At 34.5% G+C, this 72,089-nt stretch overlaps 3 protein-coding genes and 1 long non-coding RNA gene across 6 annotated transcripts; 1 reads left to right on the top strand and 3 right to left on the bottom strand.

Moving 5' to 3' along the window:
- Window positions 1–35,902: 35,902 nt before the first annotated feature.
- On the top strand, window positions 35,903–45,695 carry LOC132636659 (uncharacterized). The gene is made up of 7 exons (XM_060353622.1): window positions 35,903–37,080; window positions 39,889–40,005; window positions 43,015–43,193; window positions 43,291–43,384; window positions 44,063–44,140; window positions 44,243–44,344; window positions 45,332–45,695. Exons 1-7 carry the CDS (start codon window positions 36,604–36,606, stop codon window positions 45,467–45,469), a joined length of 1,185 nt encoding a protein of 394 aa, XP_060209605.1. The 5' UTR covers window positions 35,903–36,603; the 3' UTR covers window positions 45,470–45,695.
- Window positions 45,696–46,860: 1,165 nt separating this feature from the next.
- Window positions 46,861–49,264, bottom strand: LOC132638718 (uncharacterized). Its single transcript, XR_009581860.1, has 3 exons — window positions 49,013–49,264; window positions 48,057–48,122; window positions 46,861–47,123 (listed from the first exon to the last, which is right to left on the bottom strand). It is a non-coding gene; the product is annotated as an uncharacterized LOC132638718 (long non-coding RNA).
- Window positions 49,265–50,482: 1,218 nt separating this feature from the next.
- Window positions 50,483–59,415, bottom strand: LOC132636658 (fimbrin-5-like). Of its 3 annotated transcripts, none has more exons than XM_060353620.1 (14): window positions 58,765–59,413; window positions 57,806–57,976; window positions 56,982–57,220; window positions 56,379–56,550; window positions 56,236–56,274; window positions 55,861–55,929; window positions 55,655–55,771; window positions 54,497–54,708; window positions 53,313–53,468; window positions 53,035–53,234; window positions 52,008–52,165; window positions 51,838–51,934; window positions 51,575–51,666; window positions 50,485–51,014 (listed from the first exon to the last, which is right to left on the bottom strand). In XM_060353620.1, the coding sequence occupies exons 1-14, from the start codon at window positions 58,849–58,851 to the stop codon at window positions 50,856–50,858; spliced, it is 1,968 nt and encodes a 655-aa protein (XP_060209603.1). In that variant the 5' UTR covers window positions 58,852–59,413; the 3' UTR covers window positions 50,485–50,855. The 3 variants fall into 3 exon arrangements, 2 of the variants coding, with proteins under 2 accessions (XP_060209604.1, XP_060209603.1); XR_009581389.1 differs by having other exon boundaries at window positions 50,969–51,014; window positions 51,751–51,934; window positions 58,765–59,415; XM_060353621.1 differs by lacking the exon at window positions 51,575–51,666 and having other exon boundaries at window positions 50,483–51,014; window positions 58,765–59,415.
- Window positions 59,416–60,137: 722 nt separating this feature from the next.
- On the bottom strand, window positions 60,138–67,318 carry LOC132636657 (uncharacterized). Its single transcript, XM_060353619.1, has 2 exons — window positions 66,833–67,318; window positions 60,138–60,646 (listed from the first exon to the last, which is right to left on the bottom strand). Exons 1-2 carry the CDS (start codon window positions 67,116–67,118, stop codon window positions 60,273–60,275), a joined length of 660 nt encoding a protein of 219 aa, XP_060209602.1. The 5' UTR covers window positions 67,119–67,318; the 3' UTR covers window positions 60,138–60,272.
- Window positions 67,319–72,089: the final 4,771 nt, after the last annotated feature.

Here is a 72,089-nt window from a genome sequence, read left to right as displayed (position 1 = left end):
TCTCTCTCTAAGCTTGAGAGCCCCTCTCTCTAACTCTAAGTTTTCTCAAGTTTGAAAGATGATAAATGAGTTCCTTAGTCATCAATTTGACTTAAATATCATGCCTACTAGTTGGACACATGTCCCACTCATGGCTTGAGCCCATCAAATTTGGCCACATGTCTTGGTGGGGCCCACACGACCACTAGTGCCTAATTAGTGAATAATTAATTTTTAATCCCCACTTAATAATCTAATCATGGTTAATTAATCCCTAATATCCATTAATATTTATACACTAAGTAAAATTTATAAGCAATTCATGTTCTAATAGAAACCGGAAATTAAAGATTTCTACTTCGTGCCCGAAAATGATCCCGTCTTTAACTTGAGTCGATTTGCTTGCGGGTAATTTGTCGTATAAATGTACGGGGTATAACAACAGCAATATACAATTATATACACCTACTGTAGACAGTGTTATGCAGTGTTATACAGTGTTTATACAGTATTAAAAGTGTAACATAGTGTATGTGTTTTATATACACTTTACCCTTAAAAAAACACCAACATTAGAAAGAGATTTGGAAGGAAAAAATAGCATCTTGGAGTTTGATATGGGGGGGGGGGGGGGGGGGGGGAAGGGGGGGTGGCTATCTCGGGTAATAATGTAAGAAAAAAAAACTATGGCCATTTCGGTTAAATACTTTACCCAAAATGCCATAGAGTGTTATTTTCCCTATTACTTAACCATAGTCTATAAATGCATAAATGTAAGACACATATCGTCAGGGGCGGACCCACATGGTCTCAAGTGGATTCATATGAACCCACTTGTCAAAAAATTACAGTGTATATATATGTATATTTATTCAGTTTTTGAAACAATAGACGTGTATATTTATGTTTTGACACCACTTTAAACAAGTGCGATGGTCAGCCCAGTGGCTAGTGGGTTCAAAAGTTTCTGAGTGGGCGCAAGTTCGAAACTCATCTACAACAAATGAGTCATCTTTTTTTTTTCTTTTAGTCATTTAAAATTAAAATTTCACCACACAAGTAATATTATAAGTATAACCTGTGAGCAGCATTCGCCCCTTACTCCCTTTTCCAATTTTTTTTCAATTTCTAATATAATAGAACTTAAAATAACAAAAGGACCCAAATCCCAATCTAAAAAAGTATTGAAAAGTGAAATCCCCAATCCCAAACCCCTCGGTCGTCTCTCTCAAGTCTCAACTGAAGCAAATTTCATCATCAAGTTCGGCTCTTTCATCAACACAACACCAAACATCGATCAAGTTCGCCTCTTTGTCCTTTACTCTGTACTTTCAAATAAATAAAATTATTGTGCCTGTTTTTTATTTTTTCACTTGAGAAAAACCCTACCACTTGAAATTGAAGAAAATTTCAATTGATTTTGGGATTTTGGATGCTGAATATAAGCATGTAATGGAAGGAATAGGTAGAATGAAAACAAAGTTTTCATAATAAAATAGTTCTCAAGCATGATGCCATTTTTTCTACAGTTACACTAAAACTCTATAATAGAATAGAAGAGTTAATGATAATGAATCTTTTTCCTATGTCTTTGCTTTTCCTTGCTGCCTCTCTATTCTGTTATATTGAACCCGCTTGGTGAAAATTCTGGGTCCGCCACTGCATATCGTGCATTCATTGAATTGATGTAAACACCCGATATTGATAAGTTTTTATTGGAATTCCTTCCTCCCAACCACTAAAGGCGCAGTTGGCAACATTAGGCTAGTCAAAGAAAAGTGTAAGATTTATTGTCAATTCCCAACAAAAATCATTCTATTCTATTAAAATAAAGCAAAAAGTCAAAATATCCGTCAATTGGCCTAAATTAAGTACTAACTAACAAAATAAAAATGAATTCAAAAGATACATTGTTAAACAACTGAACATGAACGAGGCTAGAAATTCTAAACTTACAAAATATATACAGAGAAAACTCAAATCGAAAATCAATGTAAATTCATTTCAAGAAATCATGACGCAACAACTCGGCTAAAAAGACTAATTTATTTTGTGCAGATTAATGAACTAAAACAAATTAATTATTTTATAAGGTTAGTGATAAATCAACTCCTTCTTAGTTTCTTTCTTTTATAAATGTAAAAATCGAACTAATTTTTTTCCTATTGGCTCATGGCCGCCTTCGACTAGCCTCAATCAAGCCTCAAGGACCGACGGGCTAACTTGGGTCAGACCTATTAACATTTGTTTTAAATGGACTCGACAAATCCCAATCCAACCCTATTCAAATAGTAGGGTGAATGGATTTATCCTCATAGGTCAAACCTATTTTAACGGCTCTACTCAAGACTCTTCATAGATATGGAGAATGACATTGGTAGGTTGATAGACATTTAATTTAGCCAAATACATAAATAGCTTTCTAAACTTGTCAATATTTTTCACTTTGGCACTCCAATTTAGCCTTGTTCCTATCAAACATTCTAAATTCATCCAAAATGTGCTATTAAGCCACTTGTGACTGAATAAAAAAACAACACAAATGCGTGCCACTCACGTTCAACATTTTGACAAAACGTCCAATGAAAAAAAAGCCACCTAGCTTTGACAGAAAAATTGTGTTTAAAATAATGAAGGAAAAAAAAATTAAAAGGAAGGAAATTGTGTTGGCCACCTATCATCTTTTTCATTAGCGTCCCCTTCTTCTCAGCTCTTCAAGACCCTCTCCTCCCTCACCTTGGTACTCCCAGAAAGATGGCAACATAAAATTTTTGGTTGTATTGGAGATATATTTGGACTAATCGTTGTAATTTGTAAGGAAAATACTACTATAGTTGATTTTTCAGTTGGCATATACAATGCCATTTTTGGACAACAAAGGTAACTTCAAATACCATCAATAAAGATGCTATATAAGAGTCAATTACTAAGTCCATTTTTACGATAATCAGTTTGGAAATGATAAGATTTCCATTAATCATTCCTAATTTTTTCATCTTTGTGAAAATTATTTTTACATAATATATCAAACAAGGCCTTAATATCCTAAAATTTTATGTTATCCTTTAAAACGAATTTTTCAAAGATGAGTTTTCTCATAGATCTGATAGAAGACACTCTATCAGAAATACGTTGATCTGATCAGAATGATGGCGGCAAAGTCGAAATCGAAATCAGGGGCGGGTCAATAACATCATAGGCCTAAAGCAAAATCTTAACAAGAGGCCTTATAATAAGCAACATTGACAAAAACAGGCAAGTAATATAAGGAATGAGAAAAAAAAAAAGACTTTTTTTTATTGCATCACAACTTAGATATAGGTAAGTGACTAACTAATGAATAGATAAAAAGAATTTTGCAAAAAAGTAAAATAAGATAGGCATAAAATTAGTTAGGTCAGATTTCCTCTGTCCCAATTACGTGGCACCACTCGACTAGGCAAAAAGTTTTAAAAAGTAAGAAATACTTTTGAATATATGGTCTAAAACAAAGTTTAGACATTTGTGTGGCCATTAATATTTTCATTAAGAGTCAAAAGAAGAATTTTAAATTAAATTGTTTCTAGTTATAGAAAGATGACCCTTTTTTTTTTACAGATCAAAAAGGAAAGTATGTTACATAAATTGGGATCCAAAGAATACTAATTAGTGAGAGGAAGAAATTAAGTTATTAAACATTAATATGAAAACAAAGAAATAAATTCTATAATGAGAAATAATTTTATAAATTGTTATAAGTACTATATATAGGGAAATAATAATTTTGGGGCCTAAAGCAGGTGCTTCACTTGCTTTAGGGTCTAGTCCACACTGATCGGAATTGACAGAGAAGTCAACGGTGGTAATGGCTAGATCTGAAAAAGAAAGATGTGAGGGCAGCCAAACGGTAGTGGTGGCAGTGGCGGAAGGATGGTGGCAATCATAAGGAGAGAAAATGTGAAACTTTCAAGGGGAGAACAAAAAGGAAAATTATTGAATCAAATTTTTTTTCAATGTATACGTGCTCAAGGAAAGTGAGAAACTCTCTCTTTGCCATGTTAGCATATTGCGTTTAAAAGACACATTTTAAATGAGGTTAGAGCGTCTGATAGGAACAAGGCTAAGTTGAAGAGCCAAAGTGAAAAATATTGACAAATTTAGGAGGCTGTTGGGTTTTTAGCCTTTGGCCGTTAATTTATATACTTCCAAATTTTTAATGGTTGTAGGACTTCTAATTACGGCACAATGCTTGGCTCCCTTTGGGACCGCTACACCTCATCTTTTCTTAGTACCTGTTGAGAAATTTGATTTTTTTGTCAAAGCATTCGTACATGATTCCTTTTCGATCTTTACAATGATTAAATTGGCCTACCACTAATCAAAGTCTGAAAGCACCGTCTTCCACGGCTTTCATGTTTGTATAGTCTTTTTTCTGGTAGTAACTATATTAGACATGTAAGAATAAAATTCCGGAAATATCTGTTAGAAAAATAAAAGGGTATCTCAAAAACAAATGTGCCTCTCAAATTAATTAGAGATTTCTTTTTCACTTCATAAGGAGGAGTCTTTTATTGGAAAATCTAGAAAAAAAAAAGGGGGGAAACGACGTCGCTGCCCCCTGAAAACAAAATAATCATCCGCCCATACCCTTCTTACTTTCATGCCCCTAAAACTATTTACTCGAAATGCCCCCATCATTATGATACCAACATGGTATATAAATATACTGAGATGGTATCATATTCATTTATTCAAAAGATATACTTTTCTGGAAAAAAAAACCTCTATGATACCATCATCTTATATGTATATACAAGCTTTTTGTTCACAGAAGTAGTCAAATTTCTACTTGTTTTTTCAGAAAAGCACGTTAGACTATAGATTCTTATTTTATTGCTCTTCTAGCAAGACTAGTTTCAAGTGTGGGAAAGTCATTTTAATAATTATTTAGCTGCCTTATGAAATGTCTATTTTTAAGTTCATACAGTGAGGTGCATAAAATTGATTCATAAAAGAGTATAGAAACATCAATTTTTTGTTGCTTATACAGTCGAATCCAATACAAGTATCACATATCGGGAGAAAAATTTTAAAAAAATTGTTGCAGGATCATAATTACACAGATTCTTTTGAAAAAAATTTGAGCAATCACTGATAAGTGATAGCTCCATTTATTTTTTAGAAAGATAGTGACACTGAAAGAGCTATATATCCACTCATCTTCATACCAACGATAAGCTCAAAGTTGAAGAGTTGAATAATATTAGGGCTTGATTGCGTACTAACGGCTAAATTTTTTGTTTTTTGTAGACCATGTCAACACCACTCTGTTTGTTTCGTTTGGATTTTTCTAGAAGGAAAAGAGGTCTAAATTTGCCCAGTGATATTCACAATTGTTTAATTTTATTCGTTGTTACTGTTGTAAAATAAAACTGTGTACTAAAATTAAAAAGCAACAAAGGGCACAGAGAGAGAAAGAGAAAGCAAGGAGTAGTTCTTTTCTATACCTATTTCTGGTTGATCTCTTTCATTAAAGGAAGAGGCTATTTATAAGCCTCAATTACTTGGGAATGAGCATGCTACAGTACAATTACTTGGGAATGATATCATGCTACCGTACAAATACATGTGGCCCCAATGACATCCACATATAGCCATTTACAACACTCCCCCTTGGATGTCCATGCAAATTAAAAATTCTAGTGAAAGAAAAGTACTATACATAGTTATTTGTAATACGCCTTGCTTGCCGACAAAACTTTGGTTAAGGAAAAAAGAGTGCAGCGCGTATTTACTCCCCCTGTTGGAAACATCACTTAATGTCTCGAAGACTACGCATTCCAATCTTGTATATTAGCTTCTCAAATGTTGAGGTTGGTAATGCCTTAGTGAACATATCTGCTAAGTTATTACTTGAGCGAACTTGTTGAACATCTATTTCACCATTCTTTTGAAGATCATGAGTAAAAAAGAATTTTGGAGAAATATGTCTTGTTCTGTCTCCTTTAATGTAACCTCCTCTTAGTTGAGCTATGTATGCAACATTATCTTCATATAATGTGGTTGGAATATTCCTCTCCAAAGGAAGGCCACATGTTCCCTGAATATGTTGAGTTATTGATCTCAACCAAACACATTCTCGACTTGCTTCATGAATGGCTATTATCTCTGCATGATTTGAAGAAGTAGCAACCATAGTTTGTTTCGTTGAATGCCATGATATAGTTGTACCTCCACATGTAAATAAATAACCTGTCTGGGATCGACCTTTATGTGGATCGGACAAATATCCTGCATCTGCATAACCAATTAGTTGTGAATTGAATTCATTTGAATAAAGCGGCCCCATATCAATGGTCCCTCGGAGGTATTTGAATATATGCTTAATATCGTTCCAGTGTCTTCTTGTTGGGGAAGAACAAAATCTTGCTAATAAGCTTACAAAGAAAGCTATATCTGGTCAAGAATTATTGGCAAGATACATTAATGCCCCAGTTGCACTCAAATATGGTATTTCAGCACCAAGAAGTTCTTCATCATTTTAAAATAAGGTCGAAATGGATCTTTATTAATATCAAGTGATCTCACAACCATTGGGGTACTCAATGGATGTGCTTTATCCATGTAAAATCTCTTTAAAATATTTTCAATATATGTTGATTGATGGACAAATGTTCTATTTGTAAAATGCTCAATTTGTAGACCAAGACAGAAATTTGTTTTTCCAAGGTCTTTCATTTCAAATTCCTTTTTCAAACATTCTACTGCCTTTGGAAGCTCTTCAAGAGTTCCAATAATATTCAAGTCATCAACATATATAGCTATTATGACAAATTCTGATCCAGACCTTTTCATAAAGACACAAGGACAAATTGGGTCATTTTTATACCCTTCTTTCAATAGGTATTCGCTAAGGCGATTATATCACATGCGCCCTGATTGTTTTAATCCGTATAAAGATTTCTGAAGCTTTATTGAATAATTTTCCCGGGAATCTTTATATGCTTCAGGCATTTTGAATCCTTCAGGGATTTTCATAAAAATATCATTATCCAGTGAGCCATATAAATAGGCTGTGACAACATCCATCAAATGCATATCAAGTTTTTCATGAACTGCCAGATTTACAAGATATCTGAAGGTGATTGCAATCACCACAGAAGAATATGTCTCCGTATAATCAATGCAGGTCTTTTGTGAAAATCCTTGTTCCACAAGTCGTGCTTTATATCCTATGACTTCATTTTTCTCATTTCGTTTTCACACAAAAACCCATTTGTACCCCACTGGTTTTACACCTTCAGGTGTTCGAACTATTGGTCTGAAAACTTCGTGTTTTTCAAGCGAAGCTAATTCAACTTGAATTGCATCTTTCCATTTTGGCCAATCATTTCTCTGTCTACATTTCTCGACAGATTTTGGTTCAAGATCGTCACGTTGTTGCATAATTTCAACAACATTATAAGCAAAAACATTATCGACAATTATATCATTTCGGTTCCATATTTTTCCTGAGGAGACATAACTTATTGAGATCTCTTCATTTTCATTACTTTCAGGTACCTGAACCTCTTCCGAGGTTTTATCAGTTTTTATGTCTCGTTGCTCTTCTTGAGCAACCGCCTCCATATTATTATCATTTTAATTATTTGCTCCTTTTCTTTTTCGAGGATTTTTATCTTTGGAACTGATCGGTCTACCACGTTTTAAATGTGGTTTAGACTCATTTGCCTTATTTGATTTACCTATCGGGACATCAACTCGAATTGGAGCATTAGCAGCTGGAATATGAGATTTAGTAATCCTTGATAGGTCAGTGAATGCATCTGGCAGTTGATTTGCAATAGTTTGCAAATAGATTATCTTTTGAAATTCAAGTTCACAACGAGGATCTAAATGAGATAATGATATCGCATTCCAATCTATCTTCTTTTTCAGCTGCTTATTTTCTCCCCCTAATGCTGGGTATATTGATTCATCAAAATGGCAATCAGCAAATCTTGCCGTAAATAAATCTCCAGTTATAGGTTCCAAATATTTTATAATAGAAGGAGATTCATACCCAACATATATCCCCAACCTTCTTTGGGGACCCATCTTTGTGCATTGTGGTGGAGCTATTGGAACATATACCGCACATTCAAATATTCTGAGATGGGAAATATTCGGCTCCTGACCAAAAGTCAATTGCAATGGGGAGACTTTATGATAACTTGTGGGCCTAATCCACACAAGGGTTACTGCATGCAAAATAGCATGACCCCATACCGAAGTGGGAAGTTTTGTTCTCATAAGAATTGGTCTAGCAATTAATTGGAGGCGTTTGATTAATGATTCCGCTAGACCATTTTGAGCATGAACATGAGCAACCGGATACTCAACTGTTATCTCAGTTGATATACAATAATCATTAAAATCTTGGGATGTAAACTCACCAGCATTATCGAGGCGAATTGTCTGAATTGCATAATCTGGAAATTGTGCTCTTAATCTAATTATTTGAGTAAGTAATCTCGCAAATGCCAAATTGCGAGTTGATAATAAACACATATGTGACCATCTTGTAGATGCATCTATTAAACGATATAATATTTAAATGGTCCACATGGTGGGTGAATGGCCCACATATATCACCTTCTATACGTTCTAGAAATACGGGGGATTCAACCCCAACTTTAATTGTTGATGGTCTAGTAATTAATTTGCCTTGAGAACATGCAGCACAAAAGAATTCCTTGAATTGAAGAATCTTTTGGTTCTTCAAAGAGTGTCCGTATGAATTCTCAATTATTTTGCGCATCATATTAGAACCGGGATGGCCCAACCGATCATGCCAAATAATAAAATCATTTGAATTAGTGAACTTCTGGTTTACTATGGCATGTGTTTCAACCATGCTAATACTTGTGTAGTATAAGCCGGAATAAAGAGCGGGTAATTTTTCGAGCACATATTTCTTACCCGACATCATTATAGTAATGTAAAGATATTCAATCTTTTCAGCATTTGTAGTCTCAATATGATAGCCATTTTGGCGAATGTCTTTGAAACTCAGTATGTTTCTTTGAGACTTACTACAATATAATGCTTCGTTAATTGCCAAATTTGTTCCTCCGGATAATAATAAATTAGCTTTTCCGGAGCCTTCAATTAATCTTGTACTTTCAGATATTGTATTAACATTGGCTTCTTTCATCACCAAATAAGAGAAGTATTTCTTATCTCTTAAAATAGTGTGTGTTGTAGCACTATCTATAAGACATATATCATCGTAATTGATCTTGGGTCCAGCTGATGATTGGAGAATTTTCATATTCTTCATAAAAATAAAAGGTACATTATAAGAAATGTGAGAACAAACAACTTTAGGAAACTGCATTAGTAATGTAGAAACTAGTAAGACATGATATTTTAGAAAATACACTTAAGAAAAACAAACTAGTGATAAACATAAAAGTAAACAACAAATTTTCTCATAGTACTATTCCCCAGTGAGATGATCAGTTCTTCAGTCAATATCATCATAGAAGTCTCCAGCTTCTAAATGAGTAATATTTGAGAGGATTTTAAAATCATCATCTTTATAAGCAAGATTTGCCTTAATATCATCATGTTTGTTTGAGGGAGCTGCTTCATCATCATTATTACGAAAGGTCAAGTGTGCTTCCACGTTATTTTCTCTCCCTTTGAGAGAGGCCTGATAAAGCTTGACAAAATGATCGGGCGTACGACAAATACATGCCCAATGACCTTTCATACCACATCGGTGGCACATATTAACTTTACCCCGTGAAGGATTATTTTGAGAACCCTTATTGGTCTCTTGTTTATTCTCACCATGCTGACGATAATTATGACGTCCCTTTTCACGTCCACGACCACGTCCACATCCACGTCCACGATCATGGCCACGACCACCGTAATTAATTTGCCTTCTTTCAGGCTTATCATAACCTATTGCTGCATTCACTTCAGGGAATGGATCAGACCCAGTGGGACGGGATTCATGATTTTTCATTAATAGAGTATTATTCTGTTCAGCCACAAGTAGGCATGAAATTAAATCAACATACTTTTTGAACCCCTTTTCACAGTATTGTTGTTGTAGCAACACATTTGAAGCATGCAAAGTGGTAAAACTTTTCTCCAGGAAGTGTTCATCAGTGATAGTCTCTCCCCACCATTTTCATACAAAACTTACTTGATGGATAGCAGAATTATAATCAGTTACAGTTTTAAAATCTTGGAGCCGGAGATGCAACCAATCATATCGAGCTTTCAGTAACCGTCAGCTTTAGGTGTTCATATCGATCCTTCAAATTATTCCACAATTGAAGTGGATCTTTCACAGTTGAATATTCAGTTTTTAATAATTCATGGAGATGATGACGAAGGAAAATCATAGCCTTGGCTTTATCTTGACTTGATGATTTATTTCCCTATTTAATAGTATCCCCGAGACCTTTAGCCTCAAGGTGAATTACAGCATCAAGGACCCATGATAAATAATTTTTTCCGGTAATGTCAAGTGCCACAAATTCAAGCTTTGATAAGTTCGACATAGTAGCTATCATAGAAGATAAACGAGTTAGTTAAATACTTTTGGAGATATTAATTAGACTACATATATAGATTAATAAAACCATACCAATAGAGGAGTATATCTATAATTTTAGAGTGAATAGTAACCAGAGGCGGATCCAGGGTTTCTTCGTTAGTAACTGTCCCCAAGCATCAAAAAGTGGGAACTATTCCTTGATAATTGTTCGTTAGGGACATCAAGATTTTAACAGTGTTTCATACAAAAATAATAGCAAGCTTAATCTTTAGAAAAGACCATGTCAACTTAGTTAATGAATAAAAAGAAAACTGACCAATAGAACAGATAAAAGAAGACAGAATGAAAATTCAAAGCAATCACAAATTAAAAGATATGACTATGTTTATACAGTGTTACGAATAAGGAACACCATCTACCCCTTAAAGTAAAATCTTGATTTGTGAAAAATAAATGGATATAACACATACCTTAATACAACTGAATTTTGGCAAAATTTGATTAGAGCTTCGTGCTGATAACGTGTTGTAAAATAAAACTGTGTACTAAAATTAAAAAGCAACAAAGGGCACAGAGAGAGAAAGAGAAAGCAAGGAGTAGTTATTTTCTATTCCGATTTCTGGATGATATCTTTCATTAAAGGAAGAGGCTATTTATAGGCCTCAATTACTTGGGAATGATAGCAGTTACTTGGGAATGATAGCATGCTACAGTACAAATACATGTGCCCCAAGGATATCCACATATAGCCATTTACAATAGTTGCATGTTTATTTATCTATGTATATCGTTAGGGTTTTGCCCTGATTTTCTTACCATATTTGAATTTTATCTTTTCTTGATGGAAGGGGCAAAACGTTTACTGTAATTGATTTTACTTTTTCCAAAAGGAAAATACAAATCTTCAATATTTGAGTAGCCCTTTTCTTGGAGGAAAAGTTTTGAACATCTATAAATTGAAGACCTCCTTCTCACAACTAGTGAACACAATAGCTTCCACAATGTAGTTATCAAAGAATCTTGTTATGGGAGATTATTCTCTCAACAGTTTTATGTCTTTCTTTATTTTAGTTTTCGATATGTAGGTCAATTGACCAAATCATATTATAATATTATGTTTTTTAGTATATTTTCTTTGTTGTCCGATTTATCGCCGTTAAGGTTTGCAATTGTAAGCTTCTGCATGATGCCCTGTTATTTCGATCCCAACAAGTGGTATCAGAGCCGATGGTTCAGCGCCAATGGTTCAACGAGGTTGAAGACTGGTTCAAGGCTGATTCATATCAAGTTGCAGCCTATTGACGATAATGAAAGTTTTTTCATTAAATAAAAAACAAAGAGTTTGAAGTGCTACATGTGGAGACGAGTTTCAACCATATTTTCAACATTCCTGCTGCTGCATCTTTTAAAATAAGAATAAAATATTTTTTAACCCATAATATTTTTAACATATTTTTAACCATGGCAAGCAGCAGTGATGAAGATTATGTGAAAAAGATGGATCAATTTTTGTCAAGAAAATTCAGGCCAAAAGGGGACATTTGTTAGGGGTTTGCCCTGATTTTCTTACCATATTTGGATTTTACCTTTTTTTGATGGAAGTGCAAAGAGCACATATATCCAAATTCCATTAAAGAGCACCAGGTTGAAGTGGATGAACTCCACATATATCCAAATTCTTTAGGGGAAAGAGTTCAAATTTGTCCTTCAAATTTTGACAAGAGTTTAAAACTTACTATCTGATTGGAGCTCCGACAAGTGTCAAAGAGAAAAATGAGATTGTTTTCTAAGGATTGGGTAATATTAGGAAAAAGGTTCATAGTAGGCACAACTGTACAATTTCGAATAGTGATACATGATCAAATTTCCCCCTTTTCCTGTTTGGAATCTACTAAAAATATGAGTGAGATTACTCAAATATTGTAGGGCAGAGATTTTAATTCTATGAATTAGGATTATGCATATCCAAGCTGCACATCAGTGCACTTTGAATGTGCATGGGCATTTTTGTTACGTATAATATGGGGTACAAGTTAAGCAGAATTTAATAATTTTGGCCTAAATTCTATAATTGTCTTGAGAAATTCGTTTAGTACGTATAAATTATTCATCCTATCCAGTGCCTCATATACAGGGGCGGGTCCGCAGTACTATGTGGGGGTTCCTGGGAACCCATAACCTTTGCCCGGATCTTGTATTTACACCGTAAAACACATCGAAAATATAAAGATTTTGAACTGGGAACCCAGTACAAAAACTTGATGTTGGTTCTGCGGTGAGAAAGTAAGCAACGAAATCTTATGTACCTCATTGACGAGGGATCGATTCTTCATTCTTTTGCCTCATTTATTTTCTTTTTATTTCTTCTTACATTATAATATGTTTTCTCAAAAACAAAAAAAATGGTTGTTATTATTATTGATTTGAGATTGTTGGGAACCCATAAGTTTCAAAGTCTGAATCCGCCTCTGCTCATATACCGATTTCATAAACTTCAAATCCTGAATCTGCTTCTGTTTGCAAGCAACGAGCAGTCATTCCAAGAAAGCCCATAGACCAATCTTCTTTTTTCAGTCCAAGACATAGTATGAGGACCAGCGGACCGCATGGGCTAAAATAAAATTATTACTACTTGAGAATGAAAGCAAATTTTAGTTGTAAATTAACCCCTAAACTTTTAAGAATCTTTCAGCTAGGCCTCTGTCTTCCCTACCTCATGAAACGAAACTGTAAATACTTACATACACGGTGTTTGATATCAAATCAAGCAATTTAACCACAAGAGTTAAAAATTCAAGGGAGAATACATATTACTTAACTATAGTCTAGAGATAAATGCAAAAATGTAAGACACATATCTTGCATTCATTGAATTGATGTAAACACCCGATATTAATAAGTTTTTATCGGAATTCCTTCCTCCCAACCACTAAAGGGGCAGTTGGCAACATTAGGCTAGTCAAAGAAAAGTGTACGATTTATTGTCAATTCCCAACCAAAACCAGGGGCGGATTCACGTACAAAATACCGGTGCTCAAGCACCCATTAACCCCGACGTAAATCACGTATATTTGTATAGAAACTTTTCAAAATTAGGTTATATTAAATCATCAGCACCCAATGAACAAAATAGTTGGTGGGTGCTTTGGTTGGGGTGATATTTGGCACAAATATCATGTTTTGTGTCATTTTACATCCTATTCTTATGACTTTTATCGCTTAATTCATGAGGCAATTGCCGTATTTGAACTTATGTCATTATATTTCATGTGTATAGGTACAATGATGACAAACAAAGGAAAACTGTGCTTAAAGTGAGTGATTTTGGAGCATATGACGATTAGACGAGGTGACGAGTCTAAGACCACAAGTGATGAACTAAAAGGAAAAATAACTGAACTAAAGGTCTCGCTTTTCATCCCCATCGCGGAAGGAAAGCGGGGTTCTGTGCAGCTTTCCCGGTTCGACTAGGATTAGGTTTACTTATTTTTTGTTTTTACCCTAGACCATATATAGACGTTTTATTAGCTGAAAACGGTGTGCTGGGATTACTAAAAGACTTGTAAGCCACCGTTCTATTTTCTCTCTCTAGGTTTATTTTATTTTTCATCTTTTTCAACCCTAGATTATTCATGAATTCTTTTGTCTATGATCGAATCATGAGTAGCTAAACTTCTTAATTCTAGGGTTGTGGCGAAAGACTTGAAAGTTGGTTTGATGACAATTATTATCTATTGATTTTCCATATTTTGGGTTGCTTATTTATTCTTGATCTTAATTGTTTGATTATCTGGACAATAGTTAGACACTATCTGTGGTGTGCGAATTGGACTTGAGAAAGGGAATTCACGTACGTAATAAGAATAAATAGAGTTTGTTCGATTTAATCGTTTCGCTACTGAGGATAGAGATATACCCTTTAGCCCTACTTAGTTGAATACGGAGAAATAAATGCGTTCTTGTTACCTCTGATGACCATAGAGATATAGGTGTTATAGTAACATCTACAGGCTTGTGAGTAGTTCGAGAGAATATCATAAAGTATAATTAACCCGTCAACTAGTAACCTAGGAAATAAAATAGGTGAAATTGTCCGCGGATCAACTGGATTGTCGAAAGCGATGACCCTAGATCTTTCTCTCATCTGATAATTCTTACAATCTTTATCAAGATATTCCCAGTCACAAAAACACTCATCACAAATTATTTACTTTTCAGTTTTAGTTTAGTACAACAAACATCTTGATTTTCACTTTCTTGAATAGTTTCATTCGAATTTGAATTAACTTAACAGTAGAATCTAAGTCTCTGTGGGATCGATATCTGGACTTAACAGTCTATATTACTTGTACGACCACGTATACTTGCGTGTGCGTTTGGGAGCAACAAGTTTTTGGCGCTGAAATAAAGGCCCCTGGGGAGATGGACGAGGGTTCGATACCTCACTGCTGCATCACTGTCATTTTTTTCATTTTTTCTTGCTTTGAAGTCAAATGTTTTCCTTCTTTTTCTCCGATACAGTTTCTTCATTCTATTTCTCATATTTGATTTATGGCTTTTCCTTTTAGTTTTGGTCTCAACATAGTGATTCCTCCTCCTCCATTCATAGTTTATTTATCTACTTCACATTTAGTTTTGTTAGATTTATTTTTATGTAATTTCTTGTGACAAAAAAAAAATCATCCTCTCGTTTTTCTTGAGAAATGTTGGTTGGCTAAGAAAATCCTTCAAGCTAATTAATTTTTTACTAAGAAATGAAGAGTTTTTTTTTTTTTAAATAATAATATAAATCGCGTTTTCTCATTCACTTTTTTAAAACTACCGTGTTTAAATAGTTGTGCACTTATACTATGGGATTTGTACTAAGTTTATATTAAAAAAGTGAACACTCACAAGCTTAAAATTCTGGATCCGCCAATGACCAAAACCATTCTATTCTATTAAAATAAAGCAAAAGTCAAAATATCCGTCAATTGGCCTAAATTAAGTACTAACTAACAAAATAAAAATGAATTCAAAAGATACATTGTTAAACAACTGAACATGAACGAGGCTAGAAAATTCTAAACTTACAAAATATATAAAGAGAAAACTCAAATCGAAAATCAACGTAAATTCATTTCAAGAAATCATGACGCGACAACTCGACTAAGAAGACTAATTTATTTTGTACAGATTAATGAACTAAAACAAATTAATTATTTTATAAGATTAGTGAAAAATCAACAAAGGAGGAGGAAGGTGTTTATACCCCGTATTTTTATACATCGAATTATTCGCAAACGAATTGACGCAAGTTAAAGGCGGAACTCCCCGGACACGGAATAGGAACCCCTAATTTTTTTAATTTCTAAATTAGAATTAATTCTTATAAATTTTATTTAGTGTAAAAATATTATTATTGGAGATTAGGAATTAATTAATGGTGCTTAGATTATTAAATAGAAATTAGTAATTAATTAAACAAGTGGGCCCCACCCGATTTTTAAAAAAAAAAAAAAAAACAAATCACCAAATTGAGTGACACCTTAGGGCGCACGTGTAGACACCAAGAGAAACATATATAAATGGAGGGTGATTCACAAAATTCACATTTTGCAAAGTTGAATTAAGAACACACAAAAAAAAAAAAAAAAAAAAAAAAAAAAAAAAAAGAGAAAAAGCTCTCGGCCAAATTGATTTGAGCCGAGGCTTGAGAAATTTAGGGAGAAAAAAAATTGAGATTTCAAGATTGTGTATATATTCAAGGATTCCAACGTGAATTGATTCTCGGAGTCGAGTTGATTAAGGTAAGAATTGATCTCTTTTTATACACATTTTGGAGGCAATTTTAACTTGTATAAATTTGTAAATATATGATGAAAATAAGAAGTTGTAGATGTTGATGTTGATGTATAAATTGAACCGTGAGGGGGCTGCTCTAATTAGGCATGGAAAATTTATTTTAAGTTGCGTTATAGTTGTTGTTATCATGGATTATATGGCGAAAGGATTGACAAGTTAAAGTTGAAGTTGTGTTGATATGAACATGTTGTTGTTCTTGTTGAATTGAAGGAATTGGAAATATAATTGTATCCATATATTGTTGTTGGTATTTCTGTGTCAACAGGAGAGCAATTGAAAATTTGGGATAGGTGAACATATAGGGGAAGTGCTGCCGAATTTTCGCTAAAATTTTAGATAATAGAAAACCTAAACAAGAATATATATAAACTGAAACGTAGGTCCTATAAAAGAATGAACTATAGATTGGTGAACTAGAAAATGTAGTTACTAACGAAAACGTTACTTTTATATAAATAGGCTAAAAGAGCGACGAGGCGAAAAGGATTCACGAGTAGTCGCTGACAGGTATGTAAAGCTGTCCCTTCTTTATTTTGGCATGTCCTAGACGTAAGTGATGAATGATACAAGCTTTGGGGTAATTCCATTCATAAGTTCCGAATATGATTCATGATTCTTATTCACTTCTTGATGTTAGAACTTTTAAAGTAGTTAAGCTATTGCCCTCGAGCTTTCTATGTGTTGGATAGTATAATCGTATGTATAAGTTTCTATTCCTAAAGGCCCTATAATGACTAATGTCCTTAACTTTCATAAGTTGTCTCGTATCGATTTGATACCTGTCTATGATCCCTGAGACTTTATTGGATATAGTCCATAATGATATTCAAAGAGCACTGAATATGACTATCATCCTGAACTCGAGCGTTGATTAGTCTACTTATCTATTGAATCTCAAAAGATGATTTATATGCATATGGTTACTCACTGCTCTGCTCGTGCATACTGTTGCTACATCTTTCACCGAGTCCCGGGCCAGGTATGTTATCGTGCACAGTGTCACTGCATTATTCACTGAGTCCCTTACTAAAGGGTCGGGTACGGTATATGATGATATGTTATATGATTATGGCACCGAGTCCCATGATGGGCCGGGTACGGTATACGTGTACACGACTTTATTCACCGAGTCCCTTACTAGAGGGCCGGGTACGGTATATGTATATGATGATATGACTATGACACCGAGTCCCATAATGGGCCGGGTACGGTATATGATAATGATATGCATGATTTTGTTTCATAAGGCACAGGTACAGTGACTTCTTGATTATTACACTTATCTCCTGGAAACTCTACTTCAGTTATGATCTTTCTTGTTGTATTTCATGCTTTATATACTCAGTACATATCTCGTACTGACCCCCCTTTCTTCGGGGGGGGGGGGGGGGGGGGGGGGGGGGGGGGCTGCGTTTCATGCCCGCAGGTACAGACGCTCGCTTTGGGTGACCCGCCAGCTTAGGATTCCTATTCAGCTATCTTGGAGTGCTCCCTTGTTCCGGAGCCCAGATTTTTGGTACAGAACCGTTTGTTGTATATATGTGTTTTGTCCAGGGGTACGGCGGGGCCCTGTCCCGTCATATGCTACTGTGGTTACTCTTAGAGGTCTGTAGACATGTGTGTGGGTTATATGTATATATGTTGTCCAGTTGTGTTAGTATGACTTATGTTTTGGGACGTTCCCACTCGTAGTGGCAGCCTCGTCGGCTTGCGTATATATATGTTTTGGGATGTTATGTGTAGTGGCAGCCTTGCCGGCTTGCGTATATATAGTTGGGGCGTTCCCACATGCTATGACAGCCTTGTCGGCTTATATACTGTGTTATCTGTTGATAGTAGTGACTCCTCAGGAGACAGGTTTCTTGATATATATATATATATATATATATATATATATATATATATATATATATATATATTTGTGCGACAGTTCTGAGACTATGTGTTGGTCCTATGGACTCTATATTATGTTTGGTTGTGGATTGATCATATAGCTAACAGGGGTGTATACGAGTGTCCAGTTCGGGCACTAGTCACGGCCTACGGGGTTGGGTCGTGACAGAAGGGTCAAGGAGGAGAGTGTGCGTTATTGAAAGGGAAATATAGGATTGGGAATTTTTGTTAAGTGTGTCCGCGTGTAACAATATAACTCGTCTTTTTAGCTCCTTCTTAGTTTCTTTCTTTTATAAATGTAAAAATCGAGCTAATGTTTTTCCTATTGGCTCATGGCCGGCTTCGACTAGCCTCGATCAAGCCAAAGACCGACGAGCTATCTTGGGTCAGACCTATTAACATTTGCTCTTGGAAATTAGTTAACTAGGACTCATCAGCGTCTGTAGAATAAGAACCAGATGAGGGTAGTGGTCAGAGTATGAGAATCGAAATAGTGGGTACTTTCGTAGGATTCCTGGGCGGCGATAGATAGCAAGTAGAAGGACAACAAGTTGGAGGACTTCTGCAACCCATAAATAATTAAGTCTAGGTTTTTCAGTCATTATTCATTCACTTTAGAGCATTAACTCTTATCATTAAATACTTTGTGAAGTTGTTGTTTTAAATGGACACGACAAATCCTAATCCAACCGTATTCAAATAGTAGGGTGAATGGATCTATCCTCATAGGCCAAACCTATTTTAACGACTCTACTCAGGACTCTTTATAGATATGGAGAATGACATTGGTAGGTTGATAGACTTTAATCTAGGCCAAATACATAGACAGTCTCCTAAACTTGTCAATATTTTTCACTTTGGCACTCTAATTTAGCCTTGTTCCTATCAGACACTCTAACCTCATCCAAAATGTGTTATTAAGCCACTTGTGACTGAATAAAAATACAACACAAATGCGTGCCACTCACGCTCAACATTTTGACAAAACATTCAATGAAAAAAAGCCACCTAGCTTTGACAGAAATTTTTTGTTTAAAACAATGAAGAAAAAAAAAAAAGAAACAAAAAGTAAAAGGAAGGAAATTGTGCTGGCCACCTGTCATCTTTTTCATTGGCGTCCCCTTCTTCTCGGCTCTTCAAGACCCTCTCCTCCCTCACCTTGGAACTCCCCAAAGAAAGATGGCAACATAAAATATTTGGTTGTATTGGAGATATATTTGGAGTAATCATTGTAATTTGTAAGGAAAATACTACTATATTTAATTTTTCAGTTGACATAATGCCATTTTTGGACGACAAAGGTAACTTAAATACCATCAATAAAGATGCTATATAAGAGTCAATTACTAAGTCCATTTTCACGCTAACCAGTTTGGCACTATATTTAATTTTTCATTTGACATAATGCCATTTTTGGACGACAAAGGTAACTTCAAATACCATCAATAAAGATGCTATATAAGAGTCAATTACTAGGTCCATTTTCACGCTAACCAGTTTGGAAATGATAAGATTTTCATTAATCATTCTTAATTTTTCATCTTTTTGAAAATCATTTTTACATAATATATCAAACAGGGCCTTAATATCCTAAAATTTTCTATTATCCATTGAAACAAATTTTTCAAAGATGAGTTTTCTCAAAGATCTGGCAGACACTCTATTAGAAGTACGTTGATCTGATCGGAATGATGGCGGGAAAGTCGAAATCGAAATCGGGGGCGGCTCAATAACATTGGATGCCTAAAGCAAAATCTTAACAAGAGACCTTATAATGTGCAACTTCGACAAAAATAGGCAAGTAATATAAGGAATTGTTATAAAACAATAAACTAAAGCAAGAATATATGTAGAACAAGAGATAAGAGAGTTCTTATTTCTTATGAGGGATGAAATACAATGAAGAGAACATCTCTATTTATAGGAGAGAATTGACTTGGTGCCAAAGTCACAAACCCTAAAATCCCTCCTAAAGATAGACATCACAATATTATAATAATATTTATAACACTCCCCCTTGATGTCTATTTTGATAGATAATATGTCTCATCAAAACCTTACTAGAAAAAACCCAATGGGAAAAATTCTAGTGAAGGAAAAAGAGTACATATTTCTAATAATACGTCATTTGGTTGCCTCATTAAAAACCTTGCAAGGAAAACCCAATTGGGACAAAACCTTGGCTAAGGGAAAAAGAGTACAACACGTATTAACTCCCCCTCACTCCAAAACTTGAATTTTCGCATTCCAATCTTGTGCACCATCTTCTTGAAGTTGTAGTTTGTAGAGACTTGGTGAATAAATCAGCCATATTATCGCTCGAGCAAATCTCTTGCACGTTGATATCACCATTCTTCCGGAGCTTGTGTGTGAAGAACAACTTTTGTGAAATAAGCTTTATCCTTTTATGAATCCACTCTTTAGTTGGGGTATGTATGTTGCTACATCTTCAGTCTTTGGATAGAGTTGTATCAGCATATAATATTGTTGAAATTACTCCTAGTGCATTCCTGAATTGTTTTATAAACAGATGTTATCTTTATATGATTTGATTGTCATGTAGACCAACATCATATGACTATAAACCCTCGTAGTCATAGCGAAATATATAAATGCATCAATTGCATAAAGATATGGCACTTCAGGATCAAAATATTCTGCAAGTTTCTCATTTCAACTTCTTTCAACAGATAATATACTGCTTTTGAGTACTCTTCAAAAGTTTCAATAATATTCAAGTAATCAACTTGCGCCAACAATATGACATATTTTGATTTTCACAAAGACGTAAGGATAAATAGAGTCATTTGTGCCCTTAGTCAGTAAATATCCATTAAGGTGATAATATCGCGTTCACCTTGCTTAACTTAATTCATATAAGAATTATGAACAAATTTCTACAACTTGTGTATGCTTCAGGCATTTAAAATTCTTCAGGAATTTTCATATAATTTTGTCAAGTAATTCATATAGGCTGTGATAACATCTATTTCTATTTAAATATGTGACATCTTCTGGTGTCCGGACAGCAGGTCCAATAAGCTTTACACTAACCAAGGTGCGTCATTTCACTCCATAATAATTTCTACGTTAGCATGCTTTATATACGTAGAATTCAGATCCTCACAATCTTTTACAATATTGCACTATATTGTACCAAAGATATCGTCGACTATATCATTTGTATCAGTTCGCAATGTGACATAACTTATTGAGATCTCATCACTTCCATTATTTTTAGGTACGTAAACCTCTCATGAGGTTTCATGAAGTGTTATGTCGTAGGCTCTTCAAGAGCACATTGCCTCCTTATAATGATCATTGATCATTTTCTCCTCTTTCTTTTCAACGATTATTGCGTTTGGAACCGATTAGTCTACCACGCTTCATGCATGTTGTAGACTCTGTCCTTCAGGGACATGAATTTTATAGGAGCATTTTGCAGCTGAAATTAGAAATTAATTTTGGGTCAGCAAATGCTACTAGCATTTGAGTTGAATTATCCTTTTAATGAGGATCATACTAATGATAATTCATAACATATTCCTCAACTGCTTAGTCTCTCCCCCTTATGTTAGAAAAACTAACATATATCGCATCTTCTTTGGGGAATCCATCTTTGTGCATCATGGTAGATTAATTAATCATATACCACACATAAAAAACGGTTAGATGGAAATATCTGGTTCTTAACCCTGAACCAATTGTGGGGGGAGAATTTATAATAATCTATTGGTCTGAAGCATACAAGTGATGTTATATACAATATATCATATCTCAGAACAGCACATGAAGCTTTATTCTCATAAGCAATGATTTGGTTATTTAATTGAGGCATTTAACGCCAAACCAGCTTGGATATGAACCAGCATTATCAAGATGGATTGTCTTGATTACATAATCTGAAATTTGCGCTCTCAACTCAATCATTTTGAGCAAGTAACTTTGCATATGTCCAACTGCAGGTTGACAATAAACGCACATGTGACTGTCTTATCGATGCATCTATTTAAGATATCACATAACATTAGCCAATATAATCAACTTATCGTGAGAACAAGCAACAAAAATAATTTCTTCAAGAATCTTCTAGTTCTTCAACATATGTCAAATATTCAATCTACGCATCATATTTGAATCGGGATAGCCATACCTCTCATGCCGAATAACAAAATTATTTATACTAGTAAACTTCAAGTTTACATGCCATGTGCTATTTGTTTTAGTAAACTTCTGGTTTATTATGACATGAATTATTATTATTTTTTTTTGCCAATAAACTTCTGGTTTACCGTGACATGTGATTTCATCATGCTTGTATTTGTGTAGCATAATTTGGAGAATAAAAAGGGTAACCATTCACATATATACTTCTTACCCACTAGATAATTAATCCTCCAATCATTTATAGCTTCAATATGATAGCCATTTACTTTAGTAAACTTCGGGTTTACTACAACTTGTGTTTCAATGATAACAACTTCGTATATTACAATCACAAACGAATGACATAATAATATATCGGCTCTTCAGGAGCTTTTAATTTATTCCCCATAATCAGATATTGTTTGGACACTACTGGTGCCATTATTCTTGTATACAAACAATTAGGCTCTTCTGGAGCCCTTAATTAATTTTGTTAGACACTGCTGGTGTCATGAAAGAAAATTTGATGAGATATTTAACAAGAGTATTTAGAATATATCTTCTCAATTATTCTACCTCTTCTGGAGGTGAATTGTGATATCTCCATAATCAAGTACACGTCCGTATTTATTAGCTTTACTAAATGTTGTCATATTTAGTTCAGGGAATAGATCTGTATTTGTAACGTCTAGTAAGAGTTCTCATTCTTCAGGAATGAAGCATAATGATCTGAATGTGTTTTAAGCATATCAAATTGTAATAGCTTATAATATCTTTCAAGATATTGCTACTTCAGGAGCAAATCGAAGCATACATAAATGTAGAGAGTTCTTCTCTAATGTGTCTTCTCTAATATATATAATCATAATAAGCCAGTAACAATATTATCACTTCTTGTGATTAACGAAGACATGAAATAAATTACCACTTCCGGTGGTTATAGGCATAAATGAATTTAGCCATAACAAGACTAAGAAAAATATTGCCACTTCAATGATCGTCTATATATATATATTTGCAAACTCTGCCGGAGTTTGAGTATATTTATTAATATAAGATATTTAAATTAGAAAATTGTTGTACAATTAATTCTACATATTGATACACGAGCCAAAGTCGAATCTGCCTATAACATAGAATTTTCTGACAAAGCTATTGCAGTGCAGATATTAAACAGCACAAATGTTTTGTTTATATATGCTTTGAAAATACAATACCTGGTAAACCTTTAAGATAAGCATATGCTCTGGAAAATTGGATATGCATGAAGTTTGTAAGCTATGTGCTATTTACACATGGATCCCACAATAAATAATGGAACTTGTTATTATTAACAAGGCCTTTAAAATTTAAAGGTCAGATGGAATTGTAAATCTCTTTTGGTAAGCATGTGATGGTTACGATTGTTGTTGAGTTAGAAGTACTCCATAGCAACAGATTTAAAACCAATCACAGGAGGAATCAATTGTAGTAGAGTTTGATAAGAATACCACCTTAAGGATATATTTACTGAGGCGTCGTTGAAAGTAGCCAATAATCTCAATTTAATTGAGGATGCCACGGCCGGAGATCATGTTTACTTGTTTCACGCTGATAACGAACTAAGAAACAAATTATAAGTAATCACAAATAATATTAGAGACTCGTGCTAATAACGTGTTATAAAATAATAAACTAAAGCAAGAATATATGTAGAACAAGAGAGAAGAGAGTTCTTATTTCTTATGAGGGATGAAATACAATGAAGAGAACATTTCTATTTATAGGAGAGAATTGACTTGGTGCAAAAGTCACAAACCCTAAAATCCCTCCTAAAGATAGACATCACAATATTATAATAATATTTATAATAAGAATGAGAAAAAAAAGGAATTTAAAAAAACTGAATGAATTAATGAAATATTTATTTGTTGCGATACTTGCATGCTTGATTGCATCAAAACTTAGATATAGGTAAGTGACTAACTAATGAATTGATAAAAAGAATTTTGCAAAAAAATAAAATAAGATAGTATAAAATTAGTTAGGTTAAATTTCCTCTGTCCCAATTATGTGGCACCGCTCGACTAGTCACACAGTTTTAAAAAGAAAAAAATACTTTTGAATTTATGGTCTAAAACAAACTTTAGACAATTGTATGGCTATAAATATTTTCATTAAGAGTCAAAAGAGAATTTTAAAATTAAATTATTTCTAGTTATAGAAAGATGATTTTTTTTCACAGACCAAAAAGGAAAGTAGTTACATAAATTGGGATCGAAAGAGTACTAATTAGTGAGAGGAAGAAATTAAATTATTAAACATTAATATGAAAACAAAGAAATAAATTCAATAATAAGAAATAATTTTATAATTAAATTGTATAAGTACTATATACACAGAAATAATAATTTTGGGGCCCCCAATTTTTGGGGCCTAAAGCAAGTGCGGGTGGAGCCGACACTGATTAAAATCGAAGGAGAAGTCAGTGGTGGTAATGGCTAGATCGGAAAAAGAAAGATATGAGGGCGGCCAAACGGTAGTGGTGGCAGTGGCGGAAGGATGGTGGCAACCATAAGGAGAGAAAATGTGAAACTTTCAAGGGGAGAACAAAAAGGAAAATTATTGAATCAGATTTTTTTCAATGCATACATGCTCAAGGAAAGTGAGAAACACTCTCTTTGCCATGTCAGCATATTGTGTTTAATAGGTACATTTTGGATGAAGTTAGAGCGTCCGATAGAAATAAGGTTAAGTTGGAGTGCCAGAATAAAAAATATTGACAAGTTTAGGGGCTGTCTATGTATTTGGCCTTTAATTTATATACTTCCAAATTTTTAATGCTTTTGGGACTTAATTACGACACAATTCTTGGATCCCTTTGGGACCAGTACACCTCATCTTTTCTTAGTACCTGTTGACAAATTTGAATTTTTTGTCAAAGCATTTGTACATGATTCCTTTTCGATGATTAAACTGGCCTACCAGTAATCAACGTCTGAAAGCACTGTCTTCCACAACTTTCATGTTTGTATAGTCTTTTTTCTTGTAGAAACTATAAAGACATGTGAGAAAAAAATTCCGGAAATATCTGTTAGAAAAATAAAAGGGTTTCTCAAAAATAAATGTGCCTCTCAAATTAATTAGAGATTTCTTTTTCACTTCACAAGGAATAGTCTTTTGTTGGAAAAGCTAGAGAAAAAGAAGGGGAAAAAAATGTCGCTGGCCCCTGAAAATAAAATAATCATCCGCTCATACCCTTCTTACTTTCATGCCCCTAAAATTATTTATCTGAAATGCCCCATAATTATGATATCAACATGGTATATAAATATACTAAGATGATATCATGTTCATTTATTCAAAAGACATACTTTTCTCAAAAAAACTTCTATGATACCATCATCTTATATGCATCTATTGTGATGGTATTGTGGAGGACTGCTTCAGTCCTTCAATGAGACACTCTTCAGTCCGCTGTGATACCATGGTGGTACATAAATATACTGAGATGGTATAATGGAGAACTGCTTCAGTCCTTCTTTTAGTCCTCCATGTTACCATCATGATGTATAAATATAGTGCGATGGTATCATGGAAGAAGGGTTTTGGGCGAGGGGATACTCAGGTAAATATTTTTTGCCGATTGGGTAAGAAGCGAAATAATTAGTTTAGGAGAAGACATGAGCGGGTAAATATTTTATATTTTAGAAGTATTTTGTGTTGTTTTCCAAACTGAATGGCTTTGCACACGTGAGAAATGGGCCTATGCCCCCTTCCCCTGCGCGCGAGATATCTGTGATACCCAATCCAATTCTAATTTTGCAAAAATTACTTTTGTTCTTTTGAACTTACCTTCCTATGAAATTAAGTGTGTCTTAACTCCAAGTAATTGTCGTTATTTTAGAATCATGATCGTTGAACTATAACGTTCTATCATTTAGTGGGTGTAACGTTCTCAATATCTCACTTATATATACACATAACCGTTCATATGAGAAGAGTACCAATTCAAAAGATATTCTCCTTCTCTCTTTCCAACCGGCTTGGCTTTCTGCTACTACATTACTCTTTCTTGTTTTGCTCCGAATTGATACTAATGGAGCGTTTTGAATCTTGCAGATACCAATACCGGATGAATAATCCTTAAGGACGATGTTATTCATGACATACTTCAAGCTAGAAGGAAATTTTTGTGACCATACTTCAACAAATTTTGCAACATCTATCTGCAACTTTAACTCAATTTACTTATAGTATTCGTTTTGATAATATTTGATTGGAACTGAAAATATAAGTATTTCAAGTTAACGTGCTCATGGATATTTGTATGTCACATCATAATTTTTTTTTCATTAACAGGAGAATTAAATTGCTACAAATATTAGACCCTCAAATTTAGTGATAACGTACAAGCTTATTGTTCACAGAAGTAGTCAAATTTCTACTTGTTTTTTCAGGCAAGCACTTTAGAGATTCTTATTTTATTGCTCTTCTAGCTAAAAGAGGAAACCCAAATTGTGAAGACTAGTTTCAAGTGTGGGAAAGTCATTTTAGTAATTATTTAGCTACCTTATGAAATATCTATTTTTAAGTTCGTACAGTGAGGTGCATAAAGTTGATTCATAAAAGAGTATAGAAACATCAATTTGTTGTTGCTTTATTGCTTATATCGTCGAAGCCCATACACGTGTCAAATATCGGGTGAATTTTTTTTAAAAATTGTTGCAAGATTATAATTACACAGATTCTTTTGAAAATTTTTTTGAGCAATCACTGATAAGTGATAACTCCATATATTTATTAGATAGTGACACTGAAAGAGCTATATATCCACTCATCTTCATCCCAAAGATAAGCTCAAAGTTGAAGAATTAAATAATATTAGGGCTTGATTGCGTACTAATGGCTAAACTTTTTGTTTTTTGTAAGACCATGTCAACACCACTCTATTTGTCCCGTTTGGATTTTTCTAGACGGAAAAGAGGTCTTAATTTGCCCAGTGATATTAGAAATTGTTTCATTTTATCCGATGTTACAGGTTTATTAATTTATCTATGTCTATGCAGTGGCGGAGCCAGGATTTATGTCAAGGGGTTCAAAAATATAAAGAAGTCATAAATGAAGAATCTAAGAGGGTTCAACGTCTACTATATATACATAAAAAATAATTTTCACCTTGTATATAAAGTGCAATTTTTCGCCCGAACCCCCTGGGCTCTTACTAGGTCCGCCACTGTGCAGTGGCGGAGCCATGATTTATGCCAAGGGGGTTCAAAAATATAAAGAAGCCATAAATGAAGAAGCTAAGGGAGTTCAACGTCTACTATATATACATAAAAAATAATTTTCACTTTGTATATGCAGTGCAATTTTTCGCCGAAGGGGGTTCGGATGAACCCCCTGGGCTCTTACTAGGTCCGCCACTGTGTATATGTTGTTAGCAAATTGTCTGGTAATCCAATTAATGAACTCATGGTCACCTGAGGTATGGAGTATATGAAGACGAGGAGTAAAAATACACGGTAAGAGGTCAGCTTGTCACGTTCGTGGTGGCGGAAATGGTAGCAATGGTGATGGATAAACAAATAGAGGGGAGAAGTAAAATTGTTAAGGGTGTTGATGTGGCATCCACCTCATCAAATATTAGAGTCATGTACAATTAGATGTCCATCTTGGACAACTTTAATGGAGGAGGGATATATATATATATATATATATATATATATAAAAACCAATAGTATAACGGTAGAGGTATATTTGAACCCAAAATATAATGAGAGATATATGTGGCCCTTTTCCAATAGTCCAGGCCCTTTTCCCTTCTTTTTTCCATTAAAGAGCACCAGGTAAATTTTGACTAGAGTTTAAATATCACTATCTGATTGGAGCTCCGACAAGTGTCTAGGAGAAAAATGAGATTGTTTTCTAACGATTGGGCAATATTAGGAAAAAAGTTCATAGTAGGCACAATTTTACTATTTCGAATAATGATACATGATCAAATTTTCCCCCTTTTTCTGTTTAGAATCTACAAAAAAATACAACTGAGATCACTCAATTATTGAAGCACATAGATTTTAATTCTATGAATTAGGATTATGCATATCCAAGTTGCACATCGTGCACTATGAATGTACATGGGCATTTTTGTGACGTATAATATGGGGTACGAGTTGGGCAGAATTTAATAATTTTGGCCTAAATTCTATAATTGTCTTGAGAAATTCATTTAGTACGTATAAATTATTCATCTTATCCAATGCCTCATATATCGATTTTATAAATTTCAAATCTTGAATTTGCTTCTATTTGCATGTATCTGAATTTGATACTAGTGTTTAGGCGGTTAACCTATTCAAACTATTCAAATTAGATTTTAGGTTATATACAAAAAATAGGATATTTTATTATCAGATTTGGTATAATTTGTCAAAGAAAGGACCCAGTAAACAAAGTCTTTGTTTTTTTAAAAATAAAAAGGAAGAAAAAGAAAAATCTTCCTTACGTTGAAACATGACATTGACTAATGATTTTTAGTAGCTCATTATCCATCGTTTCAGTGAGTATTTTTCATAACAATACTATTAGGCCAGGTTACATGCATTTTTATATTAATATTTAACTTCAAATCTTTTATTAGTCATTTTACTTTATTGACCAGTAAATCATGTTTGAATTTATTTTTTTATTGCTCATTTACTTTATTGACATTTAAATAACACGATTAGGTAGGGGGCCTTCGTCCTATGATTCTTTTAATATATGTCTATTATGGTAGTAGCTTGCTCCTTTCAAATAAAAAGAAATAAAATAAATGAATGGAATCAGATTCATGAATTTTCTTTTGTAAAAAAGAAAGTAAGAGGAGCCTATCGTTTGAAAAACCAATAAAGGTGGAATTTTTATTGGATTCGATCTTTTCCCCCTTATGAAAGCCGGTATCTCACTTTCGAAAGAGAGCATCAATGTGGCGGTATGTACACCTAGCTCCATAGCTGGGCTAGTCACTGGCTAGAGGGCGACCGACCTACTGGATCGCAGGCAGCCGAGAATGTTATGTAAAAAAGATCAAGGAGGATCCACTACAACACAAGGCATATATAGCTATGAAATCTTAGCTATGAATTTATATATCATGGCTAATACCTAGTAATAGCCACAAAAATTTGAATTTTGTGGCCATCTACAAATTCGTAACATTTCGTAGCCACAAAAATTAAATTGACATAGCTAATTCTTCATGTTTGCCACAATTGCTAAAAATCGTGGCCATTATTACTTAATTAGCTACAACTTATTTCTATAACAAAATTTCGAAGCCAATTATTAATTTTTGCCACGAGTTGAAATTAACTGTAGCAATAGTAACCTTTAACCACAATAAATTATTGAAACAAAATCATGTAGCTAAATAAATATTTTTGCTTCAAGTTATAAAAATATTGTGGCAATAGTTAAAAGATATAGCCACGAATTCTGTTATAACAAAATTGTGTTGCTAATTATTATTTTTTGCTACGAGGTAAAACTTATTGTAGCAATAGTCACCTTTTAGCCACAGTAAATTATTTGAAACAAAGTATTGTAGCTAATAAATATATTTGCTTCAAGTTATTAATATTTGTGGCAATAGTTAAATGATATAGCCACGAATATTTTACCGTAACAAAATTTCGTGGCTAATTATTAATTTTTGCTACGAGTTGAAACCAACGGTAGCAAGAGCAATGTTTTGCCCATAATAAATTATTTGTAACAAGATATTATAGTTAAATACATATTTGTTGCTTCAAGTTATAAAATATTTTGCCAATAATTAAATGACATAGCCATGTATTTTTTAACAAAAATTCGTAGCTAATTATTAATTTTGAGATAAAGGTAAAAAATACACCTCAAGTATAACTTTTTTGTGAGTTTCCTAACTGAATTATTAGGAGTTTGCATTTTCTACCTAAACTATTACCAATTATTTATCAAAACACATATCGATTAGTATCTGATGGTGTGTGGTGTACATTCTTCTTCTTTTTTTTTTTGGAAAAAAAAAAAGAAGTGCCAAATGGCAGTCCATTAAAGAAATTAATTGATTTTTTTTTTAAAAAAAGAGATAATCGTAAAAAAAAATCATTTTTTTTAATTTCCAGCGATAGTTGAGGTGTGTCTTGATAAATCACTTGATAATTTAGGTGTGTTTTGATAAATAGTTGGTGACAGTTTAAGTAGAAAGCATAAACACCTGATAGTTTAGGTAGGAAAAAATCACAAAAACGTGAAATTTAAGGTGTGTTTTTATCATTATCTCTTAATTATTTCCATGACTTGACACTAACTGTAGCAGTATTAACCTTTTAGTCACAAAAAGTTATTAAAAACAAATATTATAGCTAAATAAATAATTTTTAATTCGAGTACTAAAAAGTAGTGGCAATAATTGCCTCAATAGCTATACTATTTGGCATGACGAGATGGTATAACAACAAATTTATTATTATGATAAAATTTCAGAAATAATCATTGTTTATAATCAGTAGTTGAAATTTATTGTTGTAATAGTAATATTTTAGCCACATCAAACAATATTTTTTTGTACAATTGAAGGTACCATAAAATAGTACTATATAATCACAATAATTAGTTGTAACAAGTTTTTATAGTGAGATAAAAGAGTTATAGAAATGTGTATTTAGATTTGGTTTCAAAGAGATTTTTACATTTTGATAGGTATAAATGCTTGCATAAACAAGTTCTTATATGGTACCATAAAATCAAATCCTTAAGAACATTCGTCCTCGAATGTTGAGGAATATTCTAACTCTTGGGATATCCAAATATTTTGGCAAATTTTTCTCTATAATTAGGACCAACCAAAACCTGTTAAACAGCCCAAGCAAATGTCCAAAGCCACACAGGGCCACACAACAGCATAACAATATCAATTTGGCCCCTCACGACCGTCTATTTATACAAAAATCATAATAGGTTAGCCATAACTTACCTCAACAGTCCTTTGCTGAAGTCTGCAACATACTGGCCATATCTGTCTCAACAATACAATCTAACAAGATATATAAAAATTCAATATATATATAACTAAAAAAGAAGGTATCTTATCACACGAGTGTCGGTATAAATCTGAGGTCTGAAACAGTTGTGGTAGGGGGGGGGGGGTATCCAACCTTCATATCTTCCCTTGTCTCCTTATGTCGGTTCCTCGACATTATCCTATTGGCAACGCGTTTTTTTTTTCTCTTCAACTTTGCAGCTTGTAAATGATGATTTCGAGGATCAGGGATAGTGATGGGGTACTTCTGATATTTAGATGTACAGAACACTGGATAAACTACTTTAAATTCCTTAAGCACATCAAACTTATCAACTATTTAGCCGGTCCCACTGCAAGATAAGTCTACCTTTCTCGACGAGTCTCAATAGGCCTTTCATGTGTGGTGATTCCAGTGAAATTCCAAAGTCGGGATGACGATTACCCGAATAGAATTCCTGTCAGCTTTGAGAAACTTGTCAATATCGTTAAGATGTCTAAAGGAGACAAGGATGTCTAGTCCTTCACCCTTTTTCATTCACGTATACTTTTCCTGGGGTCTCCTAATTACCGGGTATATTAGACTTCCTTTGATAGCTTCCCCCCTTATTGGGACATCGTCCCTTCAATATTTTCCAAAGACTTTACTTTATTACAACTTCCGTTCCTACCGTCTTATTCTTTCAAAAAATGTCCTTATGTGTCAATTTACTTTCCTTCACCACATCCCTCGTATCGAAGAAATTTTTGCTTTACCCCTTTCATGTAAAGATAGCGTCCATGCATTTTAACATTGCATCCTCAGTTAATTATCCTTCGTAGTCAACCTCTTACTGCGAGCACTCCTCATATATATATATATATATATATATATATATATATATATATATGTCACACCGCAACCTTGGAGGGGTGTGGCTGGCACCCAGCACCCGAAGGGCCGAGCGAACCAACTGTGATATATGAACTCTGTAACGTGAATCATAGGCCGACAAGGCCGCTGAATAACAATAGTAAGAAGCATATCATGACAACCTGCAAGTAGAAAAGGCCCAACAATACATATATGCATAACTAGGGCCGACAAGGCCACAACCAAGAAAGACAACTAGTCAGAAGGCCGGCAAGGCCAAACACAACACTTGTACACCGACTGATAGTCTATAAGCCTCTAAGAGCACTAATATGCCTCAACTTGTCAGCACAGTGGCCCCGATGTACCCATATCCATTCTCATAATATATATATATATATATATATATATATATATATATATGCATGCATCCTATTTGATGACTCTGACCAGCAACTCCGGAGAATGGAGTGCGAATATCCCTGCTGAATTCTGGTATCCTACTAAGAAAGGTACACCAATCTGTCTACTGTACCTGTGGCCATGATCACAGCGCAAAAAATGCGTCAATATGAAAGATGTACCGAGTATGTAAGGCGGTAAGCATAAACATAATATAAGCATAAGAGATACAGATAACATGGGACGAGATGTATAGACAACCTGAAACTCTGAATGAGGCCACTGAGGGCAACCATAACCATGGCATAAATGTAAATGCATGCTCGTAAAATCATTCCTCACTGTAGAGGTATATATTATATCATATAACAATAATAAATCCCTCTGTGGTGTGGGCTCATTATCATAACATCATCTTTTCCCAACTGATCATTGGCAATGCACAGCTACGTGCTTACCCTGCAGCCTACAACACGGCTCAGTAAAAAAAGAAATACATCTAGGTGCACAACTACGTGTCTACCCAACCGCCTACAACATAACTCGGTAAAGAAAGAAATACATCTAGGTGCAATGCTACGTGCCTACCCGGCTGCCTACAACACGACTCGGTAAAGAAAGAAACATGTCTAGGTGCACATATAAGTGCCTACCCGGCCGACTATAGCGCGGCTCGATAATGAAAATAAATACATATATATATATATAAGTGCAATGCAAGACTAACCTCAGAAGAAATATCATGGAAAGAGTCGGAGTGACCTATTGTCGTTATCCTCCGACTATCATTATTGTCGCTACGTTTATCATTGTTTAATCAATAGGCCAAGAAGTAAAAGTACAAGAAAACATCTTGTTATGAATTATTCATGAAGCGAAAGTTATCCAAACTCTTATGAAATATGATCGACACAACTTTTATCAGAAAGAGTGTGCCAACGAGAGGTTCGTCACCTTGGAGCAGTAGACAAGAAGATAAGAATTAACTTAATTAAAGGAAGTACAATCAACTCAACTTTGATGTGAAGAGTACCATAACTAATATCATTCTTCATTTGATAAACAAGAGGGATACGAAATGTGAAAGGTACTTCAATACAAGCTATTCATGAGAAAAGGGTAAGCTTAACCATTTTGGAACATAATCGACCCCAGTTTAACGGAAAGTCTTTTAATCAATAGCCAAAAGGAGATGTGGAACATAATTTAGTACAAGTCATAGATGAAGTATGTGTTAGCTCAATTATCATGGAACGCGATCGATCCAAGTTAACGGAACAAATTTTTCAATGAAAGGTCATTTGAAATCTAGTCATGCCACAAAGAGAATAGAGAGCCCTACATATCTTAACGACGACGTTTTTCACGTTCCATAAGTCCTAGAATACCTTACGAATGATAACCTACATCATTCGACCAATTTGGGATCAATTCCAAGGTCATAGCTTATGGAAATATTCATTGAGGCATTTCATCGAACAACTTGGGGGCGTAAATTCGTAGGGACATTTGTAGTTCAATCTCTTCATTCAAGACTACCATTTTCTTCTCCTTTACGCCTACTCTTCCTTATCAATCCATACATAACTTCAAACAATGCAATAAACCCAACACAAATAGCTCAATAAGTTAGCTATGACCATGGAATTTTCAAGTTGTAACCATCACTTATTCATATGGGATTTTCCCTCCATTTTCTTAGGTTTAATACTTGGAGAAGCTTAAGAGAATCATTAAGATGAGAAAAAACACCTTAATTGATGAAGAACACTCCAAAATAAAGATTACTTCAAGTTGAAGAATTCTTTCGAGAAGCGAAACGATGAAGAAGCGGAGATTCTATGATTACTACGAGATTCCTTGCGTTGAGATGACTTGATTAGCCTTTGGATTTGCTTATGATTGATGGAGAAATGTTTGAGAGAGTAACCTAGGGTTTTCCAAGTCTTCGAAGGGGAAGAAATGAGGAGAAAAATCGTTTAAGGGGTCCTATAAATACTTGGCTTAAGTTTAGCCACCGACTAAAGTTTTTGTCCCGCGACAATTTGCGTCCCTGGACGGAAATGAAAATTTCTCTCCACTCCGATGTCGTATCGACAAACGGTAAAATATGCTGGAAACTAGACTCGTAGACCTTCAATTTGATAGGTGGATCACCTCGTAACTCCAAGTATATTGAGAGAAAAGCTCAGCAACATCTGACCCAAATTTCAGAGAAATTTACATACTTAACTTGCAATGCCTTTTATCGACTTTCATATTACAACCCGTTTGACTTCCAAACTTAACAAGCGACCATTATACGATTCAAATACTTCATAGCATTATTTGCTTAGCTTTGAAGCAATCCTAATCTCACCCAAAAGTACAAGTTATCATATTCCCAACTTGCCGACTTTTGACGAAACTTATGCTTCTTTGATTCATTCACTCAAACCTTCCGCCACTTACTAATATTATTTATAGACTCTTATAATCATTTATATTAATAAACTCAATCCCTTTTAACCTCAGGATAATTTCTTTTAAACTTGCGTTGACTAACTCATGATGCGACTTTAACGTGTGAAAATTCGAGGTGTAACACAAATAGTCATAACATACTTGATGAATATTTTACAGACATACTTGTAAGTTTCAAATTTAATTCGATAAATAGTAATTATATTTAATAAACTTTGATTAAGTAATTATATCGAATTTAAAATACAAACTTCACTAAATCTCACTCAAGTTCATCTCAATTACGTGCTTCAGTATTTATTATTGACTCGAAAGTATTCAATCACGATAATTCCTTTATCGATCTTAGTGTAAATAGCAAGGGTGGAGCTAGCTCATCAATTGGGGGTTCGGCCAAACCCAATACTAAAGCCTGTTATATGTTACCGTAAGTATATACAAATTAAACTCATTTTAAATTTATTACTCGCATAATTGTATTTAGCGCTCCCTTGTATTTATAGAATTTAGCTTATATATCTTGATAGCGTAAATAATTTTTATACTATCAAATCATCTTCATCAGCAATAGCAAATAACCCGTTTTATATTCAAAATTGTACGCCTCATATTTCATGAAGAGTTACCCATGAATATCTTTTTAATAATTTCACATGAATATCTTTAATAATTTCATCACATAATTTTTTTGACCCCACACATATATAAGTTAAACTCTTACCCCCTGTTTGAAAGAACTTTTTTCTTTTCCTCTTTTCTTTTTGTCTTTTTTAAGATTTGAACCATTCTACCAAATGCCACAGAGAGGAGTATTTTCCTTGCATTTGAATCATCTCTCTCCATATCATCCAACTTTATCATTTTACTATTACCTTTTTCCTTTTTTTTTTTTTTCAAATCATTTTTCTTTCTCCTGTTCAGTTGGTCAAGAGGTTAATCTTATTGTGTTTCTATATTCTTTTTAAGAGTGGTGATATATCTATATCTTAATCCATATTTTATTAGTTTCTTTCTGCATTTTTTTGCCAAAAGAATTGTCCTTTCTTTGAATTCTTGAATACCCATTTTTCAAAAAAAGCTCAGTTTTTGCAATTTAATGCTAAAACAAAAGACCTTTCTTTGAATTCTTGAATACCCATTTGTTTAAAAGCTCTGATTTTTTGCATTTTAATGACCAAAAAATAGCCTTTCTCTGAATTCTTGGTTACCCATTGTTAAAAAGATTCAATTTTTGCAATTTAATACTCAAAAAATGGCCTTTTTTTGAATTCTTGAATACCCATTGTTAAAAAGATTCAATTTTTGCTATTTAATACTCAAAGAATGGCCTTTTTTTTTTAATTCTTGAATACCCATTGTTAAAAAAATGGCCTTTCTTTGAATTCTTGGATTCCCATTTGTGAAAAGATTCAATCTTTAAACTTGAAAAAGTGGCCATTATTTTTGTGTAAATCCATAAAAATGTATGGAACCCATAGTAAGAGAGATATGGCAACTGAATATCAATCTCAAGTTCCAATTTTGAGGCCAAGTATACATGCTAGAAGGGCAAAAATAACTGTAAAATTTCAAGATCTATATGGATTTACTGTTGAAGGAAATGTTGATGATGTTAATGTTTTAAATGAGGTTAGAGAAAAAGTTAGGGAACAAGGGAAAGTTTGGTGGGCATTAGAAGCTAGTAAAGGTGCAAATTGGTATTTACAAACTCATGTTTCATCAACCTTAAAAACATCCTTAAAATTCTCAGCTTTGGTGAATGCAATTACACTTAAGAAGCTAATTAGGAAAGGTATCCCACCTGTTTTAAGGCCTAAAGTGTGGTTTTCACTATCTGGTGCTGCTAAGAAGAAATCGACCGCCCCGGAAAGTTATTATGAGGATTTGACTAAGGCTGTACAGGATAAGGTTACACCTGCAACTAAACAGATTGATCATGTGAGTTTCTTGGTTCAAATGTTATGTTGATGCCTTGTTAGATTCAGAGGAAAGATTTGGTTTTGTTACTGAGCATGTTTTTTGTGGTTTGTATGATGTTAGTTCTTTTATGGTTTGGTTTGTTTTTGCATTATGTTGAGACTTGATGTTTATCTGAAAGATTTGTTTTTGTTACTTAGCATTTTTTAGTGTTTTATTTGATGTTAGTGCTTTTGTGGCTTGGTTAGTTTTTGCATTATGTTGAGAGTTGATATTTATCTGAAAGATTTGTATTTGTTACTTAGCATGTTTTTAGTGTTTCATTTGATGTTAGTGCTTTTATGGCTTGGTTAGTTTTTGCATTATGTTGAGACTTGATGTATATCTTAAAGATTTGGTTTTGTTACTGAACATGTTTTTGTGTTTTATTTTATATTAGTTCTTTTATGGCTTGGTCATTATATTGAGACTTGATGTTTATCTGAAAGATTTGGTTTTGTTTCTTAGCATGTTTTTAGTGTTTTATTTGATGTTAGTTCTTTTATGGCTTTGCTAGTTTTTTCAATGTTTAGACGTGATGTTTTGATAACCTGTTGGATTCTTTTGTTGGCTATTTTCTCAGTGTTGTCAAAGGCGCGCTTAAGAGTGTTGTCAAAGGCACATTTAAGCCCTGACTCAAGGCTTAAAACGTGTCGAGCGATTCGCTTCGCTTAGCGGGCACTTAAGTGTTGTCATCAAGTCTCTTAAGGCATACTTTTCCTTGCCATGAGCGTAATTCCTGAACAGGCGACACTAAACAATTGATATTTCAATCTATCGTAATCTTTTTTCAATTTATTTGTCCATATACTGTTATTCATGCTTATAATTATTAGTCTTGGACTACACGTACATAGTTTTATTTTTTTCTCCATTTGCTCCTTTCTTCATTAAAGCCCACACTTCATTTGCGCTTAAAGCCCCAAGGGACCTTAGAGCTTTTTTGCGCTTTTCGCCCTTGATAACACTGATTGATCCCTTATGAGATTCAGATGAAAGATTTGGTTTTGTTCCTGAGCATGTTTTTTGTGATATATTTGATGTTAGTTCTTTTATAGCTTGGTTAGTTTTTGCATTATGTTGAGACTTGATGTTTTGATAACCTGTTGGATACTTTTGATGGATATTTTCTGTGGTCATAGTTCATAGATGCTCTAGATGTGAAATTTGTCACTTTATTACAGGCTGAAGTCATAGGACGCTATGAGATATAATAACAAAGGTTTTTGGGGCAGAGAAAGTTGTGTGTGGAAGCTTTGCAGCTTCAAAGGTTTCACTAGTATGGCATAGTTTTTAGCTTAAGTCATGATGGATTCTGAAGATGTTTATGCTAATTACAGGACTGGGGAAGATGGTTATGTAGCTGAAAAAAAGCTCCAGTGTAAAAAAGTTTGAGAAGACGAAGTACTTATTATGCTTTAAAATAGTTCGTTCCACAGATTATATTGTTGGATTAGTAATTCGGCATTTCTTGGTCATATTAGAGAAAGAGAAGGGGAAGATGGTAAATTCAGTGGTCATTTTGATACTTTTTTGAGTAATTAAAACTTCCTACTTATCTATAGAATTTAAGTATGTCCTCTTTGAATCACCTCATCAAACCCTTGATACAGAAAGAACAAAGAAAGATGAAAATATAGAATTGTAAAAAGAAGCCGTCTTATGCAGTGTTCTACTCCCTCTGTCCTAAAAAGATTGTCCTCCTTTCCTTTTTAGTCTGTCCCAAAAAGATTGTCCCCTTTCTATATTTAGAAACAATTTAACTTTATGAGATGATTTAGAGCCACACAAATATAAGGCTTGTTTTTTTTTTTTTTTTTGATGACATGGGAACCCGCAGCCGCTACCCTTCGGGTGCGCACAAGGTAAACCCAACTCCTGTGCAATAGCTCGCAAACCACACAGGAGAGGTAACCCGCACTAGGCAAGCCCGGTGCGACGAGCTCGACCCAGAAGGCAAATCCCCTGCTGTCGTAGGCAGGGGGTTTCGAACTTGAGACTTCCATTATGAAAGCCCCATGCTCAACCAACTGAGCCACCCTTGCGGGTACAAATATAAGGCTTGTTTTGGACCACACATTTCAAAAGTCTTCCTTTATTTCTTAAACTTTGTGCCAAGTCAAAAGAGGACAATCTTTTTGGGACGGATGGAGTAATTGTTTAAGTTTTCACAGTGGTATCCACTTTATGGAGCAATTTTAAGGGTAGGCATGGATAAATCATAAATCAGTGACGATCTCAAAGGTGGAAATTCAGCCAGTATTTTTAGGAGATGACTTGTATGTCAGCTTCCAAGGATTGACTGCTTATTTCTGCCTTACTTCCCAGTTTAATTATTATGGTATATGTGCTAGAACTTGTCTTATCTTTTATATTCTAATGCCAACCTTCGTCTCGAGTCCTGATAGATATATTGAGTAAACGATTACTCACACTTGCCAGAACGGCACTAGAGTTTCTTTTTTCTAGTTTTGTTGTGGTTAACTGTATATGGTTCTGCACAGGCTTGTATATATGCTGCCATAATATTTGAAGAGAGAGATTCTTTTGTGCTCTTTTAAAGTGCCAGTCTGCGGACTGCAATAATAGCTTTATAGGGTCTTTATACTGATGTTTCCTTGTCTGTGAACTAAAGTCTGGGAGGTTCTATTTTCTTTATTTTAGTTAGAGTGAGAGTCACACGTTGAAAATGTAGAAAATTTTGAGATATGAGAAAATTTAGAGATATTTTATATTTTATGTTTTGGTATCTCCACTTTTATTATTATCTCAATGTGTTTTTACTTACAGGACCTTCCGCGAACCTTTCCTGGTCATCCTTGGTTGGACACTGCTGAGGGTCATGCTGCCCTTAGACGGGTCCTTGTTGCCTATTCGTTCCGTGATTCTGATGTTGGCTACTGCCAGGTAGATCTATTTTTTTCTTTCTAAGTAGATGATCTGAATATTTATCTTGGCCAAAGATATTATTTTGTAATCCCATCAGCTTTATATATTCTCTAGCTTCCATGCTTTATTGGGGATATCATACAGTCATTTTTCACACATTTATATAACTTCCTTTTGTTCTATGCTACTACTCCCTCCGTTTTAATTTATGTGCCTTAGTTTGACTGGGCACGGAGTTTGAAAGTAAAGAAGACTTTTTAATCTTGTGGTCTTAAGCTAAAGATATATGTAATATACCAAAATGCCTTTTGAATCTTGTGGTCTTAAATATGCGATGTAAGATGTTGGATACAAAGAGTTACTAGATGTAGAAAGTGAAATTCTTTTTGAAACAGACTAAAAATGAAAGTAAGACACATAAATTGAAACGGAGGGATATTTCAGTAAGCTAAAATAGGCCCGACTTATAGGGATGCATATGTTATGTGAAGTTAGACCATTTTAGATCTCTTTCTCATTGCTCAACACTTGATTTTGTTCTACAATGCAAATTTTTAGCCTTTTAGCTCTATTAAGTGTATAGTTTTATTTGATGTGAAAGTTGATAAAATGAATGTATCTTTGCTTCTCTCTGACATAACTAAACTGCCCTGTTAAGTGCACTAACTTGCTTAAGTAATGAAGTAGTAAGTAGAGTATCGTCCTATGAGGATTAACAAATCAACTTCAGCTTTTGAACAAGAGTTTTTGTTCATTAAAATTTGGATATTAACATGCATGAGATGATAGGATCCCTTATTTAAATGTTCTCTCTCAATTAAGATTTCTTACTTGAGTATTTGTAAGTTTGAGATTCCCTTCTGTATGTTCTAGGCTTGTTCAATTCAAGATGTGTTAAACTCTATGAGTCTTTTATGGTTAAGTCACATCACCCTTCTCTCTTGAGACTCACAACTGACCATGAATCTCCTAAAGTCCCTTGTTTCTCTTGTTCGATGTGTGGGAGACATTGACACAACATTAATCAAAACAGGCTAATGCTCGAGGATGAACATTGACACAACATTAATCAAAACAGGCTAATGCTCGAGGATGAATTTTAATGCTTACTACTTATTTAGCACATCTTCCTTGTTTAAACCTCTTTGGGTTAAGCTCTCCTGGATTTATACATTTTTGACGCTGAAGTTGAATCATAAGATGACCTCTTTATAGCATTTTTTTTTTTCATTCCATAAATCATCATTCTCTTTTTGTTACAAAAATATGATAAGATAAGTTAGATACACCAATGAAATACCTCAAACTTTTAGCAAATCTTAAGCTAGAATTACATGATTTTACGAACTTATCACTTTCTCTTTCTTTATTGACTCGTAGGCATACTTTTAGAGCTGAAAATAGTAGTTTAGGCCTTTGCACTAAATCAGGCTACTGATATTTATGTTCTTGAAATCTTAAGATAAAGAAAAAAATTGTTCAAGACATGAAGAAATATGTGAAACTGGTAAAGGAAAAAGACACGAAATGATAATATTACTCCCGTCACATTTTGTTTAACCTAGTTATTACTTTGAGATCTTTGCATAAGAATTAGATGTTAGTATTGTTCTTTTTTATCGTTAAATTAGATACAAGTAGTGTTTTTCACATAAAATTATGAGAAAAATTAACAAATACTCGATGGCAGATGCAAAATAAGTCATTCAACGCACTAACCAGATCAAATCATGCATTTTGGGGAACATTGTAATATCAATCAATCATACAAGTACACTTCAGTCCCAAATCAGTTAGAGTCGGCTACTATAGAAGTGAAAGCAGTTGATGAGCAATTAGCACTGCTTTAAATTCATGTATTTTATCATTAAACATGATTGTCTAGGACTAAACTATTCAATCCAATTTCTGCTTTTTTTAAAAATACCACAGTTAAAAGTTCACTGCTGTTTGTACATGTTGGTAATAAAGGTGATGCTTAGCTTTATAATTGATTTATTCCACATCTCAAGTAATAAATATTCAACTAGTAATAAACCCGTTTGGACATGATTTTTTTAATTTTTTTCTATACTGCGTTTGCTTATACATTGGACTGATGTTTTGAAAAATGTTTTGAAGATGAGTTTCAAGTTTGAAAAAGTGGATTATGAATTTTTTCCACCCAAAACTTCTACTTTTCAAGTTAAATGCATGTCCAAACGCAACTTCAACTTTCAAATACTTTTTTTCAAATTTTTCTTTTTTAAAAAAATATCACGTTTTTTATGTCCAAATGCCTACTTAGCACAGTTGCCTTAGGTTGTAAAACGAAATGCATGCAGCCAGGGGAGGACCCACGTTATGCCGAGGGGTGTCATCCGACACTGCTTCGTCCGGAAATTTTAGTAAATATATATGTATAACATATCCGAAAGTTTTTATAAAATATATAAGTGATACAACATTGACATGACCATCAGTCTAGCGCGCTGGTTTAGCGCCTTTCTTGTCTACAGTGGGGTCCTGGGGTCGTGAGTTCGATTCCCAGCTGGATGTTTGTTTGATATTTATTTTTTATTTAATTGCCTCATTCTTTTATCTCTAGGATCAATTACCATAATAATTTAGTCACAAAAGTTGCAACTTTGAAAGCAAATTACCTATTCTCCTACTTTCTGGGAGGGCGTGCTATTTGTTGCTTTTTTTTCTAAGTTCTTTTCTTATTCGAGTTACGTTTTATTAATATGATTTACATATTTTTATGTGAGTTATGTTTTATTAATACGATTTAAATATCCTTTAACTTGACATTATAACAATTTATTCATTTGTTTACTTCTTTAAAGGTCGACACTGCTTACAAAAAATCCTGCGTACGCCACTGCATGCAGCATCCAACTCCTCTCAGTTTTAAACTATTTTGCACATAAATTTGACTTCAATTGTATTTGACTTAGAGCAAAAGATGTGGAAAACTACGTCAAGAAGTAGTCATTTTGCTTCATTAATATTTGACATGTCGATCTGGTCTAAATCGATCTGCAGGGAATGAACTATGTTGCAGCATTATTATTGCTGGTGATGAAAACTGAAGAAGAGGCTTTCTGGATGATTGCTGTCCTTCTAGAGAATGTCTTAGTCAGTGACTGTTATAATAAGAACTTATCTGGATGCCATGTCGATCAAAGAGTGTTCAAGGATCTATTAAACAAAAAAGCTTCAAGGTACTTCATATCTCTTCCAGATGTTCGCCTTTGGGATGAATATAGATTATTTTTTACAAATTCTGCTGTTTTCTGATACCGATAAGGAGAAATACAGGATAGCCGCTCACTTGGATGCGCTGGAGTTCGATGTTTCTCTTGTTTGCACCGAGTGGTTTCTCTGCCTTTTTGCAAAAAGCTTGCCTTCTGAGGTCAACAAATTTAGTCCCTCTTTCTCCTCTTTGTGTGTGTGTGTGAGTTGGAGAAAATGACAAAAAAGGTCCCTTATGTTCGAGGGTAAGTTCAAAATAGTCCCTTAAGTATACACTTAACAATTTTGGTCCTTTAAGATTGTCAAAATTCACATTTTTAGTCTCCGTAAAGTTTACCGAACTCTATTTGTTAGATTTGATGAAAATAGGAGGAAAAAAGGATTTAACTATAAACAGCAAGGAAGTCCCATCAAATCCTAAAATATGCAACACAAAAATTATAGTAGACACTAAAAAGATATAAAAAATAGCATAAAGTACACCGCAAAAAATTGCACCAGACTCGACAAATTAATCAAAAATAGCGGAAACTATAAAAATTACCTCTAAAAGTGAGTTCCCACTATTTTTTTCCATAGTGCCCATTAAATCTAGCAGATTGAGTTCGGTATATATTTAAAAGAGACTAAAAGTGTTAGCTTTTGGCAAACTTAAAGGACCAGAAGTGTTAAGCGCATACTTAAGGGACTATTTTGAACCTACCCTCAAATATAAGGGACCATTTTTGTCATTTTCTCATGTGAGTTGCTATGAAAAAGACCATGCACTATGTGTTCTCATATGAAAACACCAGGTTAATATTGGTTAATAATCCTTCCATCTGCGACTTCATTACAGACGACCTTGCGGGTCTGGGATGTCCTTTTCAATGAAGGTGCAAATCTTCTATTTCATGTGGCATTGGCAATTTTTAAGGTAAATACTTTATAATGTCATGCGTTTATGATAACTTTTTTTCATTAGCTTAAAAATGAATATCAAATGCTAAGATAAGTCCTATGATATGCCAATGAATAGATGAACGAAGAAGAGTTGCTGACGGTCCATCATGTTGGGGATGTAATTCATATCATCCAGAGATGCACACATCAACTTTTTGATCCTGATGAGTTGTTGACGGTAATATTTTCTCACTAGATTCTTGTTCTATCTATTATGCTCCAGTGTTGTCAAAGGCACGCTTAAAACGAGCTTAAGCTCTGAAGCGAGGCTCAGAACATGTTGAGCGCTTCGCCTCGCTTTATATGCGCTTCAGTGTCATCATCAAGGCTCTAAGACATATTTTTCCTTGCCAATGAGCCTCTCTTGATGAGGTGACACTAGATAATTGATATTTCACTTTAGCGTAATGTTTTTACATTTTCTTTGTCCATATATTTGTCATTCATGCTTGTTACTATTAGTCTTGGTCTAAACATATATATATATATATATATGTTTGTCTTTTTGCACCATTGCGCCTTTTTTCATTAAAGCCTGTGCTTTATTTGCGCTTCAAGCCCCAGCTGACCTTAGAGCTTTTTTGCGCTTTTGATAACACTGTTATGCTCATATCTTCAAGTACCTATTTAAGGTTTAAGCGGGCATATAATGGTTTTGCACAACAGAGTTTAGTGTTCTGGTTTAATATGCATAAGAATTTAAGTTATATATACTGATTATAAAGAATTTTTGCACCATAAATTCAATTTAATAACGATATCTATTTTAACGATATACATTCTATAATGGCATCATTTGTCCGAATAATTTTTAGCTGCTATAGCGAGATGTTATACAAAACATGCAATATAACATCATATGAAAGTCGGTTCCAAAGAAAGCTTAGCTGTTGTAGTGAAATATTGTTATATAGGATGACTATCATAGAGAGGTCTGATTGTAATTACGTGTTGTTGTAGTTTAACCTAACATAATGGTTAAAAATATCTATATATTGTTCGTTTATAGAACTTAAACTCTTATATATAATGCTAGGGACAACATAATGTCTTCTACATGACCAGTTTGGGCTTGGACAATATCAATCTATTTTAAAACAACTATTTTGAATGAGTCATTTAACCCCGAAAACTAACCATATTCTTGACATTTTTTTCTTTTCAGGTTGCTTTTGATCAAATTGGTTTTATGACAACCACTACTATATCAAGACAGAGGAAAAAACAGGAACCGGCGGTTATGGCAGAGCTTGACCAGAGACTAAGGCGGTTAAATTCCATAAGCGCGGGTGACAAACAATAGTGTATGAAAGAAACCTAGTAATTGTATTATATTATATAAATACACCCATATGTATCTCTATCAGGGCATGCTGCCCTTTTAGGAAATCAACCCTTTTGTTTGCTCATAAAAGCAATGAGCTAAACAGCAGCTTGGAGGGTCTTGTGTTTATTTATTTATGTTGTAGATCTTCGAAGATGTAAATTTGAACTGTTGTATACTAGTTCTTCATTCTTTCCCCTTGTTACCTTATTGATCAGTTTTGCATACTTTCATGGTAGGGCTCTTGGTTAAAGGTCACATTCTATTTTTGTTTTTTGTTTTTTTGGCTCTTTTTAGAAAAATCTGATTCAATAAAAACTATGGCAAGTATAAAGCACTTAGGGTAGTTTGGTCTGCATGCAAATCGGGGATAAATTATAGATAATGATAAATTACTTGAAATTGTTGCCAAATGTTCAATATATTAAAACTTTGGACATGTGACTACAATCTATAATATTAACATGGTTTTAAATTGAATATTGGTTTGGTTTTCCAATACCCCTGACCTATGTTATGTTACTTTAATTAATCCACTATTATAGTTGTTTATTATTCTAAATTACATGGGAAGCACCCCATGCTGCCCCCCAGAAGAACTGCCTGTGTTTCTGCAAAGTTCACCACCATATCCAGCAGGGCACCTCAACTTCCAAACTTGCCAGTATATAATGGATGACACACTGTAGAACGATTAGTGATAGGAAGTTTTGAATTAATAATTCCTCAAAAGTGATTGCTAGTACGTTTAGTATCGTTACTGGCTATACCTTAGGCCTCAATTAACATGGAGAGACTAAGCTCTATTTTAGAGATTGGACTCTATTTACCAATCTGCCGTTTTACAAATGAAGTTACTTGATGTTCGCTACTACTAATAAGGCCTACAGATGTTAAACCTTTCGCTATTAGTAAGCACTTCCTAGTTCTGACTTCTGACTTGATGACCTTTCTTTCACATTGAGTTAATTAACCGGCGAACCCCCCCCCCCCCCCCCCCCCCCCCAAAAAAAAAAAAACACCCAACCCCCGCAGCTAGCCAAAATAATATCTTGAATTGTATCTTCCTGTCTCTCCCTCCAACCATATTGTCACGACCCAACCCCGTAGGCCGTGACTAGTGCCCTACTTGGGCACCCTGACATACCTATCCATATCTGATCACATCCAAATAGCATATGCGGCCATAAGTACTATATGCCGTCTCAAATCATATCAAACTGTATCAGACACATTTCAACGCAACCATGTGCGAACATATATATATATATATATATCAAAAAGCCGGCAAGGCTGTCAAATATATCAAAAGCCGACAAGGCTATCAAATGGCACAACGGCCCAAAACGCATATACAAAATGCACGCCGGCGAGGCTGCCATAACGAGTAGAATCATATAAACATAACTGTACATAAGTAGGCACACACACCCACAAATACGTCTACAGACCTCTAATAGACCAAACGAATCATATGGCGGGACAGGGCCCCGCCGTACCCCTGAACGAATATATATACATACATGGCGAACAAAAATATATACCAAAAGATATGCTCTGAAAGGAGAAGAGCACTCCAACAGCAAAAAGGGGGTGTCCTAAACCGGTGGATCACCAAACTGTGCGTCTGTACCTGCGGGCATGAAACGCAGCCCCCCGAAGAAAGGGGGGTCAGTACGAAATATGTACTGAGTATGCAAAGCAGAATGTACAGAAAGCAAATCTGAGATATAAACGAAATGGAAGTATCAAACATAAGTGCAAATCCAACATATCAAAATTTGTTTGCTTTCAAAAACATGTAAGTCATGCATCGGGTACAGAAGAATATGGTCGCCCACCCGTCGATGGCGCCATAACACAGCATAACACCAGAAAGTCTCAGATCTCCGTATCCCCGTCACATATCACATCACAACATAACGCCATACACAGCATAACACCAGATATAGGTGGAACCCGACCCTCTTTTGCGAGTAGCTCGGTGAACCATAAACACAGCATAACTCCGGAGTATATCAAAATGCGCACGATAACAGAACCGGCCCGGGACTCGGCGAAAGGAATAACAGAATGCACGAATAGAGTCGTGAGTAGTCATATGCATAAAATCATTATCATAACTTCAAACATAAGTAAAATGATCATATTTGAAATCGGAATAATGGTCATACCAAATTCTTTCAAAGATTCTCCGAATTACATAAAGGAAGGTCGCGGGACCCACGGACGGGTATCGACCCGAATCAGGCCCGCTTATGGACAACATACTCATTATACGTCATGCCAACTCTTATGAAAATGTTGGAACAATCCGAGCCTTTATGCGAAAGATATGACATTCAAAGATTACGAAATTTATTAAAGTGAAACCTTTTGTACAAAGTTTGGAAATCCCTTCTTTCAAAAACATAATGGTTCTGTTTTTCATCAAATCATACATAGGAGTGCCAAGGAATATATAGATCATATCATGCTCGGATGTCGGATTTGGAATTTCCTTAAGGCTCTAATCTAGCCTATGTGAAACTAAGGCATGCCAAGAAAAGAAGGTTGCTTTACATACCTCGTACGCACTCCAAGCAAGCCAATCTAAAGCTAATCCAAATCTACGCCTCGGGCTCCCCAAGGTCTACAAATACGCCAACGAATACCAAACATTAGCTAAGGGCCCTTAAGCCATTCATTAAATTCTACAGAAAATTCGGCAGCATTTCCCCTGTAAATAGGCCATCCCGAGAATTTAACTCGCTCAAAATCAACAACAGCAACAACAACCAACCTAGCAACATCGATAATCAATTCGAAAGGCAAAATAATAATAGTAGCTCTCTTTTACACCATTCGACAACTTCCCAAATATTCGTTTCGACGGCTTACATTCAAGCCACAATATAGCTCATATATTCAATTTTCAACCCAAATCCTTACCAACAATATTGGAGGACTTTCTAAACAATTCGCATGACATTTCTAACAATCCGAAAATTTTTCTCCAATGTTGGCCGAAAACAGTCCCTAGCCGAGAGCAGCCCTCTTTTCACTTTCCTCATTTTCAAGTCATGTTTTGTATCACAATCCACAATATAACAATATCATTCTCATAAAATATACGAATTACATCGAACGTAAAATAAGCCTTAGATCAGCCCCTACCATTTCAACATCATTCTTGAGTCACTAAACACTTATTTCCAACTAGAATTCATATCGACGATAACTAAAGCGCTAAGCAATATAATAATAGGACTCACATTCGTCCACACCACATATATATATATATATATATATATATATATATATATATATATTGAGGACTTTTTATTCTCTTCCCCACTCTCCAACAATCTAACATGATATAAGAATTGATTCATAAATTCCATTTTCTACCCCCATATACACGGCTCGAACACAATGCACACACTCCACTTCCAACATACTATATTTCACCAATTTCATCCATATTAACATACTACAACATGAAATAAACGTTCGCAACACAAAAGCAAGAGCAAAACATACCTTTGTTCTTCACCTCCACCAATAGGCTAGGGTTTGCAAATAGGCACAACTAATGGTTGGATGACCCAAACAATACTTCCATGCTACTTAGGGACTTCAATATAGTGGGTTTGTATCAAAGAATTATTTTTAGGGAGGCTTGAAATGATCTTGGTTTTCTCTTGTTCTTGGCCGAAAACAGTGGCAAAAATGGAGCTCCCAAGTTCTTATTTTTCTAGGTGTTGAAGTGAGCAAATGATGAAAGAAGACTTGGTCTTCATCTTTTAAGAGTATACAAAATATCTCTTAGTTGTCTTTGGCCCACACAATGTGTTGGACCAATTAAAATTGGCCACACAATGTGTGGGACCCTTTCCATTGTACACGGCCACATGCCCCTTTTTGCACAAGATTTTTAATTCCAATTTTTATGAATTGTGATCCCAATTTTTCCTAAGTGTTCAATGCCATCAATTTCATATATAACTTATGTCTCAAAATAAAAAATCAAATGGTCAAAAGTCCCGACTTCAATTCCCGGAATGGTCTTGGCCTTGAATTATCATAGTTAATCCGGGTTGTCCCAATGTATAAAAATACGGGACGTAACACGTATCACTTGGATAGGCCATTTTCACCAAAATTTTCTAATAACATAATCTGTTGGTAGCCTTTTCTTCAACATTCTGAGCATAAAGAATGACTCTTTAAAAGGTAACCTCTTGTGCCAGATTTTCTTTGCAGTGAAAGAAGTACCTCTTCTCTACCTGAGTACCTGATATGCTGACTTACAAGAAAATATGCCAGTACTAGTTGGAGTCCATTCTGACTTAATTTCCATCAACTTCCTTCATATGTGTGATTGCCCATAGTCCCAAATATTAGCTACATGGTCTGATCTCTTACAGTATTTGGCTTCAGTGAATCCTAAGTTCTAAAGCTCAACCAATTCTTGACAGAAAACATCAAACAAACGTCATGAATTGATCTAAAACCAACTCCTCCTTCCTGATAAAAACAAAGAGAAACTCCAACACTACTAGTGGTACTTGAATTTACCATGAGCTTCTCTACAAAAGAAACCGGAGACTGCCTTCTAAATGTGGTTCAATGTAGATTTTGCAGGATCCACAACAGTAGAGTGCACACAGGACTGCCCTCCCTCCAAAGGAAACGTGTTTGTTGTGCCAATAATTTTATCTCATAAAGAACATTTTTCAAAGATGAAAGTTAAAATGAGGAATCCTAATATATGAGATGAACAAACAAACAAACAAAACATCGATCTTGCATTTCTATTCAATACATGATAAACGTATAGTAATGTGAGATAACAGGTAGATGGTTAAACGAAACAAGAAATAGTTTAAGGAGCATATTTTCCATTTAGAGGATCTTATGAAGGTAACACTAATACGTGCATTATTCTTCATACTGAGTACAGATACATAACTGATGTGGCACCATTAATACAGAACAGAGTGAACTTGATCCATTTTGCTGCCAATTACCAAATCATGAAAAACAGAGAAAAAAGAAGAGTTTATTCAATCATATCTGAAAGTGGCTTAAGATTAACATTTGAAACTCAACGAGTTTCTCATGGGAACAAAATAGTTGTATTTTTAAAATCGAAGGAGCTTAATAATTCTACAAAGATGTACAATTACTTGTCTTCCCTTTTCCCAGCTCCCACCCTCACCGGGTTTGCGTATTAAAGAATGAATTTAAGTGACTGCCCTATTAACTAACTTCACTTGACATGTCCTCTTGAAAGCAAAACAGAGGACCACATCAGAAAGAAACCTTACAACAAAAATAATCTATTTCGTTTCTTCAAATCCTATCTTTCTTTTTCCGCCTCCTATTCCACTTCAGAAGTTGTGGAAGCATTGTCGCCATCAGGGCCTGATGCATCAGAACCGTTGTTTTCTGCAGGGCTGGACTCTGAATTTTCTGTCTTTATTTGCAAGCTCCAGTACATGATGCTTGCTGTGAGTGTCAACATCATCTTCTGGTTCACCTGAGTGGTAAAAGTTGATTTAATTTCAAGAAAAATGGTTGAATCTTTATATACATATATTTATTGAACTCATATGGCGTGTCTCTCAACTATTAGGCAGCCAAGATATCGATGGAAATAACTTATCGTCTCTTGAAGTTTGATAACCGAGAAACTATCGAATTGATGTTGAGCAAAGTGGCAATGGTTGTGCTATTACATGGCACTAATAAAAATGCTTTAGACTATAGTCTTGAGTTTTTAGTTGCATCGAAGAGCTCCTAAGTTCCAATCAAGGAATTGCAAACATCTCTTTCTTGATAAGAAATGCAAGCTGTAAAAAAGAAATAGATGACTAATCCAATAGGTATATCTTTAACTAAGATTAGACGATATAAGCATGCCGACTTTTCATGGCATTCACAAGAATCTTTCTTCTGACTAGAAACAGAGCTAGAATTTTGAGTTTATGGGTTCTGGATATAAAAGCCCAACTTATTGGGTTCTTGATAATTGGATTTTTTGATGCAAATGCCGATTTTGAGAAAAAGGTACTGGATTCTGTCAATCTGATCTCTTACCTCTATTATATCCTCTGGCAATAGAAAGATGGAGCACCCGAGTTTTCGTGCTACACTGATTATATAAGTTGCATTAAGCTTCTTATCCTCATCTGCAATTCATTTAGAGACATCAATACTATCTTAACGTGGCCAAAAAGATAAGGAAATCTTTGCTTCCTAGTTTTCCTATATACCATAATCTATTTATTGGGACGGGTTGGAGAGTCTACGAACTCTTCTATTTTTGAAGATTTATGAATCCTTGAGTTTTGAACGAGTACCCGTTTTACCCCTGGTAACAAGGCTCCAATTGACGACCCTCGGCTCCACGGCACTTAGAAGTTCAAGAAAGAATTTCCCACTTGATATATTTTTGTCCTAACAAAACAAAATATCTCACGTGTCATGAAATAGAAAGTGATAATAGCAGGGTCAAAGTTTTGTTCATTACCTTAAAGCTTTCGATTTGAGATCTTCGCCCTGCACTCTTCACTTTACTGTTTGCCCAGTTTAGTATGTCAGCATCTGTTATCTCCTTTCCTAGGGCATGGAACTTCAAGTTTTTCAACAGTTGGAGCATCGAAAACCTCATTAACTGCCACAAAAAAGCTGAGAAAGAACAAAATGATTTTACATTTCAAACCATAAAATACTATTAAAAGCATAACTAACTTTGGATGTACATTGTTACATGTTTTGTGTAATCCTTTGGAACATGTGAAATGCGTAAATAAGATAGCTTTGATCAAAGCATAAAGCATGAACATTTCATGCAATACATTGACGAAAACGATCACTTATATTTGCAAAATTTTAAATCCTTTCTTTCAAATTGGAAGTCGTGCTAATATGCACAATTATTAAGATGAGATGAAAATGTATGTAGCTGATACTAAATTGCAGCAAAACTATTGTCAAGTGATATATCTTTAAGTTCAATAATAGGATAGGAAAATGATGCATTAGGAGTGGAGACATAAGCCTTATGCATATTTTTAAGTTTTCTAATATCTGCAGAACCTTTTTTTTTTTTTTTCCAGAACGTACAACAATTTTAAACTAATCTCGACAGCGTGAAAATTCAAGTTGACATGGAAGAAAATTACTCCCTCTGTCCCAATTAATGTGACACTCTTTCCTTTTTAGTCGGACCCAAAAAAGAATGACACATTTCTATATTTAGTAACAATTTGACTTTAAACTTCCCGTTTTAGATGATTTATAGCCACACAAATATCTAAGACTTAATTTAGACCACACGTTTCAAAAGTCTTCCTTTTATTCTTAAACTCCGTGCTCAATCAAACACTTTCATATAAATTGAAACTGAAGGAGTAACAGATAGTGCACATATCCTGTGCAAAATGCCCTGTCATGCACTTGCTAGCATTTTACGTGTGATTGATACAGAAGCATGAAATGGGGAAGTTTACTTTAGGTAACTTAAGAGTAAACTGAGGTTCCGACAGCATCATTACCTAGTATGAGCTTCTTGTTTCCTTGTACAATATCATTTCCAGCTACATTTACAAGGGAGAAATTCAGTTCTTTCCCAATGCTTATGACTTGGTTGCAATTCTCAACTTTTCTAAATGGCATCTTAATGGGGGGTTTTGTTGCTTGTTTCCAATTAACTAATCCCTGTGAAATTTTGTCCAGTACCTCCAAAAGGACCCATCTGCACAGGAAGGGATTATTTTCAAGCAACATTTATGAAGTCCAAAGTAGTATATCAATAAAAGAAGTAATAACCCACCCTGTTCGCACGTCCTCAAATAAATTATCCACATAAGCATCGATTCCAAGACTGTTGATCCATAACCGGAAGCATCTTTCTTCTCGAGAAGTTTGAGCATCATCCTCCATCATCACAGCAAAAGACAACTTTTTGGTGTCAGCTGTCAATCCATTCCTATACCAGAGTAAAAGTCACTTATAGATGGAAAAAGTAGAAAAAAAAAAATAAGAACTCTGACGAGCATAAGCATCCAGAAGTTAATTCCACAAAGGAGAGGTCGTATAATTACAAAATAAGTAATAATATTAAATTGCAGATTTGTGGCGAAAAGGGTGAAACATGCAGTTATGCATTAAGCATCACATAAAAATGAGCGTCAGAGCTAGGAGATGGGAGGATCGATTGCTCAAGTGGGAGGATCCATTCCTAGACAATGTGTTGCAAACAACATTGTATATCTTTCAATTGAAAAAGTAAAAGACAATTTTAGTTTGGATACGTGCTGATGCAGATTTTGATTTACACACTAGTGCATAAACATGTCATGCGGATGAAGAAAGTAAAATGAAAGATATTAAGGAAACAAAAATTAAGCATAAACAAAATTGCTGAATTGAGGACTCACACAAAAGGTGAACACAAGGAAATTAAATGTAATATATACTGAGCATGAATAGCTTTTGAGTGTTGTTTGCTTGATTGCTTCAACGTATCGTACCTCATGTTTTTAGTTGTGAATTTTTTTCTTTATTGCTAAATAGTTTACATCCATTTCTAGAATTGTCACAAAAGGAATAGTCAAATGCATGAGTTTTCATTATTCAGGATTCAAAATATTATGAGGACAAAAATTGAACCAAGACACCCTTTATGCACCATTCTAACTAAAAATTGGTCCAGAAAAATGTTAAACTGCAAAAAAGTTGCACCTAAAACATATTTTATATGTACCGAAATAGTTGGAATATTATCTCGAGATAATTCATTAGCTTTCTATGGAACTCTTGTTAACTAGTCCAAATGACTAGGTTTGTTAAACTTTTTGAGGAGTTTTTGCAATATATCTTTATAATGCAGTGGGATTATTAATATGATTCAAATACTAAAATTGAAGCTAAGGATCGGCGTCACTCAAAAGAATTACTGAAAGATAGAACAATTTCAGGTTATCAGTCTGCGGACATGAAATGCTTAATTCTGACCTGTGTTGAAATATTTGTGCAACGAATGCTAGATTTAGGTTTGCTGAGCCCTCAACAATGTCCTTTGGAGTAACATATCTTTTGCAATCTAGTTTTTCTGCTTGCTCAAGAATCAAATTTGCTCTTTCTGTTGGATCTTCTGTATCTAATGTGTTGGTCGTACCATGTTCAGGTGCAAGAGTATTGAGCAAACGAGCATAGGCTTCTCCATCCTACAAGTAAATATAGAGAAAAAAACCACATTATCAGAATAGATATGGAAAATTCCTGATTTCCGGAGACAGTAATGACTAGCAAGATTAGTTAATGTTCCTGTGGATAACAGTTGTTCAAGTCTTTTGGAAGAATACTTTTAAGTAATTTCGATTCTGCCATCAGTGTTCCTCATTTTAGGACTATTTATGATGTGGAATATTTTGACCTTTAGGTACTAGAGAGAAAAGGGCTTGTCCAAGAGAAGCTTTTTGATTTAATGCTGTCGGAAGAGAATATTTCGCACATTCTGGACAAATCCCCGTATTCAAACATACGAAAGGTGGCTTATCACTTTATTGAAGACAAGTTGAAGCCCGTTTGCGATCCGCGCCATGCTTTTCAACGACATCTTCTTGAAGGAAGTCTTCGGTTTTATATAGCAGACTTGACTGCTCAGGGGAAACAGTCCAGAATTTATAAGGATTTTCGGACGTATTTTCAAGATTCTGATTGATTCCTTTTTTTTTTTTTTTCCGACAAGTTTTAGTTTGAAATCTTAATGCAGGCAAGGAAACATCCTTTTTTAATTATTACTTGCTGAGGGGGAGCGTAGACGAGCGAGCAGATTAATCTTTAACAAAATACGCCAAAATTATCTAATTCCAAATTTATTAACAAGCCTATCCCTGGTCGTGGAACGTATTTAGGTATTAAAATGCCTGTTTGTACACAAGATCGGAAAGAAAGAATGTTATGCTTCATATGATTTTTTTAAAACTTGGTTTTACGGATTTAAATATGTTAAAAAGATGCGAACCGGAAGCTCTGGGATTATTTTGCAGAATATAGTAACAAGAATCCAAGTTTAAACTTACTTTTGAAAAATGACAAATGTTCATAGAGAATTATCATGTTACCAATTCCTTTAAGGTGATTTCATAACAACATGCACAAATTTCTTACCTTCAAGTCACTTGAAAAATTTGTGACTTCCTTCTTGTATCCTGCTTTCTTAAGATGGAAATTCATCCATTTCAGTAAAACCTTTTCTGGAGATAAACTCATAAGCTCCTCTACTTCCTGCAAATGTTACTGCTATTATGTAATCTAGCACAAACACCAAACTTTTGATAGAAGCACCAAAGAGGTAAAACCGAAAACTATTGCACCTTGCTATCTTCCACCAATTCCACAAGTTGTGGAGTTTTCCTCAGATTGAGATCAGCTAATAATTGTATCTGATTTACCACAACAACAGCAGTAAAAAGAATGAGATAACTACAGTCCAATGCCTTTCGGTGATCTAATTTACAAAATAGCTAGCAAATATACAGGTTTTGTATATTAAGAATAAATATACACATAATATACTTACAATATGCATCTAATATTTATAATCAGTGTATAGGTTCTGTACATTTCGGCTAGCGTCCGAAATTAATTTGGCCAACGGGCCAAAAATGAAAAAAATCCCTAAAAGAATTGGTGAAATTCCAATGTATCTGACAAGCACATGGATAAAGTATAATAAAAATAGTAAATACCTTGATAATTTGAGAAATCAACCCGACAACCAGATGAGGCTAAGACAATAAGAAAACAAAAGAAACTTCAGCACCTTTGGTATTGATAATTAGATGTTTTGCATAAGAAAAATCTACCAATAACTACCATAGACTTCACATACTCTTGCTTCAATTAAATCCTGCGTGCCAATATTAACCACCGTGCAACCAATGGCCTTTGCGGAATTGAGGCAAAGGGTGTGGTTCTCATTCCTTTCCCATGGATTAAGAACCTTCTTGGTATTGATAGCGCGCTCATCTATTGTGCCCGGGACAGCAAGATTTATGAGCTTACTGCAATACATGATTTAGTTAAATGAATCAACTTACATGTAGGAAAAATTTATTAATAGCCTGTTTGGCCAAACTTCCAAAATTTGCTTATTTTGAAAAGTTTTTTTTTCGAAAAAATGCTATTGGAGAGTAACTGTTTGCGTTTGGCTAATCAACTTAAAAAAACACTTTTGCCAATATTAGAGCAGTACTTTATGCTTAATGCTTGGCCAATGTTCCAAAAGTTCTTTGGGGAAAAGCTACTTTATTTAGCTTCTCAAAGACAACTTCTTCTATTACTCAAAACCATTTATTTTTTTCTAAAAGCTTGGCCAAACACCTCATCTTTCTAAAATAAGCACTTTTGGCTTCCCAGAAGCTTGGCCAAACAAGTCATAAGTAGAAACATGAATGTCCTAGAATATAATCATAAATGTATCCGTTAAACTTACCAAAGAAGAACACCATCCTTTGCAAGATCAAACAGTTGATTGGTAGACGGATCTATCGGAAGGAAATCCTTCAAAAATGGATCGTCTCTGAGAAAGGTGTTGATGTGGGCAACATATGAGGCCCTTTCAGATTCACTAATGGTGTGACGGAGTGTGGTTGTGGATGTCTTGAGGAAAGAGGAGGAGGTTTTTGAATCACCCAATTTTGCTGTAGCTCGTGCTTGTAGATTTAAATATGCCTACCAGCAAAATACAAACATATGGTTATTTCTCTCCCTCCACCTTAAAACTTCTGCTCAACCTCTGATACATATAACTTATAAAATAAACGCAGAAACAAAGATAAGCAATTGAAAAAAAAGAAGGATAACCAAGAAGAGAGGACATGGTCAGCGAAAATTAATTATTGGGAACAGTTCATTCTCGATTCTACGAGAATTTTTATGAAAGACTTTCATTTGCTTGACACAGAGGAGCCAGCTTAAGATCGAGGTCCCTACTCAATTCAATAGACTGGCCCCAATTTGAAGATAGGCCGTTAAACTACGACCAAGACTTTCACCTAATTAAGATCCATGTTTCATTCATTTACACACAACACTAAAAGAATCGCGATAATGATGCAAAGAAAATGAAAGCCAGTGCCTAGGCATACATATCAGAGTGACTTCACGAACCCTGAATTCTAACTAGCCATAACATTTTAAGTTTATGTATTTCAACTCTTCTTCAAAGCCAAAGGTGTTCATTTTCTTGAAGTACGAAATAGTGTTTGGAGTAAAAGTTGAAGAAACAATTATGCAATGAAATTATCTCATACTCACCCGAAGGAACGATTCGAAATCAATTTCTTCAGTCATGTCAGAAGATGACTCGGCCAATATTGCCTTAATATCATCATCACTTAGTATATCTTGGAAGGCCTTAAGTTTGCACATCACAGGTGGTAGATCTCCCAAGGTGACCTTGCCAGATTGATTCCTTGCAGATAGGAACTGTAACAAATTAAAAGTAGCAAGTCAAAATGAGAAACAAATTTATATGCCGGTAGAAAATATAAAATACTTCATAGATGACGGATCTAGGCTATACGATACGAGTTTGGCTCTGCCTAAAACCTGTATATGTATTAAGAAATCCACTGAAAATGTATAAAATTAAATTCAAAACCCAGTTACTAACACTTTAGGTTGTTGTCCTAGAATGCGGAACTCGTAAAGTTCAAATTTTGGATCAACCTATGTTTTTATTTATTTATTTATTTTATAATGTTGTCAGAGATGAGCTTAAATAGAGCAATATGATCAGTGAAGATTCATGTAGCAAACTCTAACTTGCTCGGGATTGAGGCGTTGTTGTTGTAGTATGTCCAAAGGAGAAACAGTCTTCACATAATACTCTATCGACGAGCTGCATGCTCTTACTCAAATATATAGTAACAATAAACAACAACAACAACAATTTTGGGTAGGCCTAAATTCCATACTAATTGAGGTTGATTATATGATTTATCAATATCCATTTCACTCTCTTAAACCCGTTTTATGCTCTTACTCGTAGGCGGATTCAGGATTTGAGCTTTATGAGTTTAACTTTTAAGATTCTCAACATTTTACTTTAAAACTTACAAGTTCATACCTACTATTTCTTGCAATTCTAAAGATTTTTTACACATAAATTTATATTTCGCGTCGAAAGTATTGGATTCAGATGAATCTCTCCATTGTGCATTCTTTATCAATTATAACAATATTAACAAGGAAAGAAAGGAAGGTTGACGTACGTTGGAATTGAGGCCACGAAGCTCGACTTGAGTGAATTGACTCTGAAGCCATTGATCAGAAACAACAACACCAACAAAACTAGACATTATTCCTTCAAATTTTTTGCAAATCAATTAATCCCCACTCCACTGAGCAAATAACTGAAAGTTCACGAAAAAAATACGTCAAATCGAGGAAGAAAACAGCAATATGACAATGCAGATTGAGATTCATTGACAATTCAAATCACAAAAAGATACGACCTTCGATAAGTAAACCAAGTTTGCATGCAGTTTTCTCATGAAACTAAACTAATTGGTTTTTGTTTGTCGAGAGTCAAACGAGATTATCTTTGACAGCGATTTATTCGTATGCCCTTTAAATAATTTAAATTGTTAATCACTGTGACTTATAGTACTTTTTATGTAGTTACTAAATATAAAAGTTAAGAAATTATATGTCCGAATTTACGGTCAAAATAAAGTAAGTTTGACTCTCAAAATCTGAACAGTATCACATAAATTGGGATAGAGGGATTATGATAATTATGAGTAAACCAAGTTTGCATGCAGTTTTCTTATGAATGATATGACACTAATTGGTGGAGAAATTACCAACTTTTACGTAAATCAAGAAAGATTATGGAGGATTCATTCTTACGTAGATGTCAGCGTGCATTTTTGCCAGATCCGAAGAATACAGGGGAGTGGAGTGTACAAAAAATACGGTGAAAAGAAAAGAATATACAAATAAAAAAAAAATCTATTTTCTTAATTAATTTCTTAGACACTATATCAATATTAGAAAATCATAAAATATGTATTAGACAATTAATTGTGTACCCAATAACTAAAATGAGCAATGAATTCGGTGGTAAATTTAAAACTCATAAACTTCAAATTTTAGGTTCGACTTTATTCAAAGCTGAGGTTTTGAAAGTCTATTAATAGTATACGTATTAATTTTTTATTTTAGGAGTGTGCTATCGTATAAATAGTAGAGAGCAAAGCTCCAATAATTTATTAGCTAAGACTCCATCTAAAAAACCAAAAGAGTAATATAATCTCCAAGACATCTTATTACTTGGAAGACTATTGTTCACCTCATATATTTCAACAAATTTTGGACATGTGATTAGAGCTTAGCACAAAGTAAAGCTAAAGACCATTGTTAAAGATAATATAGTTTCAAAATATGTCATAGAACTCTAAAAAGATTTACTCACGCGCGAAGTTCAAACCAAATCAATTTACCATGATAGATAATTATCTTTAATTTCAACAATGTCCACCTAAAACTTCCAACAAAAGCAAAATCTCGGTACATAATCACTCCTCCAAGAACACAAACACAGCTTCAAGCACAGTGAATAACAAGAACACGGGGGTGGCAGTTTAGGATAATCGAAAAATAAAAGATTATGAAATATAGATACCATTATACAAGAATCTATCATGACGAGAAAGACAAGCTTACACAACACACTTCTTTAGAGTTGATAGTCACAAAACAGATTGTATGCTATATCCTATGTGTTCTTTTTGTTATCAGAATGTGACACGCTTTGATCAACTGATTGCAAATGGCTGCGAAGATTCTGATTCTCTTCCAGCAACCGATCGTACTCGAGCAGCAATTTTTCAGACTGACCTTTAAGAGCATCAGAATTTGCTTTCTGAGATTGCACCTCCTTTTCTTTTGCCTCAGATTCCGATTCCAGCTGCTGTACCTTGTTCCTCAAGGAGGAGATTTCATCCCTCAATGTACTGGCCTCGCCGTTCTTACCATTGTCCAATGTGCGATCTTGCTTCTTCACAGCCTCCATGGTCTTCCTCAGTAGACGAAGCTCCCTTATGTAATGGTGTAGCCTGTCTATCATCAGTCCAAGGAATAGAGAAAATCCTGCAAAAAATCAAAAAGCATTTGCTTTGGGTCCCTTCAAACAGATGATGACTAAACCATGAAATCTGAATTTTACCAGCCAAATTTTCTTAATTATGCATGTAAATCAGATGTCAAGGCAGTGTGCCATCATTAGATCATATATTTGAATAACATAACATATGTCACATCTGGAAACTTTACAACAACTACTATGCCTCAGTCCCAAACAAGTTGGGGCCAGCTATATGAATCCCCATTTCTTCATTTAAGTTCATTTCATGTAAATAAAACAAAATAAAAGTCAAAAATTACGACAAAAATATGTTAAAATAATTATAATAGTAGTATTCATCAAAAAAAAAAAAAAATCCATATTCTAACACCTATCCTCAACTAGTAGCTATCAGCTATATGGATCTTTTTCTTCCATTGTGGCCCCTACATGTTAGCTAAATCTGGAACCTTTAAGGATCTAAAATAAAGCACATGTGACACCTACAATCTATGTTACACATTCACTTACAGGTTCATATTGGTCACGGGTGTTAGTGGTATGAGTGTACCACAATTTTTGCTAATTCTTAGTGTATTTGGAAGGATCTGCACGAAGTATCCACACCTTTATCACACCTGTTTGACAAGGGTACGCCAAGGCAGATGAAGGGTCCGCGTAACAGAAGCAACAGCTCGAATAGCCACAAAATGGCATCAAACAATAAATGCCTTTAATACTACACCACTACCCTGCATGTATGAGTATAAACAAAAAGGTAATAACTATTGGGTTGACACATGTCATGTGTGGATAGACCAAGTTTGATCATTCAAGCTATACGGCGAAAATCAATGAATACTACACCACTATAAAATTCATCTTTGAGCAACACTCGACTTAGATAATAATACTTCCACTTATACAGATCCAAACGAGGATGCACCCACGAGATTCCATTTAGTATAGAAGATTAGGTGACTTCGGTAGAAAAGCATGTCATTTTGTAAGGTTTTCTACTTTTTGGTGTATTTCTTGTGTACGGGTGTTTTCATGCCCTTCAGTTCCCCTATATACTCGCCTCATGCCCTTCATTAACCCCAATATACTCGCCTGATAACTCCACCAAAACTAGATGTATGTCCCAACAACCTCAAATATCAAGAGATTACGGGGATTGGGTGCTTGATTCCTTAGCTGAGCTAATGATTTAGATGCAGGACACACCAAAAGACAACAGGGGTAGAAATGGTGGACAAAAGAAAGTCTGAGGTCCAAACATATCAGTCACCTTTAAGAATAGAACACCCTCCATCTTGTATTTAAGTCTCTAATATCATATTTTAACACATTTGGTGGAAAAAACAATACATTGCCCTAGTTTTTCACTGTTTTACACTGTAAAACACAAAACCTTCATTGTAACTTATCCTGATAATCAAATCAAACAGAAAAACTTGGAGGAGCCGGGGGTTACATAGTACTAACAGTGTGGAAGAAAGTTAGCTGGCACTGTTTGAACCATATATTCTTTCCTGTTTTATACTATCATATGTCATGCTAGCACAAAAGATAAATTTATTATCTTTCTGATAGTTCCCGCATTGCACCCTGTTTGAAGAAGTGCATTGCCAGGCAGCTTCAGAGACCCACCAACTTTTAACGAGATGAATGAACTTTTCAAGCAGAATCACAATAACTCTTCAATTGAATCGTCGGCCCTCAGGCATGATTCTGATCCACCAAACTATATGTCCTAAGGATACTCTTTTTTCCCGCTCCCGTCTTAATAAATTGTCCCATTAACACTCTTCAGATCTGTATGTGGCTATGCGCACTTTTAATTGAAGAATGAAGAGACGTGCATTCCAGCAACTCTCCCAGTTCCCTTAACAAGTTTGACACAACATAAATGTCTATATAAGACATTCTCATCTAGAAATATATAAGTTCTTTGTTTAAGAAATCTCTAAACCAGGTCAGATCTAGAATTTTATCAATGGGTGCAAATAATTTCTGCACCCACTACTACTTTATGGCTGATATGATTTTTTTGAGATTTTATTACAAAAAAGTATCATGTACAAGAAAAAAGCAGTTCAGGTTACATTAGAAACCTAAGTAGTCTGGCATGTCCACCATATTATCTAAATTCATAACAACATTTCCATCCTTCCAATAATACAACTGGTGCAAACAACTATATTTCACAGATTGCAACTGCTCCTTTTTGCCTTCAAAACACCTCAAATTTCTTTCTTTCCATATAGTCCAAGCTATGCTAATAGGAATGGCTCTCCAGATCTTCTTTAGGGATGCATCGGGACATGCAGTTTCCCAACACTCGTAACACGTGCCTGAACGTCATAGGAATTGTCCACTGAATACCAAAGTTGGATATGAACATGGTCCACACCTGCCATGTAAATTCACAATGCACAGATATGATCCACAGATTCACAAGCTTTCTCACACAAGTAGGCATCTGCTGCACATTTTCCAACCCCTTCTCTTTAAATTTTCTTGCGTTAGACAAGCAACATGAGACACTAGCCACCCAAAGAAACCAACTTTTGTTGGGACTGCAGCCTTCCAGATCATCTTCCAAGGCCACTTTTATGCTTGCCCTGGCTGAATGGCATTTAGAATTTTATAAAATGAGCTGACAGTAAACGAGCCACTTTTACCCCCTTCCCAGATTAAGCTATCTTCTCTATTTGGAATTAACACTACTGATTGCATTTTCTGGATAAATAAATCAACTTCTTGCATTTCTCTATCAAAGAGACTTCTTCTGAACTGAAAGTTCCATCCTGAATCAATAAATATATCAGCTAAGAGGACTTTTGGATTATAGGTCAATCTGTACAAATTGGGAAATTGATTTTTCAGCAAACCGTAACCATCCCAATTATCTTCCCAAAGTCTGGAGTCTCCACTCTTTTAGGTGCCCAAAAGCCCTCTCTTCCATAAATCACCTCTACCAATTCTTTCCAGGGAACTTTTTTCCCATCATTAAACCTCCATAGCCATTTACTTAGCAAGCTTTGATAATGGGCTCTAAGATTTCTAACTCCCAAACCCCCTTCTTTCTTATGTTTTGTCACAATGCTCCATTTAACTAAATGGTATTTCCTCCTTTCTGCATTGCCTTCCCATAGGAATTTCCTTCTAATCTTATCAACATTCTTCTCCACACTAGCTGGCATAGGAATCAGCGACATTAGATAGTAGGAATGCCATCGAGAACATTATTTACTCATGTCAATCTGCCCCCAAATGATAGATATTGTTGCTTCCAAGGAGCCAACTTTTCTCACACTTCTCAATTTCACCTTTCCACACAGATTTGCCTTTGAATTTAGCACCCAAAGGCAATCCCAAATAGGTGGAAGGAAATTTTTCAATCTTGCAACCCATCATACAGTGTTGTCTAAGGCACGCTTAAGCCCTGAAGCGAGGCTCAAAACAGGTTGAGCGCTTCGCCCCGCTTTATGTGCGCTTCAGTGTCATCATCAAGGCTAGACATATTTTTCCTTGCCAATGAGCCTCTCTTGAAGAGGTGACACTAGATAATTTATATTTCACTTTAGCGTAATGTTTTTACATTTTCTTTGTCCATATATTTGTCATTCATGCTTGTTATTATTAGTCTTGGTCTAAACATATATATATATATATATCTTGCAGAAATGCAAGGTAAGGCTGCGTACAATAGACCCTTGTGGTCCGGCCCTTCCCCGGACCCCGCGCATAGCGGGAGCTTAGTGCACCGGGCTGCCCTTTATTTATATATATATATATATATATATATATATATATATATTTGTCTTTTTGCACCATTGCACCTTTTTTCATTAAAGCCCGCACTTTATTTGAGCCTTGCGCTTAAAGCCCTAGCTGACCTTAGAGCTTTTTTGCGCTTTTCGCTTTTGATAACACTGTCATGATATCAGCCAGCATAGTAATATCCCTGTCGACATTCAGAGAAAACATGGAACTCTTGGCCAAGTTGATTTTTAATCCAGTCACTGCTTCAAAAGCCAACAAAACCACCCTCATGTGCAGCACTTGTTCTCTTTCAGCCTCGCGCATCACCAAGGTATCATCAGCACAAAGACTATGGGAAATTTCTATAGAGTTTCCTGAATGACCCTCCATTTTAAATCCTTTAATCCAACCGTTTCTCACAGCAGTTTTAACCATCTGACTCAACACCTCCATAACTAAAAGAAACAAGTGAGGAGATAGTGGATCGCCTTGCCTCAATCCTCTTTGAGAATCAAAGTAACCCACTGATGCGAATTTGGGGAGGCAAAATCTTTCCAAGTGGAGGTCTAAGGACAAGAGAGCTTGGAACCAAGATGGCTATTAGACCCATGAACTCATGGAAGATAGCTTGGAACGATGCTTGAAGGAATTAACTTATTACAGGCCCAAACTTTAAAAGAAATCAACTCATTTAGAGATTCCATCGCATCCCAGCTGGGTATTATCGCATCTAATCTAAAGCATTTCATTGTCATCAGGAAAAGCAGCCTTACGATGCTAACTTAATAAGCACAAATATATTCGCATCTGGAAATCTTTTGAGCAGCACACATCTCTCTGGATGTGTTTGTCTGTCCAATTCAGAAACCTGCCGGAATGTGCAAAGTCCAATGTCTTGTATAATGTCCTAATCGGCATAGGGTCATAGTACTGCTATAAATAGATAAATCTCATTGCAATTAGCAAAAAGTTTAGGATGAAGTAAAGGTGGTTGCCAAGCATTAGCTAGGAGAAAACCCCCTCGTGAGATATCGGGTGTCTCCTACTGCCCTTCTTTCGCTTCTACTTAGAATCTTATCTGGATAGTTGGATTGCTTTGAAGTACAGTACCTTCTATATGTTTCCCCTCAGTACTTTTTGCTATGCTATTGTCGAGTCTAAGAATGAATCTTCATAACTTGCTAGTGTTAATTTGGTATCGAATCCTTACTCGGGTTCACTACTACTACTCTAATTCTATCCAATTCTTCTTGGGTTCTGATAATCTAATTGAATAGTGCAAAGATTCAAGCCCCTAAGGTTAGAATCACATATTCACACTCAATACTAACTTGTTCACTTTGCTGCTTAAAATAATCATAAGAGGAAATTCGACAAACAACCCAAAATGCAAAGATGCAAAAAAGAGACATACCCATAAAGGTAGAGGTAAGGTCTGCTTACATCCTACCCTCCCCAGACCCCACTTGTGCGATTATACTGGGTATCTTCTTGTTGTTGTACCCATGAACTAATCATAAACAAACTCTATAAAACCCCCAAAAAAGCGTTGAAAAAATGGAAGTAGAAACCTACCTGAGAATTGATCATATGAAATTCTACAAACAACTCAAAACATACCCAAAAATGCAAATAGAAACATACCCATGGACTAATCATAAATGAAATTCTACAAAAAACGTTCAAAAATTGCAAAACAAAACATACCCATAAGAGCAGCTTCAAGAATTTAATGGGCAAGAAGGATTTGATCAGTTGGATTAACAGAATCAGTAGGCCTAGACTGTAATTCCTTAATAGAATAAACAGTATAAATCATAATCACAAGAACAGTAGCTGCTACAGATTTAACAATCAACGGTCCACGTCCTTTTTTAACACGATCAAGGGTCATAATTATCAGTTTCCTCAAAGGGGTTCTAAATAGAAACATCAAAATTAATGTCATTTCTAAGAACACAACCATGAATAGACGTTGCACTTGAGCTAACATTCTGACATGTTACCAAGTTAAGGGTGTGTTCGATATGGAGGAAAACGTGTTCTTAGAAAATAAGTGAATTACTTATTTATTTTTCATGTTCAGTCGGTCGGTGGAAAACATTTTTCGGAAAATACCCACCTCCCCCATCTTCCACCCCAACACCCCCACCACCCACCAACCCAACCTCCATCTAGCACCCACCCCAAAGCCCCCAACCCCCACCTCCACCCCCACCCCACAAGCACCCACCACCCAAACCCCCACCCTCCACCCCAAATTGATCAGAAATGAAATTCTACAAAGAACCACCTAAAATTGCAAAATAAAACATACCAATGAACAGAAACAGTACAAACAACTCAATAAACACCCAAAAAATGCAAATTGAAACATACCTATAAAACAAAATTCTAGAAACAACCCAAAAAAAATTCAAGAATTGCAAAAACCAACATACCCATAAGAGCAGCTTCAAGAATTTGATGGGCAAGAAGGATTTGATCAGTTGGATTAGCAGAATCAGTAGGCCTAGACCGCAATTCCCTAATAGAATAAACAGTGTAAATCATAATCACAAGAACAGTAGCAGCTACAGATTTAACAATCAACGGTCCACGTCCTCGTTTAACACGATCAAGGGTCATGATTATTAGTTTCCTCAAAGGTGTTCTAAACAGAAACAGCAAAATCAATGCCATTTCTAAGAACACCACCATGAATAGAAGTTGCACTTGAGGTAACATTTTGATAATACTACCAAATTTTTTTTTTTTTTTTTTTTTTGTGATTTCAAATTTACTTGAAGGGGTTTTAAAGAGGGTTTTTGTACAAGATTTTTGGTCAAAAAGGGGAGTTGAATTTTTTTTTTTTTCCTCTTTTCTGGAAGAGTGTACAGGTGGTATTGTTTGTGATTATACACTTTTTATCACGCCTAAAACTAGCGTCGGCAAGGCATGTCATTTTTTTTATATTAATTAGCAGAAAAGGGTGGAAGATTCCATAATAGTTTTTTTTTGCCCGCTCGGTGTTTGGTACCTATATTGGAGTTTTACTATATCTAGGTTCACGCTGTATAGGGCCAATTTCTGAGAAAAGCACTCCTATAAAGTATTTTTTCATACTCAAGACTCGAACTCGAGACCTCTGATTAAGGGAGAAGCAGCCTCATCCTTTGCACCACATCCTTTAATCTTTAAGGCTCGTTTGGTACGAGGGATAAAGGATAAATAACCTCTGAATTAAATTTGATATGAGTTTATTTCATGTTTAGTTGGAATAAAACCACAGTATAACTAATTTCAAAATTAGTTATTCCTTACGTAGTGTTAATTTATCCTTATAGGAGGGTGGGATAACTAACTTAGTCTATTAGAAATGGCTCAAAATATCCTTCTTTTATATATAGATTCAAATTTAGCTCTAACGTTATTTTCAGACTTAAAATTATCCCTTTATTATCTATTATCAACACAATTATATAATATTTTAATTAAATTTAGATTAAACACATAACATTTAATTGGTTCTGACTCAATTTAAAAGCACTTAAAGTTGGGTTAGGGATGCGTCGTGTCCTTTTTTTATTCAGTCAAGAATTTATATGTATCATTAAAAAAAATCACGCGCTTAATTAAAATTTAATTAAATATTATATAATAAAATCTTTAAGTATCATATACTCTCTCTGTCTCAATTTAAGTGTCTTAATTTTCTCTTTAGTGTGTCTTAAAAAAATCATTTTATATTTAATGAATTGATAATTTAAATATTTTACGTGATAAATTTAAAAGGGAAAAGGTGCAAATATACCCCTCAACTTTGCCATTTAGAGCAGATATGCCCCTCGTTACAAAAGTGGTGCATATATACCCCTGCCGTTACAAAAATGATGCAAATATACCCTGCAGTTACAAAATGGTGCAAATATACCTTTTTCACTAACGGAATTTTTTAAAAAATCATTTAATTTATTTTTTAATTAAAAAAAAAGTCTACTTATATTTTCTTTAGTAGACATAATTTTCTAAAGCCACATGGTAATTTTTTTTTCTGGTGTGTCGGGTCTGGTAAGTTTCAAAAAATATCTCCATGACTTTAAAAAAAAAAATTAAAGTCATTTATTTTTTGACTTTAATTTGACTTCTTCTTTTTTTCTTTTTTTTTTGGTACCATTAGAATACTTTCTTATTCTACATGTGCTTTGAGATCGTACTCGATTAAATAAATATAGTTGCATGAAGCAGCATAAGTGCTAACCTGATTTTAAAAATTAAAAAAAAATAAAAAAAAAATTAAAAAAATCTAAAACGTTAGGTTATTTCGAACGTCAAGCATTTGTAGATCTACTAGGGATGAGGTATACATAGGTGGAAATAGACTACGTTAGGTTGGCTATACGGTACGGCATCTCATTAAAATCACAGAAAATAAAAAATTTCCTAATAACCTAACGTAGTCTATTTCCACCTATGTATACCTCATCACTAGTAGATCTACAGATGCTTGACGTTCGAAATAACCTAACGATTTAGCTTTTTTTAATTTTTTTTAATTTTTAAAATCAGGTTAGCACTTATGCTACTTCATGCAACTATATTTATTTAATCGAGTACGATCTCAAAGCACATGTAGGATAAGAAAGTATTCTAATGGTACCAAAAAAAAAAAAAGGAGTCAAATTAAAGTCAAAATATAAATGACTTTAATTTTTTTTTTAAAGTCACGGAGATATTTTTTGAAACTTACCAGACCCGACACACCAAAAAAAAATTACCATGTGGCTTTAGAAAATTATGTCTACTAAAGAAAATATAGGTAGACTTTTTTTTTAATTAAAAAAAAAATTAAATGATTTTTTAAAAAAATTCCGTTATTGAAAAGGGTATATTTGCACCATTTTGTAACTGCAGAGATATATTTGCACCATTGTTATAACGGCAGGGTATATATGCACCACTTTTGTAACGAGGGGCATATCTGCTCTAAATTACAAAATTGAGGGGTATATTTGCACCTTTTCCCAATTTAAAATCGCTAAGATTCAAATGACTTTTTGTTGCTTGTACCTTTATGCGCAAGTGGTGGTACACACTTAGGTTTTTGTGTCACGCGGTTAGACTTGTATGGCAAAAACTAGCGTCGGCAAGGGCAAGGCCTTCTTTTACTTTTTTGTTTTATATAAATAAACCATTATGTAATCTGAACGCATTGACTTAATTCAGATTTGGAGTGCTCCCGATTAAAATAATGAAAAACTTACAATCAAATAGCATTTGACGTCTAGTTTACAGAATGCATAGTTTTTAGTAAATATACATATAATATATATATATATATATATATATATATATATATATTCCTCTCTGTTTCAATTTATTTGAACGTATTTTCTTTTTAATCCGTGTCAAAATGAATGACCTCTTTCTTAATTTGGAAACAAATTCACTTTATGAATGATTTACAGTCACACAAATTTTCAAGGCTTATTTTGAACCACAAGTTTCAAAAGTCTTTCCTCTTTTTTAAATATCGTGCCCAGTCAAATGTGTTCATATAAATTGAAACGGAGTGAGTACTATTTATACTGGAGATCTGAGAAGTCGCGGGTTAACTCTACAAATGAAATAGAGCTTACAAGACTAAATATTTGACCGCGAAAACTTTTGTTGAAGTGTATAGTTAGTGTATACTTCGGTTATGTTTAGTAAACTAAATGATCGAAGGGTATATTTATGTAAGTTGCCCTAAAAACAAACTTTGAACTTGAAATTTCTGATTAATATCGGGTGAATTATATTTATTCACTAAATATATTATTTTAAAAAAGAAAATTTCAAAATTTGATTTTGTGCAAAATTGTACAATTATTTTTTAAGATGATGATAAAAAAACATACCTCGGGTATCATTTTTTTGTGAGTTCCTACCTGAACTATCAGGTCTTTGCGTTTTCTACCTAAATTATCACCAATTATATTTATCAAAACACGTTTTTTGACTAGTATATGATGGTGTGTGGTGTACATTCTCTCTCTTTTTGTTTAAAAATGGTGTCAAATGGCATTCCATGGGGATCAAGAAATTAATTGAACAATTAAAAAATAATTAAGACATAATGGTCAAAAACGCATCTGAAGTATCACTTATTTGCGATTTCCAACACTATCAGATACTAGTCGAGGTGTGTTTTGATAAATAATTGGTGATAGTTCAGGTAAGAAATGCGAACACTTGATTGTTCAGGTCTGTTTTTGTAAATAACTGGTGATAATTCAAATAAAAAAGGCAAACACCTTTCAGCTCAAATGAAACTCACAAAAAAGTGATACTTAAATTGTGTTTTTGACCATTATCTCTCATTTATTTTTATGCAATCGTTATAGATCAACAATATTATAAGCTTAGACTTTTGTTGCTAACATAAAGCATCTCTTTCCGTAAGTTCAGATACAATCTATAAGGGTCTGCTCATTCTTTTGTGGTGGCAAGACCTCCTTTAGGTATAATATAGTATATTTTTCAGAACGAGTAAACTGTAAACATGTTGAATTTTGCTCCCTTGTTCTAGAAGGAAGAGGTTGTAGAGTTATGATTTGCATAAAAGTAATATTCTAATTTGTTTCCAAAAGTTTAGAAAAATTGTAATCAGATAAAAATTATTTAAAAGTCTAATCCACATATATTGTGTGAAATATATAGCTCGGAGACGCAGAACAAAAATTCTTCGAGTTGCATTAAGCTTTCGAAGGGCTTATTCTTACAATCTTACTCGAATTATTACTCAACAGTAAATAAGAATTTTAGTTTCTGACTCATCTAATAGGAATAGAAAAAAGAGAGATTTTCGTCCACCAAGGAAAAACCCCTTCACTAATAATAGTAAAGGAAATATACTAACATTAGTAACACCTACACCTACTGATATGCCTTAGTGATCACACTATAAAGATGGTATTTTGTCGTGGTCATTTTATTTTATTATTTACTATTAATTTGTTCTTCTGTTGAAGAAAGCCATTCAGTGCTTAATTGTATAGCATGGAAAGTGGAAACTAGCCTAATTCAAATATTAAAGAAGTTTTTTCTCCCGAAACCAACAAACCGAAGACTGCAAGGGTTTGAATGAATTTAATATTGGAAAGATTTCTTATATTTTCAATGTATATAAGTTGAACTCATACACACAAAAAAACAAGTATATGTATGCATTGCTTTTTGTTTAAAGCAACATTAACAGCAAGCAGATATTTTAAGACATAAAGTGCCTTTATTTATTTTGTAACCTAGCCATCACCTAGGTAAGCCAGTGTGAAATTGAATTCATGACAACCACAAAAGCGGCCAATAATTCTAGCTGAAATTATAGTTAAGATGAGCCAGCTAGTGAGTGAAGTGACAGTATAGATCCATTAAAAGCACAAGTATATTACTCACCCAAATAAATGAAATAAGATAAGAAGAAGAAAAAAAGTGAAGAAACATATCGAATGAAGCTAATAATCTACATCAATATGCATGTCTTGATTCATCACAGACTGATAGGATAAATAAGTTGTCACCATTGTTGTAATTGTTAGCAAAAATTATCATCCTGATAGCTTGGTGATTAGGATGATACCGGAGTTATATGCCATAGTGATTTTTTTCACACTATAAAGATGGTACTTTGCTGCTCTGTGACAACGAGGTCACGGGTTCGAGCCGTAGAAACAACTT

This window comes from Lycium barbarum, chromosome 4 (assembly GCF_019175385.1).
Source record: "Lycium barbarum isolate Lr01 chromosome 4, ASM1917538v2, whole genome shotgun sequence".
In the NCBI taxonomy this organism is placed as follows: domain Eukaryota; kingdom Viridiplantae; phylum Streptophyta; class Magnoliopsida; order Solanales; family Solanaceae; genus Lycium; species Lycium barbarum.
The sequence above is the reverse complement of the archived record's forward strand: the minus strand, read 5'-3'. Positions and strand labels throughout refer to the sequence as shown.

What these genes read in the sequence shown, in the direction of transcription:
- LOC132636659 (XM_060353622.1), top strand. Translation starts at nt 36,604, where the DNA reads ATGTATGGAACCCATAGTAAGAGAGATATGGCAACTGAATATCAATCT. An exon ending in CAAAAAGCTTGCCTTCTGAG is followed by an intron (nt 43,385 to 44,062) that starts GTCAACAAATTT and finishes ACTTCATTACAG; the next exon opens with ACGACCTTGCGGGTCTGGGA. An exon ending in TGGCATTGGCAATTTTTAAG is followed by an intron (nt 44,141 to 44,242) that starts GTAAATACTTTA and finishes GCCAATGAATAG; the next exon opens with ATGAACGAAGAAGAGTTGCT.
- LOC132636658 (XM_060353620.1), bottom strand. Translation starts at nt 58,851, where the DNA reads ATGTCTAGTTTTGTTGGTGTTGTTGTTTCTGATCAATGGCTTCAGAGT. An exon ending in AATTGGTGGAAGATAGCAAG is followed by an intron (nt 55,772 to 55,860) that starts GTGCAATAGTTT and finishes TAACATTTGCAG; the next exon opens with GAAGTAGAGGAGCTTATGAG. An exon ending in TTTGAGGACGTGCGAACAGG is followed by an intron (nt 53,235 to 53,312) that starts GTGGGTTATTAC and finishes CTTCCTGTGCAG; the next exon opens with ATGGGTCCTTTTGGAGGTAC.
- LOC132636657 (XM_060353619.1), bottom strand. Translation starts at nt 67,118, where the DNA reads ATGTTACCTCAAGTGCAACTTCTATTCATGGTGGTGTTCTTAGAAATG. An exon ending in TCTTGAAGCTGCTCTTATGG is followed by an intron (nt 60,647 to 66,832) that starts GTATGTTGGTTT and finishes GATTTTTTGCAG; the next exon opens with GATTTTCTCTATTCCTTGGA.